Here is a 72,089-nt window from a genome sequence, read left to right as displayed (position 1 = left end):
ATGCGGAAACGTCGACAGAAGTAGGTCTCTCCCCATACCGGGTTCTCATAGAAGTAATCGCGTACCAACCTTGCGGTGGCTTCCTCCCGGTTACGATGGATGTAAATCCGGGATCGCCTTTGAGGCGCCGCGGCTTCCTCCTCCTCCCTACGTCAATCTTCTTCTAGCGATTTTTCCATTATTCGACGCATTTGCTCAAATGGATCCATGAATGGATTAAATTTGGGAGAAGAATAATGTTTTGAGATGATGAATGTAAAGTGTTAAAGTGAGAATAGAGAATTTTTTATGGTGGATTAATTTGTGGGAATGATTTGATATTTATATAAGTGACTGGGGGTTTAAAAAAATACAAAAAAAATTAAAAATTTGTAAAAAATGGCTATAAGCGGCTAGTATATTTTTGGGATTTTTTTTATTTTTCAAATTTTTCCTGAATTTTTTAAAAAAACAAAAAAAACATTTTCAACTGAAAATAAAGACGCTCACTCACGGGCCGGCGAGTGGGCGTCACGGACCAACGGGAGCTCGCCACGTGGAAAAGGCGCGTGGCGAGTTGGCTGGAAAGATCCGGAGATTGGCACGAACCAATCCGGCGATCATTATTGGTGGGGCATCTGTCGCCTGTACAATGAAAACCGGCCGGCTGGAACAATCGAGCGCAACGAGAGTATGGTGCGCAACGCCATATACAGAGCCAACGAAGAAATCCAAAAGTTCCAGGGGTATTACCTCTAGGAAGAGCGGTCGGCGGGGAGCGGCCGGAGCGAGGTCGACATCATCAATTCTGCCTTGTCGACCTACCAATCCATGAACTACAAGCCGTTCAAGTACATCAACATTTGGTAGGAGACGTGGTCGCATCCGAAGTATAGGGGAGGCGTAACATTCTCCTAGCGCTCCTCCAAACGGTGAAGGTCGGTATCCCTATCCAACGCCGGCTCCAAAGACGTGGCTAGCCAACTTGCCAGAGCTAACTTGGGTAGCTATGCATGATCATTCATGCGTAGCTATATATGCATGCAACGTAGAGGTCGTTGGAGGTCGTTGAGTCAACTAAATAAACCGAGCAAGATTAATAAAGCACGTGATATATCCATGCTAAACATGCTGAGGTGGAAGTGACGTGGCAAGGAAGCGCGGGACTCGTGAGGAGCTAAGTATAAAAGGGAGAGCGCGCGCCTATTTTTTTGTTGTTGTTAATTGATTGCTCTTATGCTTAGATCGTGGATCTAGGGCATTGATCGTTTGCTTTCTACTTGTAATCGTTGAGATCTTGTTCGTTTCATTCAATATAATTCCTATCATTTCATCTTAGCATGTGTGCGTATTTTAGCTCGATTGATCGGTATTTGCGGTGAATCGTGCGGTTGTTGCGAAGTTGCGATCACGATTGGGAAGTCACGAGGAAGGATCGTAACAAGTGGTATCTAGAGCAATCGATCTCCGGAAGTTGGAATTGTGACTCGAGGTGCAGAAATGGAGAAGAAAATGATGGAGATGATGGAGCAGAGGATGAATGAGCTGCGGGAATAAGTTATACAGGAGCAAGGAATCAAAATTATGGAGTTAACGCAGTCAATTGCTGCGATTAACTTGCAAAATCAAAAAAATAAAGCCACGATGGAGAACGGTGAAGGAAGTAGCGAAGGAAAAACAGATTGGGGAAGATCTACTCGATATGAATTTCCTAATTCCGATGGCGACGGATTTGAAGGCTGGATGATGAGAGCTGAATATTTTTTTCAAGTGGCGAGGGTATTGGATGAAGAGAGAGTGAAAGTAGCAGCAATTCATTTAGAAGGAAAAGCTCTCCAGTGGCACATGGGATTTTTGAGTCTACACGGAGAGGAGGCGTATGTAGATTGGGGATATTACATCTCATGTCTAGCAGCTCGTTTTAGAGCTCATGCCTATGAAGATCCCCTAGCAGATCTTAGGAATCTCAAACAAAAAGGTACGCTGCAATCATATATGGATACTTTTGATGAATTATATCCGAGAGCTGGCATTAGAGAGGATCAAGCGCTTAGTTTCTTTCTATCTGGACTTATTGATGAATTACAAATGCCAGTAAGAATGTTTAGACCTAAAGGATTAGCTGAAGCATATTCATTAGCTACGTTACAAGAGCTAACTGTGAAGGCTTTGGGAATTAAGTCAAAAGGAATGTTGAATAATGTGTATACAAGTAGTAACTACTACTCTAGTAGCAAGTCAATGACAGTAACAGCTACTAATAACCCAGTGGGAAATGGAAATAACTGGAGTGGGGAAATAAGAGAATAGTCATTTTGGAGGTATTAGAGCTAGCACCAATTTGTCACCAAAGGAATTAGATGAGAAGAGAGTTAAGAAAGAGTGTTTTTGGTGCACTGAAAAATTTACTCCAAATCATCAATGTTCCAAGAGGAAGTCCTATGTCATACAAATGATAGAGCTGGGGGAAGTGCCAGAATGTGAAGAGCAAGAGGATAATGAATAAGAGACAGAAGAGGAGGAGAAGCCAGATCTTCAGTTATCTCTCCATGCTGTTTGGGGAAAGGATGGACCTCAAGTGATGAGGATTAGAGGAACTTGTCAGAAAAAAACCTTGAAAATTCTGATTGATACATGCAGTACTCACAATTTCTTGAGTACCAAAATGGCTAAAAAGATTAAATTTCAGCTTACTACAGTGAATTCTAAGGCCGTGGAAGTTGCTAATGGGCAGCTGTTGCAGTGTAGTCAGAAATGTAGTAGCCTAAAATGGGAAATGCAAGGAGTTGAGTTCCAAGCAGAGGTTTATCTTATTAACCTAGAAACTTATGATCTGATATTGGGAGGTGCATGGCTATCTACCTTGGGAGAAATTACATGGAACTTCAACAAACTGAGCATGCATTTTGAACTCTCTGGTGTGGAGGTGAAGTTACAGGGGGAGTTGTGGTCACCAAAAGCTGACCAACTTCACTGTCTGCACGTTTGTAATCAGCAAGAGGTGGATGAAGATGAAAGGAAAGTCAGTCAGTTGATGCCTTCAGGGGAAGGTGATATTACCTGCTGTTATGAAACAAGTACAGAGGAAGTTTGGCCAAACCTTAGCTCCATATTAAAAGAAAATGAGGCAGTATTTGAAGAACCAATGACCTTACCACCACAAAGGGAACATGATCACAAGATTATCTTGAAAGAAGGATCTGGTGCAGTGAACATGAGACCTTATAAATATGCAACAAAACAAAAACATGTGATTGAAGCAATGATTGCAGAGATGCTTAAATCTGGAGTTATAATGCACAGTGAGAGCTCTTTTGCTAGTCCTATCATTTTGGTTAAAAAAAGGACTCTTCATGGCGAATGTGTGTAGATTACAGAGCCTTAAATGCCATTACGGTTAAGGATAAATATCCAATACCTGTTATTGAGAAGCTTTTGGATGAGCTAGGTGGAGCTACTTGGGTCTCAAAAATAGACTTAAGGTCTGGATATTGGCAGGTGCGTATGAGGCCAGAAGATATACATAAAATTGTTTTTAAGACACACTCAGGCCACTATGAATTTTTGGTGATACCATTTGGATTAACAAATGCCCCAGCTACCTTTCAAAATTTGATGAACATTGTATTCAGAGACCATTTAAGGAAATTCATTCTGGTCTTCTTTGATGACATACTAATCTATAGCAGAAGCAAGGAGGAACATGAGTTGCATCTGAGAATTGTGATGTCTCTAATGAAGAAGCACAGTCTCTTGGCTAAAAGATCTAAATGCAACTTTGGTTGTAGGAAGGTGGAGTATTTGGGACATGTAATCTCAGAATGAGGGGTAGCTACAGATGAAGGAAAAATTGAAGCTGTCAAGAATTGGCCGAAGCCAAAAACAATTAAGCATGTCAGAAGCTTTCTGGGTTTAACCGGGTATTATAGGCGATTTGTACACAACTATGGAGTAATAGCCAGGCCTCTGATCAAAGTAACTAAAGGTGCTACCTTCAAATGGACTGAGGAAGCCCATGAGTCATTTGAAAGGTTGAAGACTGCTATGATAACTGCACCTGTATTAGCTTTACCTGATTTTTCTAAAGACTTTATTGTTGAGACAGATGCTTCTGGGGGTGGGAATTGGAGCTGTGCTTATGCAAGAGAAACATCCTATAGCTTTCATCAGTAAAGCCTTATCTCCAAGGCATCAGACTTTATCTGTGTATGAGAAGGAGCTGCTAGCAATTCTGATGGCAGTCAAAAAGTGGTATCATTATTTGCAGTGCAGGAAGTTTATTATCTTGACTGACCACCAAAGCTTGAGATATTTGATAGAGCAGAAGTTAACAACACCAACTCAACAAGCTTGGATGACTAAGCTTATGCACTTTGACTATGAGATAAGATACAAGAAGCAATGGCGGATCCAGGAATAAAAAATCGTGGGGTCGAATGAGAAAATAAATAATAGTATTTAAATATGTGTGTTTAATAAAAATACATTATAAATGAAATGTATCCATCTTATGTTAAACGTGATAACTGATATATAATATTCATATCAAAACTATCAATAGAAACTATCTCACAAAATTTTGTGGACGTTGTGATTCTTATTCAACATTAGCTAAAACAACTAACAGAAACTCGAGATCTTTTTGAAAAAATTTAGTCCATTAATATAGAAAGGAAGGTAATTAAATTTAATAATGAAAAATAATATATTGATCATATTAATTAAAATTAGGGAAAATATATAATTGTTATCACCAAATAAAAATGATAAAATGATAAAACATGATTAAAGAGGTAAAACCAAATTTCAAAATAATAATAATATATAAAAATTAAATTGGTTTATCGTTATGTTTGGTTTTTTAAAATTAATCACCCCAAATAAAAAGTGGAGCCAAATTTCAAAAACTAATATTTTACTTAAAAATCTAAAAACATGTTATCATGATATGACCAAATTATTACTCCATATTTTATAGATGATCACATACTAAAATATAGTCTTATAGGAGTATAACTTTTTCTAATTTGTTAACATTAAATAATATACATATAAAATCGGTAGCCCTTTTAGTGTTTCCCGTAGCATTACATTACATAATATATTCCACAAAAAATAATTTTACTGATCTGTTTTTTTATAAATAAAGATAGTTAGAACATAGTTTACCATTTTTTACTTATCTGTCTTTATTAATAGTCTAATTATTCAATAGTCAAGGGAGTAATTAATAGTACAAGGCCCAAGCCCAACTGAAGTCTTTCTTCCCCAATTATCCATCTCTGATTTTCACAGCTTCACCCCAGACACGAAATCAACCATAAGCCATGGCGCAGTGACTGGGTCAAGCACCGAATCAAGGGCAGAATTCCAGAGACCGTGGGGTCGGGGACCGTTGTGAGTATTTTTCTGGCTGTTCTCCGGGGACGGCGGTGGGGTCGGCCGACCCCACCTCCCTCCCCACTGAAAAGAAGGGAAGTGAAAATACAGTCGCAGATGCTTTATCTAGAGTGCCTGAGGCTATGGTGTTTGCTCTAACTTCTTTTGTAATTCCTCTGTAGCTCATTGCAAAAATCAAGGAGTCTTGGAAGAATGATCAACAAATTCAGCTTATATTAAATGCAAAACAACAGAATGCTGGCTCTCATCCTAAATTTAGCAGGAATAATGGGGAGTTGAGGAGAAATGGTAAACTGGTAGTTGGAAATGACTTGCTTTTAAAGGCCCAAATCTTATCCTTCTTTCATGAATCTGCCATGGCTGGGCATTCTGTTGTGTTAGGTACTTATAAGAGGATGTCTGCTCTGTGTTACTGGTCTAAAATGAGAAAAGATGTCAAGGAGTTTGTGAGGGTTTGTGTCACTTGTCAAAGATACAAACCAGGTAACACTTCCCCTGCTGGGTTATTGCAGCCTTTACACATGCCGGCTGCAATATTCACTAATATAACTATGGATTTTATTGAGGCTCTACCTACTTCACAAGGGAAGGATACTATATTTGTGGTGGTGGATAGGCTGAGCAAGTATGCTCACTTTATGGCTTTATCTCATCCTTTTACAGCTAAAAAGGTAGACGAGGTCTTTTTGGATTCTGTTTTTAAATTGCATGATATGCCTGCTAAGATTGTAAGTGACAGAGGTGCTATTTTTGTGGGCACGTTCTGGAAGGAGTTTCTGACATTATTGGGTGTTGATTTACTGTATTCCTCGGCTTATCACCCAGAAACAGATGGGCAATCTGAAGTTGTTAACCGTTGCCTGCAATGCTACTTACGGTGTGCTATAGGAGAAAAACCACATTCATGGACTCACTAGCTTGGTTTAGCTGAGTACTGGTATAACACTACATACCACTCCAGCATCCACATGACCCCATTTGAAGCTCTATATGGGTTTCCACCCCTACTACATGTGCCATACTTACCTGGAGATTCAGAGGTTGAGGCTGTGGATTTAGCTTTGAGAGATAGGGAGGAGATGATATATGTGCTTAAACGAAATGTTCATAAGCCAGTTGAGAGAATGAAGAGACAAGCTGATCAGCATAAGAGTGATAAGGAGTTTCAAATTGGTGACTAGGCATGACTTAGGCTGCAGGATTACAAATAGAAATCTATAAGGGGGAAACACCACAAGTTTGATGTAAAAATCATGGATTAAATATACCCGATCAATGGATTTTGATCAAATAATAAATGTGACGAGACATTTAATTTTGTGAAATTAAATAATTTAGCATCGATCTACATTTTACGTAGATAAATGTAGTATATTCACTTTCTCAAATCTGATTTCCGGTGAGTGAGAAATAGTGGATTAAAGTTGGGCATAATTAGCTTTTAATTAAAGCTTGGAGTTTGAGCTTAGGGAATAATTAACTAGTGTTAATTATCCCACATAGGAGAAGTAACATATATTTTAATGTGCTTAAATTAAGTGACTTTATGTTACTTAATAATTATAGTGGACCAAGATGGGTGAAAGAGCCCACACGCGCGCGCCGCCGCCGCCCGCCCACCCTAGCCCGAGCCCGAGTCCGTGCCCGTGCTCGCGGTCGCGGGACTCGGTCTCGGTCTCGGTCTCGATCTTGGTCTTTGGGCTTGGTGCTTGGCCCAAACTTAATCTTTTTAGACCACCTCTAAGTCAGCAATCCAAGTGGCTTGACACATCGTCAAGCGTGGCACAGTCAAAGCCTACACGGCTGACACGTGAGAAATCCACACGCGAATGACACACTCCTGCCACAAGCTCTCGTAACGGTTTGTAACGTTCAGCAATTACACTCTCGCAATGATAACAGCCATCATGGCTGTTGACCCCCCAGCAGTGGAATGAGCCTATAAATAGGCTAGCCATTCCATGCATCTCTAGAACATAATACACAAGCATTCTGCATCATAAGCTCTCCCTCTCCTGCATTATTTTTCTGTCGAAAGCTCTGCCCTCTCCTCCATCCAGTTCGCCGGAGCTCTGCTGATAGCGGTGCTGCTTCACCAGAGACGTAGTCGTTTCATCTTTGGGGACGACACGCCAAACTGAGAGCACTACCGGGGCGTATCTCGTCTTGCGGAAAGAGGCCTCCTCGACTCGGCTAACTACTATTTCACGGTTTATCTGTTTCGAATTTTACATTGTAATTCAGTTTTCCATTCTGTATTCCTTCTTTTGGGTTGTATTACGCCCGGCTTTTATCTCTTGTAATCCAGAAACCAACAATCGCAAGATGAGATAACTTGCCTTTGAAGGAATTTGGACCATAAAACTGAACTAAAACTTTCGAAACTAAAAAACACCTTTTGCTGGAGATGTCGACTGAATCCAACACCGCTGCTGCCACCTCCGCCGCCGCCATTTCCTCCAACATGGCGACCACTGGACCTGTCAACATTTCGTCGATTCCGACGATGATGCCCACTCCCGGGCGCTATCCATCTTCATCAACAACCCCTTGGGAGTTTATTAACCCCCTTGGGCACACTGGTGGATCCACCTCGAGTGGATCGGTTGGTTCAACTTTTAGTTGTTCCTTCGGATCCTTTAATGGATCGAGTGCTGGGGCCTTCGGGTCTCACACAAATGTTGGGGCCTTCAAATCTCATGTGGGTGCTAGTCCCTTCGGGGATAGTACGATCATGGCGGGCTCTATGCCCAACATGAATGGTGGGGGCTCTATGCCCAACCATGTTGTTGGCTCCTTCGGGGGCAACGGAATTGGTTCCTTCTATGGACCAAGCTCGGCACCTTTAGCACCAAGAATGATGCCACCTGCCGAAAAGCCACCAAAGTTTGGAGGATCTGACTTCAAAAGGTGGTACCAAAAGATGTTGTTCTACTTGACAACATTTGGCGTCGCCAACTTCCTCACGGAAAATGAGCCACCCGCGCCAAGTGATCAAGAGACTAGGCTCGAAGTCATGGCGGACTATGAAGCTTGGAGGAAATGAGATTATCTTTGTAAAAATTTCATTCTAAGTGCTTTAGATGATAGTTTGTACAATGTATACTCCAATGTAACCACATCTAAACAAATGTGGGAAAGCCTAGAAAAGAAGTATAGCATAGATAATGCTGCAGGTACTGAACAAGTTGTAGCATCCAAGTTTATGGACTACAAGATGGTCGACTCTCGACCCATTATGGAGCAAGTCCAAGAGCTCAAAATGATCATCCACGCATTAGTGGCTGAAGGGATGACCTTGCCCGACAAATTCCTAAGGTGCACGATCATTGACAAGCTTCCTCCTAGTTGGAAGGACTTCAAGAGCTATCTCAAGCACAAGCGAAAGCAGATGACTCTTGAAGACTTGATCGTGAAATTGCACATTGAGGCTGATGTGCGCAAAAGCTACCAAAAGGCTAAGGGCTTCACCCCACTTGAAGCAAAAGCCAATTTGTTGGAGCGGGGCAGTCCCTCCAACAAACGCCCTCGCCCAAATCGTACAAGCGACAAAGGGAAGGGAAAGCAGCCTACAAAGAAGTTTGAAGGCGATTGCTACAAATGTGGCAAACCGGGCCACTTTGCAAAGGACTGCCGCAACAAGAAGAAGAAGTCGACTGCCCACGTCGTTGAGAAGGAGTTCAAGGACTGAGATGAAAACGACCTCATTGTTGTGGTCACTGAAGAGGTTAGCCTTGTTGATAACAAGGATGGCTGGTACATCGACACCGGCGCTACTGCTCATGTCTGCTCAGATAGGAGCAAGTTTGCCTCATACACTACTGTTGAAGGGAGGAAGATCAACATGGGGAATCAAGCATCATCCGAAATCATCGGCATTGGCAACGTGATTCTCATGATGACGTCTGGCGTCACAATCACTTTGAAGGATGTGCTGCATGTCCCGGACATCCGCAAGAACCTAGTGTCAGGATCAATACTAGTTAATAAGGGGTTTAAACTTGTATTTGAGTCTGATAGGTTTGCATTGTACAAGTTTGGAAAGTCACTCGGAAAAGGTTATGTAACCGATGGACTTTTCAAGCTTAGTGTAGCAACTCGCAGTATTGCAAAGCCGTTGGCTAATAATAATAAAGCATCTACTTCCTCTTATTTGACTGAGTGTTCAAATTTATGGCATTGTAGATTGGGACATGTAAATTCAAAAGCCATCAAAAGATTAGTAAATTTAGATTTACAAAAGGCTAATGAAGTGGATACTCAAGATAAATGTGAAATTTGTCTTGAAGCAAAAATGACTAAGTATCCGTTTCACTCGGTGGAACGAAGCACAAAACCCCTTGAATTAATTCACACGGACGTATGTGATTTAAAGATGGTGCAAACTAGAGGTGGTAAAAAGTATTTTATCACTTTCATAGATGATTGCACAAGGTATTGCTACATTTATCTTTTAAGAAGTAAAGATGAAGCAATAGAAGCGTTCAAAAAATTATAAGAACGAAGTTGAGAATCAACTTGGTTGTAAAATCAAAACGATTCGAAGCGATAGAGGAGGCGAATTTGTAGCCCCGTTTGAGGAGTTATGCAATGCAAGTGGTATAATCCATCAAACGACTGCACCATATTCACCACAATCTAATGGTGTTGCAGAATGCAAAAATCAAACTCTAAAAGGGATGATGAATGCACTGCTTCTAACTTCAGGATTACCACATAACATGTGGGGGAAAGCTGTATTGACAGCCAACTATATCTTGAATAAAATCCCTCTCAAACGAAAAGATGTTACTCCTTATGAGTTGTGGAAGGGAAGGAAGTCATCCTACAAATACCTCAAAGTATGGGGTGTTTGGCTAAGGTGATGGTTCCCCCGCCCAAAGAAGTTACAATCGGACCTAAAACGGTTGATTGCATCTTCATTGGATATGCACTTAATTGTAGTACATATCGATTTGTTGTTCACAAGTCTGAAATATCGACTATTACTGTGGGAACAACAACTGAGTCAAGGAATGTTGTATTTCTCGAAAATACATTTCCTTGCAAAGACAAGGAAAAAGTCTTAACCAATTCTGAGACAAGAATTGAAGAAGAAGCCACTAGTTCTAAACCAGTGGAGATTGAAGTCACTAGTTCTAAATCAGTGGATGATTGAACCTAAAACATTTGGTCCTGACTACATTGCTTTTATGTTAGATGAAGAACCGACATCTATAAAAGTAGCCTTCGATGGCCCGAACGGGTTACATTGGAGAGAAGCTGTTCAAAGCGAAATTGATTCAATATTGCTAAACCACACTTGGGTGTTGGTAGATCTACCTGAAGGTGCGAAACCTCTAGGTTGCAAATGGGTACTTAAAAGGAAATTTAAGGCCGATGGAACAGTGGATAAGTATAAATCCCGACTAGTAGTAAAGGGTTTTAAACAAAAGGAAGAACATGACTTCTTCGATACCTATTCACCTGTAACAAGGATTACATCTATCCGAGTGCTTCTCGCTATTGCTGCATTGCACAATCTTGAGATTCATCAAATGGATGTAAAGACCGCGTTTCTAAATGATGAACTAGAAGATGAAATTTATATGGAACAACCAGAAGGGTTTGTAGTACCTGGACAAGAGAAAAAGGTATGCAAACTGGTTAAATCCCTCTATGGATTGAAACAAGCGCCATTGCAATGACACTTGAAGTTTTATAATGTGATGTTATCAAATAGGTTTAAAATCAACGAGTGCGACAAATGTGTCTAAATCAAGAGCACTAATAACGGCCACGTTATAGTGTGTCTATACGTTGATGATATGTTAATCTTGGGTAACAACACTCAAGTAATTAACGATACAAAGGTCATGTTAAAGAGAAACTTTGACATGAAAGACATGGGTCTAGCCGATGTAATTCTAGGAATGAAGATTCTAAGAACGTCTGATGGAATCATCTTAACACAATCTCATTATGTTGAGAAGATATTGAATAAATTCAAAGCCTATGATGGCGCACCGGTTAAGACTCCAATCGAACTCGACGTTCACTTGAGCAAGAACAAAGGCGAGCCCGTTGCACAAGAAGAGTATGCACGGGTCATCGGATGCATCATGTATTTGACTAATTGCACTCGACCTGACATTGCTTGTGCCGTGAACAAGTTGAGTCGTTACACGAGCAATCTAAGCAAGGAGCATTGGAGAGCTCTTGTGAGGGTGTTTTGAGATATTTAAAACATACTCAAAATCATGGGCTACACTTCTCGAGATACCCCCCGATACTTGAAGGGTACTGTGATGCAAATTGGATATCCGACAATAGAGACTCACTTTCAATAAGTGGATACGTCTTTACTATTGGGGGTGGTGCTATATCGTGGAAATCCACAAAACAGACATGTGTAGCCCGATCAACAATGGAATCAGAGTTCATTGCCTTAGATAAGGCTGGTGAGGAAGCCGAGTGGCTTAAGAACTTCCTTGAAGATATTACATGTTGGTCTAAGCCAGTGCCACCAGTGCTGATCCACTGCGATAGCCAAGCGGCTATTGGAAGGGCAAACAATGACTTCTATAACGGTAAGTCTCGACATATACGTCGACGACACAATACCGTGAGGCACTTGATCACAACTGGCGTGATTACAATTGACTATGTGAAGTCAATAGATAATCTAGCGGATCCGCTAACCAAAGGGTTAAACCGTGTTCAAATGAATAAGTTGCTAGAGGGAATGGGTTTGAAATCCGCGAACTAAAGAATTATCATAGTGGTAACCCAACCATGATGACTGGAGATCCCAAGAACTTGGTTCAAAGGGACAACTAAGCTATGAGAGTTCATGAGAAACACTCAACTATATCTATTCCCTAGAGAGCAATATAGTGTTAGAGAACTTGCCTAGTGGTAAAGGCTAAGTCTATGACTTTTAATGGTTCTTAAGGATCTCAAAGAGATGGAGTTCTCAAAGAGACCAAGTATGGCAAGGTACTTGACTAAGAATCACCTTTGTAAGTGCGAAGTGTGGTCGCTTCATAAAACGCACTTATGAATCCAAAGTGGTGTCCAAGACCGCAATGGACACAAAACGTGAGAACGGATGAGGTTGAGGTGTTTTAGCGTTAACACCATTGTCTCGGTGCACGCCGTGGGGGATTAGTTCAAAGCATCGCGCTACTAAGCTGCCTGTGTATCCGATGGTATCGACTATGGAGGGTTCAAAGCCAACAACTACCTATCCTTATGCTTATATACCTCTCGAGGGTTGAGCTTGTGTCTGCATGAATATGCATTCGGCTATTTCCACTCATGTGGGGGATTGTAAAAATCATGGATTAAATATGCCCGGTCAATGGATTTTGACCAAATAATAAATGTGACGAGACATTTAATTTTGTGAAATTAAATGATATAGTGTCGATCTACATTTTACGTAGATAAATGTAGTACATTCACTTTCTCAAATCCGATTTCCGGTGAGTGAGAAATAGTGGATTAAAGTTGGGCATAGTTAGCTTTTAATTAAAGCATGGAGTTTGAGCTTAGGGAATAATTAACTAGTGTTAATTATCCCACATAGGAGAAGTAACACATATTTTAATGTGCTTAAATTAAGTGACATTATGTTACTTAATAATTATAGTGGACCAAGATGGGTGAAAGAGCCCACACGCGCACACACGCGCGCGCCGCCGCCGCCCGCCCGCCCGAGCCCGAGCCCATGCTCGTGCTCGTGCTCGCGGTCGCGGTCGCGGGCCTTGTGCCCGGGCTTGATCCCGATCCTGATCTTGATCTTGGACTTGGACTTGGACTTGGCAATTGGTCTTTAGGTGGTCTTTGGGCTTGGTGCTTGGCCCAAACTTAATCTTTTTAGACCACCGCTGAGTCAGCAATCCAAGTGGCTTGACACATCGTCAAGCGTGACATAGTCAAAGCCTACACGGCTGACACGTGAGGAATCCACACGCGAAAGACACACTCCTGCCACAAGCTCTCATAACGGTTTGTAACGTTCGGCAGTTACACTCTCGCAATGATAACAGCCATCATGGCTGTTGACCCCCCTGCAGTGGAATGAGCCTATAAATAGGCTAGCCATTCCATGCATCTCTAGAACAAAATACACAAGCATTCTGCATCATAATCTCTCCCTCTCCTGCATTGTTTTTCTGTCGAAAGCTCTGCCCTCTCCTCCATCCAGTTCGCCGGAGCTCTACTGATAGCGGTGCTACTTCACCAGAGACGTAGCCGTTTCATCTTTGGGGACGACACGCCAAACTGAGAGCACTACCGGGGCGTATCTCGGCTTACAGAAAGAGGCCTCCTCGACTCGGCTAACTACTGTTTCACGGTTTATCTGTTTCGAATTTTACATTGTAATTCAGTTTTCCATTCTGTATTCCTTCTTTTGGGTTGTATTACGCCCGACTTTTATCTCTTGTAATCGAGAAACCAACATTTGAAGCCAAGTTCTTTGGTCCATATCAGATTGTGGACAGAATTGGGAAAGTTGCTTACAAGCTGAACCTTCCTTCTTCTGCCACCATCCACGATGTCTTTCATGTCTCTCTTTTGAAGCCAGCAGCCCCACCAACTGGGCCAACTACTGATCTGCCCAATATTTCTCACATTAATGGTGCTATACCGCAAGCCAAACTGGACAGGAAGATGGTGAAAAGGCACAATCAAGCATCCACCAAATGGCTGATCCATTGGAAGGGCAGATCTCCAGCCGATGCTTCTTGGGAATTTGCTGAGGTGATTAAGGAGCGTTTCCCTTGGTTCCTTGAGGACAAGGAACCTTAAAGGGGGAGTATTGTTGCATGCATGATCATTCATGCGTAGCTATATATGCATGCAACGTAGAGGTCGTTGGAGTTCGTTGAGTCAACTAAATAAACCGAGCAAGATTAATAAAGCACGTGATATATCCATGCTAAACATGCTGAGGTGGAAGTGACGTGGCAAGGAAGCGAGGGACGCGTGAGGAGCTAAATATAAAAGGGAGAGCGCGCGCCTATTTTTTTGTTGTTGTTGTTAGTTGATTGCTCTTATGCTTAGATCGTGGATCTAGGGCATTTATCGTTTGCTTTCTACTTGTAATCATTGAGATCTTGTTCGTTTCATTCAATATAATTCCTATCATTTCATCTTAGTTTGTGTGCGTATTTTAGCTCGATTGATCGGTATTTGCGGTGAATCGTGCGGTTGTTGCGAAGTTGCGATCACGATTGGGAAGTCACGAGGAAGGATCGTAACACTGCTGATTTCTTTTCTCTTCACTATTATGAAAATAATCTGGAGTTCTTCTTCCCAACTTTTGTAGAAATCTGAAGATCCATAATTGGAGAGAAAAGAAGAGAAGAAACAAGCGGACTTGTCGGCATGGTGGCGATACACGAGTCAATTCCGCCGATTGAGAGAGAAAGAGGAAGATGGAGATGGAGAGTGAGAGTGCAGCGCCGATTTGAGAGAGAGAGGCACCGCTTTTCATGTAGGTTCTGTAGGGAATTCAATTATAGAGTACTACTATTTGGGTTTTTTTTTGTTGGAATTTAATCTATGGAATGTATTATGTGGGCTTTATTTTTGTTGAATTTTATGGTTTGGAAAATTTTATAAAAATATAGAGTTCGAAATTGGGTATTCTAACTATATCATTATATATATGTTTTAAAACTCAGGTTTTAATCCGGACTATTGATTTATTGGACTGTGTATAAATATTTTTTTATTTAAATTCTTCTTTGTAATTAAATTTATATTGTTGTTTTGCCTTTTATATATATTTTTATTTAAATTCTTCTTTGTAATTAAATTTATATTGTTGTTTTGCCTTTTATTTGAGTCAAAATTGGAAATACTTCTTCTCTGAATTAATCTATAAGCTAAATGACAACACAAATATGTGATTTTTAAAGTTTTCATCCTATACTTACTCAACGAAAATATTAATATTACATTTTATTTAGTATCCAATTTAATATATTGTAGTATATTTTAATTAGTCTCCAATTTAATACTATTGGAGGGAGTATATTTTAATTAGTCTTCAATTTAATATATAATATTTTAATTGGTCTCTAATTAATTAAATACTCCATCTATCCCCAATGAATATGCACTTTGGGTTCGACACGAGTTTTAATGCAAAATTTGTAAAGTAAGATAGAGGTAGAGAGAAAAAGTAATTAACGTATTGTTAGTGGAGAATGGCCCCCACCTCATTAGAGTGAAAAGAGTTTCCAAAATTGGAAAGTGCATATTCTTGTGGGCCGGACTAAGAGCATGTCCGCCGTTGTCCGTGCCGACGGCGCGACACACCCATGTCGGTCGTTGTGCTCGTGCCGACGGCACGGCACTGCTCGATATATCGAGCACGTCCGTGCCGCTGAGCAGGGCAACGTGGCAGCATTCTATTGGCCAACGGCAATGCCGTTGGCTTTTTCTATTTTTTTTTAAATTCCAATTTAATTTAAAAGTAGTTTTTAGATTTAAAAAAAATATTTTCCCACTTCCCAATAAATTATATCCGTTTTCTCTCCACTTTTATTTTATTTTTCATTTTTCCCCAAAATTCACATTTTTCATCTATAAATACCCCCATTTCCACACAAAAAATTTCACACCACACTATACAATTCCCATCTAAATTCTCTCATCTAAATTCTTTCACCAATTCTCAATCTTTCACTCTTGCAAAAAAAATGTCCAGCTCCGGCGATCACCCTTCCGACTCCCGCGGATGGAACCACGAATGGTTCAACCCAACACCATTCCCTCATCCTAATATGGAATTCTCGCCCCCTCCTAAAACCCAATGTTCTCAAATTCCGGGTGGCTACCGGCCTTATCCAGTGGACGAGCAAGATGCCACCGATGGGCGATACGGGTGGGCACCCGAACAAGGATCGGGAGGGAGCGACGACTCCCAAACTCCGGAGGACAACCCCAGTGCTCCTCCTCTTCCTCTTCCTCATAGTGTTCCTACTCATAGTCGTGGCGGCGACCCTCGCGTCCGCACCGCGTACACTCCTCCGGAGATGGAGAAGATGTTCAAAGCCTATTTGGAAATATCCGAAGATCCGAAAACCGGCACGAACCAAACCAGGGAGAGGTTTTGGTGGCGCGTCTTTCGCCGGTACAATGCCAACCGACCGGAGGGAACCATCGAGCGCAACGAGAGTATGGTGCGCAATGCCATCTTTAGAGCCAACGAAGAAATCCAAAAGTTCCAGGGGTATTACCTCCAGGAACAGCGATCGGCGGGGAGCAGAACGAGCGAGGCCGACATCATCATGGCCACCATGTCGACCTACCAATCCATGTATTACAAACCATTCAAGCACCTCAGCGATTGGCAGCAGGTACGTAGAAATCCGAAGTATAGGGGAGGCTTATCATCCTCCTCCAACTCCTCCAGCAAACGGTCGAGGTCGTTATCCCTATCCGACGACGGCTCCGATGAGGTGGCTGGCAACTTGTCGGAGCTAACTTGGATAGCCTCGACGCCGACCCGAGCAGTTCCCAACGCCGGCCGCAAGGAAGGAAGAAGGCGACGGCCAACCGCTGTCGCGCCGCGACTCCATCCGCTCCCGCTCCCTTTGTGCCACCTCAACCCCCACCAACTCGTTGTGGATCCTTTTGGCTCAACTCAATTTGGCCGATAGGTCTCGGATGACTCCCGAGCAACTTGATTCACATTTGGCAATGATACGGGGTCTCCGAAAAACATTGGGGATAGGGCCAGAGGACTAGTCTTCCACGGGGTATTTTTAATTATGTAATTTTTAATTTGTAGTATTTAATTATGTATTTTTTATTTTTTAGGATTTTAAGTATGTGATTTTTATTTTTTAGGATTTAATTATGTAATTTTTATATTTTTTAAATTTGTAATAGTAGTTCGAGTATTTTTAATGTATTTTTATATTGTAGAAATGTTTTTAGTAATTGAAGTATTTAAATTAAATAATAGAATGGAGGGACCCTTGAGCATGTCCTTGCGGAAGAGCATGTATGTGGGTGTTGTGCTCTTGGGGAAGAGCAGGGAGTAAAAAATTAATAAATGTGGGTCTGAGCCTACATCCATGCTCTTTGGCAAGAGCATGGATGGGGATGCTCTAAAAATGAAAGATTGCATATTCTTGCGGGACAGAGTGAGTAATACTCTCTCCGTCCTAAGGAAGACGACCCCTTCCTTGGACGGCACGAGATTTTATGCAGTTTTATTTTGTGTGTTGGATGGAGAAAGTAAAGTAAGAGAGAAAATAAAGTATAGATAAATGTGTTTTCATTTTTAGTAATGAGTCATCTTAGTTGTGACAAATAAAAAAGGAAAGTGATCCAAGCCCCTTGGCCTAGCGGTAAATGGCTCTTAGATACCGCGTCTATCCTGGAGGTCACAAGTTCGACCCCTGGGAGGCGCATCTTGGGGATTAATTTCCTCTTGGGGTGACAGTTTACTAGCCATTACCCATGTTTGGGCCTGTCAGTTTACTTGTTAGTACCCATCCAGACAACGAAACGCAGCTCGGTGGTAAGACGCTTCACCTCTAACTTATCGGTCGGGGGTCCGAGTCATCTCGGGGGTAGATGGGGAACCAACGTTGATCCCTCTTTAAAAGTAAAAAATAAAAAAAATAAAAAATAAAAAAGGAAAGTGGTCATCTTCATTGGGACGGAAGGATACCACTCCACTAATTTTATAGAATAGATTATGAAATTGGATGAAATTGTAAATATTTAAAAATAAATCTAAACATAATTTTGTATGGCTTCTTATATTGTCACATTATTCTTAAAAGATGTATCTTTTTTAAGAATAGTTTACTTTTGATATGTATATATAGCGGAAAATAAGATATTTATCTTTTTCAATATTAAATATGCATGTAGTATTTGGGATGAAGGGAGTATCAATTATGACATATACTTTGTATCATTAGTATTAGTGTATTCTACGTGTTGATAAACTTCATTATTCTATCTACCATGAAACTTATTAACTTATTGTTATTTTAAATTAAATTATTTTTAATTAAGTATTTAAATTTATATGTAATTTTAATATTTGTATTACAATGTAGTATACCAAAATTATATAAAGTTTATATTTTTATATAAAATTTTATTTATATTTAATATTCAAGTTATATCATTTATAATTAAATTTATATTTAATTTATTAATGGTTTGTTGTTATTTTTCTAAGTGTTTGTTTTTCTTTTATATATGTTCTGTTGATCAAAAGTGGTGAACAATTCATTTATTCAAATTATATATATTTTTTCCTCTTTGATCCTTAGTCGCATCCTTTATTCGTATATCTTATTCTAATTGACACATAATCTTTAAGCCTTAGTTGTTCATTTTCTCTTTGGCATTTGTTTTATTTTATTTTACTCCACTCATATTAGAAATTAAAATTGTATAAAATCGTCAGTCAAATATGAAATGTTTCATTTCAAAGTGGGTTGAGAGAAGCACATTTCTCTTTTTGTTAGTATTATTTATAATGCGTTTAATTGTTTATAATGTTATGAATACTGATTTTAATTACCACATATTCTTAACTATAAACATCATTATATTCTCCTCATCCTTTTTTTTAATCTACTCACTTTAGAATTTATCTTCATTATTTGAAATATGAAAATCTTATGTCCCGTGCATAGCACATGTGATGATACCAGTTACAAAAAATATACCACAATAGGCATACTAAATAGCAAAATTCAAGACTCAAAATTTGTGTATTGTTCCCACAAATGATCAACTAGCGCGTTTCGGAATTCCAAATGAGCAGTTTTATTTCTTGTAGCTTCATTACGAGTCAAATACTCTTGAAATCGAGCGTTTTTATTTGTTATTAAAATTTATTGTTCGTGTTTTAATTTATATTTATTAAATAATAAGAGTAATGGCAATATCTCAATAATTTTTGCAGTAACACCATATTTGGTATTATTCCTTTGAAAAATCCAAATATAAATTTGAGTTTGATGTATAATTAGAGATGATTTATACACTAAAAAGAGGTTTTAGTGTATGGTTGAAGATGGTTTAACCTACAGTATACATGACATCATTAAAAATAAAAACTAACCACAAGATATTTGAAGAAAAATGTTAAGTTTTCATGTATGTTAAGTAAAATGTGCTATCCACCTTTCCAAGAATCCTTATCTCGGGCCAAAATTCTTCTTAATTTCACTCAAAGCAATCAGGATGGTAAGTTACGATTAAATATAATTTTATTTAATATATTAAGTAGGAGTATATATATTTTTTTGTACTGTTAATGCAGTTTTCAATGTGCATATTATTAATTTAATAATTAATTATTTTATATTTTATTATTTTATGTTTTATTATTAATGGTAATAATCTAAGTGTAAATAATTTTAAAAAGTATGAATCTATTAAAGTGTACAATATTGTAGTTGATCAAATTAAATTAATAATTTATATTTTACTTTTCTATTAATGGTTAATTATTATATTGATAAATTCACTTTTTTATGTATATAATAATAACAACTCATTTTTATTAAAATTTTAAACTTTTTATAATCGATATACATTTAATTTCAAGTTTCTTATCATAAATAATGTTAGTGTATTATATTATTTGTGTATTTACCAAATTGTTACGGTCATTTTGTACAAGACTAAATTATTGGTGCATATATTTTACATTATTTAGATTCTTTTTATGTTATGTAAATATTTATTAATTTTAAAATATAGATTATCATACAAATAAATAAATTTATTATATGTATATTGCACGAGTGTTACACTAGGCACTGCAAACTAATGCTATAGACATGAGACTGTTCACCAGAATCCCCAACACTGACCTCACAATTTCCTTCACAAAAATTAACAAAGATGATTATATAAGACAAGCTCAAATTAATTATTCTGCTTTAAGATGATTATAAAAGACAAGCTAAAACTATTATTCTTCTTTGCCGCCTTCTATTGCATCAAATGTGTTTAGTAAAAAGCGTGTAACGTTTCTTCCTTTCCTACGGTTGATGGAATCGGGTAACTGAGTGAAGTGCTCTATGTACTTAGTAACTAATCCAACAAGCATAATTAATTTACAGCAAAGACTGATTTGTAAAGCATAGGGATGAGAATTGCAATTAATTTACAGCAAAGTATGAATTGTAAAGCAAAGGGATGAGAATTGAGTACCCAAAACCGTAGACCGCGGCGGGCGCACATAGAAATCCTCCCACTACAGTATCAACCCACAAATGGCGGTATTTTTCAACAAATTTGGGGAGTTTTTCCCCCCTTTTATCGCTAATTAATTTGATTTAATCATTATTATTGCCTAATATCGCCTCTCCCGCCTCTTCGACTTCTGTACTTCTATACATACCCCTCTCTCTCTAGATTTCTCCCTAATTCTTCATTTAGGAGGGAAAACATGCGCCTCCTTTGTTTTTGCTTTTTTCCTGTGAAATCTGTTGTCTGATTGTCTCTTGATTTTCCAGATATACACTTTTGTTCATCTTTTAACATGGAGAGTGCAAAGGTGAATGTTGAAGATGAAGAAATTTTGGGTGAAATCGATGCCCTAAAAGGCGAAAAATCGGTTCTTGACGGTTCAATTGCTGAAAATTTGAAGGCTAAAAAGAGGGGTCGGCCTGAGGAGAATCACCACGAGAATAAGTGTGAAGTTTGTGGAGAAAGTAATGGTCTTGGCATGAAAACTGGAGAATCAGAGAAAGGGAAGGCGATAGAAGAAGATAAAGGTAGTTTGGGAGATGTAAAAAAAGAAACTCTTGTCTCTTCTTCCGCTGCAGAAGAAGAAACAGGGAAAGATCTGGAAGAAGAGGATATAGTAATTTTAAAAGACAAGGGGAAGAAAAAGAGCAAGGTAGAGACTGAACGGCGGTATTCTGGGGTTAGAAAGTCGATGAAAATAGTTGAGGAGAGGATTAGAATGAACATTGGGTTGAGTATCAGAGATGATGAAGATGAGGGGGCATCAAATAGGGTGAAGGGCAGAAATAAGAATAGCAATGGAACTTCGCTGAAAGAGGGTGAAGTCGGAGCTGAAATAGCCCGAATGGAGGATAAGAAGCGTGGAAAAATGAGCCTGCGTGATGAAGGCAAGGGGGAGTGTGAAGGAAAAAAGCTAAATGGGACTGCATCAGCAGTTGGGGAAGGGAGGGCGATAGAAGAAGATAAAGATAGCTCGGAAGAAGGGGATATAATAATTTTAAGAGGAAAGGGGAAGAAAAAGCTAAATGAGACTGAACTGCTGCAGTCTGGGTCTAGAAAGGCCAAGTTAAAGGCTGTTGAGAAGATGCGATTGGACTCTGTGTTGCAGCATATCACAGATGATGAAAATAGGGGGAGGCGCAAAAGGAAGGATGGCAATGGAACTTCGCTGGAAGAAGAGAGAGAATTCGGATCTAAAATACCCCAAATGGAGGATAAGAAGACTGAAAAAAGGAGTTTGCGTGATAAAGGCAAGGGGGAGTGTGAAGGAAAAGATCTAAATGGGACTGCACCAAAGACCAGAGTTGGAATGAAAAGAGATGAGAATGTAGGCAGAATTTGGGAAATTTCCCTTCAGTTGTGATTAGTGTTTGTTTAAATGCTAAGAGTTTTTTGGTTATTTTACTTTTGAGCAGTCATTTTATGTTAATTTGTTGCATTTCTTTTACAGGGATTTCTGGAATCAAATATGTGTCACCAATGCCAAAGAAATGACAAAGGAGAGGTTGTTCGGTGCACGAAATGTAAGACGAAGCGATATTGTGGTCCCTGTATAACAAACTGGTATGCTAATGTTATTCTTATGCAAGCATATACTGCTCCTTGCCGGCTAATTGTTTTCCTTAAAGATTACATCATTACAAAGCGATGTGTATGTTTATAATTTGTTTTCACTGTCAATACTTGTTGATAAGCTATATGATAATCAAATTAGAAGTGTTGTGTTACAGTGCTATATCTGCATACAATATTATTCATTTGGAGTACTAGATTTTAGCCATGCCATTGGGGAAGACAGATAGACAACTATTTTTCTTTTATAAGAGGACTCAAGTTCTACAATCTTCATTTGCCTTTGTTTCTGATGATAGGTACCCTAACCTGTCAGCGGAAGCTTTGGCAGAGGCTTGTCCGGTTTGTCAACTGAACTGCAATTGCAAAGCATGTTTACGCATGGAAGTTCCTGTGGAAGTTTGTTTCTAACTTCTTGTCTGATTTTTTCTTCTTTTATTCATTCTTTTGTTATCTTTCTTATGCTTCAAATTCACTTTCTTCTTGTAGGCTGCTGCCAATATTAAGGAGAAGTCGAAGTTCACAATTGGCAACGAGCAGAAGATTCAGTACTCTAAGTACATTATAAAAGAACTCCTGCCATTTCTTGAACAGATTAACAAAGAACAAGTGATAGAAAAGGAGCTCGAGTCTATGATTCAAGGTTTTTCATTTTTTTAATCTTTTTTCTTCTTGGGATGGTTTAGATAATTCTGTAAATTTTGCTGGAATAAAAGTTCCGTTTTCCTGGAGTATGTTTGATGCTCGTTGTATGAGCACTTAGAGATAATATTTACCTGATGGCTGATGCTCATTTTGAAGAATTGATATTTTTAAATTATATTGACAGGATATGTTCAAATTTGATATCGCTTTATTACGTAGTAGTGAAGGTTAATTCAAGCTTGTAGTGGCTTTATACTAGATTTAACAATTTATTGGGTTTGCAGGAGTATCAGTTTCGGACACCAAAATCATTGAAGCGGCAATTGATGCAGATGAGCGCATTTATTGGTATGTTCTGGGAAGAACTTTTAATCATGTTATAGTTTCCGCTAGTTTCTAAGCGTTATAATTTGCCCATTATGGTGCAGTGACAACTGTCGAACTTCTATTGTTGACTACCACAGAAGCTGTCCTCAGTGTTCCTTTGACCTTTGCCTTAGTTGTTGTCGAGAACTTAGGGATGGGTGCTTGCAGGGAGGTGAAAAAGGACCATCTTTTAAATATGTCGACTACGGCTTTCTTTATCTTCATGGTAAAGAGGAGAAAAAAACAAAGAACAGGAATATTTCAAAGACTGATGGTGATCAGAATATTAAGGTGGTGGATAATTCGAATTCTTCATTACAATGGAAAGCAAAGGAAAATGGTGTTATTCGGTGTCCACCAAAAACCAAGGGAGGTTGTGGTGAAGAAATTTTGGTATTGAAGTGTTTGTTACCTGATGAATATGTTTCAAAATTGCATGGGGGAGCAAAAGAAATATTTGATGCATACCAAACTGAATGTGCCCCCGAAAGTCATGAGAATTGTTGTCCATGTTCCAAATTTTCGGATGGAGATGATTTCATTAACCAAAAGACATGTAGAGCAGCCTCTCGAGAAGATTCAAGTGACAACACTTTATACTGTCCTTCAGCTGTAGACATTGGCCATGGGGATCTAAAACATTTCCAGTGGCATTGGTCAAAAGGTGAGCCAGTAATAGTTAGTAATGTACTTGAAACTACCCTTGGCTTGAGTTGGGAACCTATGGTTATGTGGCGTGCCTTCCGACAGATTAAGAACAATGACCATGAGACACGTCTCGATGTGACTGCTATTTCTTGCCTCGATTGGTGCGAGGTATGGTTATGTCTGCTGCAATTTAAAACTTTTGGACAAATGGACATTGTATGTTGTTGTTTGATATTGATGCAGTGTTTAGTTTGCAAACACTTACGTTGATCAGCGTATGCTACTTCTATCATTGGTTGTAAACTATTACAGTGAGATCAGAGTATGCTACTACTATCGGTTCTCTAGTGTGTCTATATTTCATATCCGCTTTGGCATGCTATTTGATATCTATCTGTTTGATTTGGGCTTGTATTCCCCAGCATTGCTTCTAAATAGATATAAACTTAAGATTTTCATGTGCTTTCCTGATATCTGATTGTTCAGCTTGTCTTTTACTTTATTATTGGTGACTTGTAGGTTGATGTGAATCTTCACCAATTTTTCAATTGGTATTCGAATGCGTTTTCTGGTGCACAATTCGACAAAGTGGGGTGGCCTCAAATACTAAAATTAAAAGACTGGCCCCCATCCACCTTATTTGAGCAGCTTTTGCCTCGCCATGGTTTTGAATTTATCAGCTCCTTGCCGTTTAAAGAGTATACACATCCTCAAGATGGACATTTGAATCTTGTGACTAATCTTCCTCCACGGTCCATAAAACCTGATATGGGACCAAAAACCTACATAGCTTATGGATTTAACGAAGAGCTTGGGCGCGGGGATTCTGTAACAAAGCTTCACTGTGATATGTCTGATGCAGTATGTGGTCACTTTTCTAACTTCAGTTGTCTCCATTTCCTGATTATATATTCGATCTTAGGCCTACTCCTTATACTCCTTTCTCTATTTTGTCTACTTGAGCAAAGATATATCTTAGGAAGTTTTCTCTCTGATTGCTTGCAACTCTTTGGATAATCTTTTCCTACTTATTATTGACATCAACGACAAGAATTAATACGTCATAAACTGTTATTAAGGGTAACAATGATATAAAAACAGATTACATACATGGTATTTGGAATTCTGCAAAATAATTTTTATTGCTCTATGAAGTTTTTTTATGTCATATACTGATTTTGAATGGAACACTTGATTCCACATTGTGACTGTTGACTATAGCTGTGCTTATTCTAATTTCATATGTAGGTTAATATCTTGACACATATCAAAGGAGTTACAATTAAACCTGGGGATCTTAAGAAAATGAAAGAAGCCAAAGCTCTTCATGATGCCCAAGATCTAAGAGAGATTTTTGGATTTGTTCCGGAGGAAATTGGGGAAGAAGTGAACGGCACTAAGGAAAATCCTGGCAATCCTGACATGGATGTTGAGGTAGGAGTTTCAGACATTGTTGAAAACGGCACTAAGGACGACAAAGAGAGAAACCCTAAGGAGGTCTTAGAGAAAAAAGTTTTGAATGCAGACGATGGCAAGAAAGACAAAAATAAAGAGAATTGTGAAGATAGAGTTTTGCTGTCAAAGGATCCTCATGTTGAATGTAAAGTTCACATGGATGTAAATGATGAAATGCAACTTTCTGGAGGAAAACTGGATGTTAACCTCGATATGAATAGTGGTAGTCTTGATGATGATGATAGTGGAGCCCTTTGGGACATCTTTAGGAAACAAGATGTGCCTAAATTAGAGGAGTATCTCAAACAGCACTTCAAAGAGTTTAGACATATCTATGGTAATCTGCTTCCAGAGGTAATTTAAAAAATAATCTTTGATCCTAATATTTTGTTATAACAATTTGAGGTGTTAAAAGAAGTATATGCAACTGATTTTATTGTGTTCTGGATCTTGTTGCCTCTGCATTTAGAAAACTGTCATAGTATCACACAGTAGTGATGATTTTTAGTTTGTCTTGTTAGTTGTTATTGCTCTTGTGTATCTAGTTCTGCACCTTTTCCTATATCTTGCCTTTTTATCCAATATTAAGTTTATCAAATAGATGAATTTTTGTGCTTTTTGTTGTTTTCTGGCTTTTGGCCATAAGAACATCAGAATGGAACCTACTTCTGTTGTAAATGCTCATGTTAGACATCAAGCTGATTTTATTGTCTTTGTTTTATGAATTGAGTAATTTAGCGAATTGTTGCTTCATTGCTTGTCGTTTGTCTAGTACACCAGAATTATTTTAAACAACCTCATGAATTCAGCATGTTTATTAATTGTGGTGGTAAGATGAAACAATTGCATGTATATTGTGCGGTAAATGTACACCATATTCCTGATGATAGTTTTATCTTTGACAGCAAAACCCTAACTTTATTAGCTAATTGAAAAATCAGAAGGCCTTTTTCCACTTCATACCCTATAAGATTCTAGTTGATCTCTAATTGAAAAAATCAATTGTGATTGTCTCTTACTTTCAGGTTATCCATCCAATTCATGACCAAACTATTTACTTGACTTCAGAGCACAAAAAACGACTTAAGGAGGAATATGGTTTGCCTCTTTGTTTTTCCAACTTCTTTACCCGTGCATTAAATCAACTTAGATAAAGGTTTTCTTTATGTGTTTTGTTTGTGTGCTTGATAGGAATTGAACCATGGACATTTGTACAGAGGTTAGGCGACGCAGTCATTATTCCAGCAGGCTGCCCTCATCAAGTTAGAAATTTGAAGGTACTCTAATTATCTTCAGCATACCATTTCTTCTGTTGTTTCTGTTTGTATGGTAGTCGAGAAGTTACTAAATCTGCCTTTTGACTCTTAAGAAGATAGTTGTAGGTCACAGTTTTTTGCACTGTTCTTAAAATTAATGCCTACTTTAAAAGTCACGACATCTCTGCAAATTCCAGAAATTGTATGAACATGCTATGTTGATCAATTAGTGAACATGTTTCATGTATATCAGTACCTCACTACCTTGCCTCCTAAACCTGCCAACTTTTCAATTTACCCCTACCTGATAAGCAATCTGCACTAGAATATGACGAGAGTATCCAGTAAACTGGTTTGTTTATTCTCCTATTTACTTGAAGAGCTGTGTTTTTTCCTCAGAGCCCGTTTGGTTTGTGAGGCAAGATATGACATGATAGTAAACCTGTTTCAAGAATCAAGATAGTGAATCAGAGATAAAACTAGATAATTTTTTAAGTCTGATGTTTCTTTAATAGGATAGTAATCCAAATAAAATATAAGTGGGTGTTTGGTATCTAAGTTTATTTGCAGATTAAATTTAAAGTGCCTTTATTGCCCTTAATGAAAGGGTGGAAAAGGGTTCATTATTTTGATGATACTTGAGATCTTAATGTGTGATTAATTTGGCTATCTTAATTAATACTCCCTCCAACCCACAAGAATATGCACTCTTTCCTTTTTAGACCGTCCCACAAAAATATGTACTTTCTAATTTTGGAAAGTTTTTTCTCTCTAATGAGGTGAGACTCATTATCCACTAACAATACTTTAATTACTTTTTCTCTCTACCTTTTATCTTACATTGCCAATTTTACCTTAAAACCCGTATTGAACCCAAAGTGCATATTCTTTAGAGACGGAGGGAGTAAATGATAAGGTGTAAGTAATCAACATATTATGCATAATTTGATATCTTGTTAATTAATTTGGCTAACTGAATGCTGATTACTTAAATAAGATTCATTAACTCATGTTGTTGAATTAGTTAAAGAACAATAGTAACGTTTTCATCCATGACTAATTAATAATACCCAAGATTGGGTAGTCCTCGACGACGGTAGAGATAAAGTGGGGATGATGGAACCAGTGAGATCGAAACTCATCGATCTAAACTCAGCCGAGCAATCAAAGCCGGCCAAAAGTGAAACAAGATCCGAAGCTTCTTGAAATAACACTGGTTGAAATAGAGATGAAGAAGAAGATGAAAATTGAAACGGACAAGAACCGAAGCCTATGTGTGATGTGTCCATGAAGAACAAGAACATTTCTCACCATAAACAAAACCAATAACATGATGAAGAGGAAGAATCGAGAAAATTGGAAAACATTTGGCTCAAATCGTCACCACAACCACCATCAGTGTTGTTCGTGGGGCTCACAGGGTGATTATGTCAAAAGTTGGGACTCGCGCCCTAGGTCTCGGGGTGCATTAACATACTCCCTCCGTCCCATTAAATATGCAACATTTGGGAATTGGCACGAGTTTTTATGTAGTGTTGTTTTGTGAGATAATGATGAGAGAGTAAAGCAAGAGAGATGAAAAAGTAGAGATAGAGATGTTTTCATTTTAGGAAACGTTTCATTTTTAATGAAACAATCCAAAAAGGAAAATATTTCATTTTTAATGGGACAGAGAGAGTATTAGAGTTATTTTCTTGCTATATACAAAAGGAGTTTGAGTAGATAAAAGAGGAATTAATTGAGAAGAGAAGAGTTGATTAAGGAATAATTAATTTCCGGGGAAGAGGAGAAGAGCTGAAATGTGAGGGCGTGTTTGGTTATACATTAATGGCTAGAAATTGCCTCATATCGGGCCATTAATGGCTGTCCGGTGTGCGTGCTTCATTTATGGAGGGTCCTAGAACATGGCGGTGGCCCGCACTATTCCTCAATAAATGCCAAGAATTGAATTTTGCTCAAAGAGGTGATTTAGCATTTCTGCATTGAAAGATGCATCTAGAATTGGAGGCAAATTCTCCTTTATGTCCTCTCATCTCTCTCCACTGACAAGTGACAGCCGATGAACTAGAGCTTGAGAAAAGTAGCTTCAATGGCAGGTGCAGATCACAAATCCCTTATCCAAGCACTAGCAACATCTATGGAATAGTAGAGATAGTGAGAGAGAGAAGGCGTGTGTAGTTTGTGAAATTGTTTATTAAGATCGGACACCATTACTCCATCTCAGCAAGATAATACAAACACACGAATCACCTCACTTCTCATTTCTCATTTCTCTGATACTTATTTTTCGTTATCACACATTTCATACAAAATTTGCACAAGTATAGTCTCTCTCTCTCAGTGTGGCCTTTTTTGAGTGCCGACAATGATAGCAGTGGCGGTCGCAGTTGCTATTGCAGCAATCACTTTTCTGACGACAGTGCGTGGTGGTGCCGAAATTGAAGGAGTGCATCAGATGAAGATGATGAGGGCTTATTTGGCAAACACTAGCAGCATTTATGGAATGCGCACTGGATGAAACAATCATGGAGGCTGAACAACTAGTATTAGCACTAAATCAGTGGACTGCACTGCCATCATTCCTGTCAAGTTTTATTTCTTTTCAATCCCACTCTTGGAAGGCGAACACGCCTTATTATTTTGGAGAAATGAAAAAGTTATTACTCCCTTCGCCCACCATTAAGAGTTTTATTTCTTTTTGGCATGGGTTTTTTTGAAATGATAAAAAAAGTGGGTGGAAGAAAGTTATTGGAATATAGTTTTAAATGAAATGTGGGTGGAATGTTTGGCCTATTACAATTTATAGTAAAAATGAATTAGAGGACTCTTATTTGTATATGGATCGAAATGGAAAATCGGGACTTCTAATCGCAAACGGAGGGAGAATTTTTAGGATATTTTGGTGGGTTAAAGGAATTGAGATCATGTTTAAGGAAAAGATTTTAACATTAAATATAATCAAGTTATTCTAGGAAATGAGAATTGAATTAAGATTTGGAGACTTGAGGGTTTACTAAATTAAAAGATTTAGGTTCCCCAATTTCCCCAAGCTCATCCTATGAATATGGCTTGCCTAAACTCCTCGGGGAGATTAGGTTGGAGCCACGTGCTCCCCAAGAACGCATGGGCACACTTTTAACAACATTGCCACAAATCCGGCATGGAATCTTGCCGGTTATGTAGGAACGGTGCTCAAGGATCTAGAGATACCGCTATGACGACAGACAAAGATTGCTACCACTTAAACCACTTTAAACCCATTCCCAGATATTGGAGGTCGTGATAGGTCGCCACATAACTTCTTTGTCACAAATTACACGACAACATAATAGGAAGGAGAGGTTGTCGTGTAACAGGAGGTATATTTTAGCAAAATCCATTATTGTTAGGCTGAGGGGCACATCGGGGCGATTAGCCAAAAACCAGAGCACGAGCACAAGTTGACGGGTGCAGTCCAAAAAAAATCACCCCAAAAATCCGGGTGCAGTTCAAAAACCTATCGGTTTTTAACATATTAATAAATTAATGAATATAATAAATGTCATTTAATGTTATTTAAGATACCCGCAAGAATTTGAAGTAGATGTCATTAAATGCCATTGAAGTAGATGTCGCAGTTACCCCACCGAAAACCCTAGTCGACCACCGGTGCCCCAGCCAATCCTACCTCCTGGATCGCATCCCTTGATTTTGATTGGCCCAACCACCTTTTAGTATGTCGGTCCTAGATCCCTGCCCCCCTGGGGCGCCACAACTCCGGCAAAAACGATCTTACTGTAGAATAAAGTAACTCTACCGAATAAAAATTATGTGATACAATAAGAGTTGAAACCTATGCCGACCATTTATTTTCTCATTAGCCAAACAATAGTTTATCCATTGTTCTGTGCGTGTGTTGGTCTAGTGGTAGAGTGATTAATGTTCGAGGCCAAATGTCTCTGGATTGAGTCCACTCTTATGTGACCTTAAAAAAAATTCTGTTTATTTATCCATAAAAAAACCTTATCCAGGCATATTCATTGAGACCAAACAAGCCTTATTATTGTAGCTCGCGTATGCTTGCTTCCCTTTGTTTTACTTTCCATTGTTGCGCTGATTAGGTTGGTGATTGTCTACATCGTGACCCAATTTTACTCTGTTGTTATAAACTAATAGTAAAAGTTAGTAGTTTTCTTCTTGGTCGAAAGTTGCAGCATTCGTTGTATGATTGTCCCTTAATCTTACAAATTTAGTTTATGTAATATTTTGTATTATTTTAATATAAATAGAAGTCTGTTCTGTGTAATTCAGTTCTGTGTAATTCTAGTAGTTTGTGTCTCTACATGTAAAATGTTTCATGTTTCGATATGGACCTTCCTAAAATGTAAAATGTTTCTATATGGACCTTCCTAAAATGAATTCCGTTTCATGTTTTCTTCATGTGCAGTCTTGCACTAAAGTCGCTCTTGATTTTGTGTCGCCTGAAAACATTAGCTCGTGCTTCAAACTGACGGAAGAGTTTCGTCTGCTGCCCTTGAATCACAGGGCTAAGGAAGACAAGCTTGAGGTTTGAATTTTCTTTAACTTCTCGAAATATGTGCTAGCTTCCTGTTTCAGAATATTCCATTGTCACTGCATGCAAACTAAAATTGTAAGGCACTTACATCCGCTCGCCATCTTAGTTGTTTTTCATATTATTGATAAAAGCTACTCTTTTATTCGTTCTCCTTAAATTTAAATCTTCATCTCATGACTTCTGGCAATGGCATTTCCTCGGGCAGGTGAAGAAGATGTTGCTTCATGCAATGAGGAGCGCTGTTGATGATGTAAAGGAAAAGAATCCATCACAGCCCACGGAGGAAGTCAAGTCATCACAACCGACCAATGCCAAGTCATCCCATAGAAAGGGACCCAAGCCAGGAAAACGTCGCAAAAGGAACTAGTAATAGTTTCTTCTCTCTTTACTATGATTAGTTTTTTTGTCTCTATTTCAAAGAATTTATGGACCCCAATTCCTAGTAGGTGCTATGCTCCATACTCTGTTTTTGTTACGCGTCTAACTTCACTAGTGAACTCTTGACATTATGCTACTTCTATTGATTTTCATATGTTTATTTTAGGTGATTATGTTTTGGAGGCTCTTAGTTGGACAAAGTTATAATCGAATCGCTGAACCGTTGAACCTGTGACGGAGAAAGACCCTTTTTTGGAATCCATGGCCATCTAATACTATATGCTAATGTTATCCTTCTTTTTTTGTCAACATTAACGTGTTATCTAGTGTATTAGACTCTTATGTACTTGAATGGTGGATGGCATTTTGGGAATATAGTTAGTGGTCGTGTTCGTTTGCTCTACTCATCATACACCATATTTTTCTATCTGTTGTATTAGTATGTGTTTTTTCTTGGAATTACTTGATCAAAGTATAGCTGATTTTGGTCTTTAAAAACCTTAATTGGGCTGGCTTGTCTAAGTATGATAGTTAATCTTTTCCTAGTCTGAGTATAATTAGAAGTCTTTGTTTTTTGTTAGAGATTTATTTTAAGTTGGAGTCTTTATGTTTTTCAGTTTTAAATGTCCAAAAATTTTGTGGAGTTTTGCCGGTGCAAGTTGTGGTATGTCGGCGATTGTTGTGTGTTGCCCTCCTTGGAGGGGTGGCGTTTTCAAAGGCGTTATTGTAATTGTATTTGCTACTAAGTTATTATTTAGTAGGTTGTGGATTTGGTAATAAAATAGAGAATGTCATGAGATGTTTTATTTTGAATTTTTTAAAATCATGATATAATTATTTTCCTTGTTCCTTAAAAATAGATCATAGTAGTATTTGTTATTTTGGAATGTCCCTTACAAAATAGATCAATTTTATTTAGGGTGCGTTTGGTACACGAAATTGGAATTATATGGAATTAAATTGGAAGGAATTGAATTCTAATTCAATACCAAGTCATTTGTTTGATAAAATGAAATAATTGATATAGAATTGAATTTATAAATTTGAATGTGTGTTGTGGGTGTAGTGGATGTGTGCAGTGTGTAAGAACGTGTGCAGTGTGCGTGTAAGAATGTGTTGTGTGTGTGTGTGCAGTGTGTGTGCTCGTTTGTGTGTGCGCGTTTGTGTGTGCAGTGTGTGTGCGCGTTTGTGTGTGCGCGTTTGTGTGTGCAGTGTGTGTGCGCGTTTGTGTGTGCAGTGTGTGTGTGTGCAGTGTGTGTGTGTGTGTGTGAATGTGTGTTGTGTGTGCGTGCTCTATGTGTGTGAGAGAGAGAGAATGTGTGTAGTGTGTGCATTGTGTGTGTAATTTAATAAATATTTGAAATTCCACTACTTTTGATATGAAATTCAAATTATGGAATTGGAGGATTTGGAATTGTAATTCAATTCTAAATCCAAGAATTTTTATGATACCAAACATCGGATTTGGAATTGAAGGCTCCAATCCCATACCTCCAATTCCATGTACCAAATGCAGTCTTAAGGAATTTTTTTTCTCTCTGATATGGTGGGTTCTATTCTCCACTGATAATACTCTAATCACATTTTTTTTCCTTATCTTTCTTACTTTATTAATTATGCATTAAAACTTGTATCGTTTCAAATGTTGTCTATTTTATAGGGACGGGACGGAAGGAGTATATAAATTTAAAATGTGAATAAGACAGATTCTATTTTTTTTAGAGTTTCATAGTTTGTTGTCCATACAATATTTAAATTTTAAGCAAGGATAATTAGTTAGTAGATCTTATGTTTGGATCCATTGACAGAGTAGCAGGAGCCAAGAGTTGTAAGCTTTCGTCAACATGAAAAGATTTTCAATCAAGATATATATTTTAATTTCTTGGAGCATTCTTAGATATCTTGTATTTAAGATATATTGTGTCTATTTGCAATTTTGTTAGATTTTAGTATTTCATAAATTAACATTCAAAAGTTTTACAAATTGTTCTAGGAGAATTTTCTACTATACTTACCAGTTATTACTATTGACGTTCATGTGACGCCAAATTAGATTACCACTGAATCATCACAATTATTATAGATTGCACTGAATCATCACGACAAATTAGTTTTTTTTTTTTCCAACATTAACGTCTAAATTTAATATTTTCCAGTTTTAAATTTGATAATTCAAACAATACTTATTAAAGTAGTAAGTATTTATATAGAATAAAATTGAAAAATGAGAATTAACATTGACTAAATAACAGCGATGCAAGCTATGCGCAAATGATATGAAGTAAACCTCAATTCTAAGTATATATCAAGCCTCTTTAAAATAGTAGTAGTATTAATATCTAGCAAAGCCTCTATCGTTGCTTACCTACTTCGGCTACATCATTATTGCAAACACAAATAATATACGAATATATAAAGTTGGTGAGGCTAAGCATCTCTCTTTCTTGGTTATAAAACTATATTAAAGAATCTTACTAGTTAAACATATACTACTAGACACGCTTTTAAATCTTTAATCAGCAATATAAATATCATAGGCATCATCAAACTCAGTAACCATCCATATCATTTGAAAATTGCAATGATTGATAAGACTACTCAATTAGCAAGGATTGGATGGTATATAGTTGGTTGGGCAATTTATTCGACTGATAGTATGTTGGGGATAATGCTGGAATTACAAGAGATAAATAATACCGGGCGTAATACAATTCAAGAAGGAAGGAAGAACTAAAACTGAAAATTACAATGAAATCGAAACTGTAAAACCGTAAAAGCGTTTAGCCGAGTCGATGAGTCCTCTTTCCGCAAGACGAGATACGTCTCGGTAGTGCTCTCGGTTTGGCGTGTCGTCCCCAAAGATAAAACGGCTACGTCTCTGGTGAAGCAGCATCGCAATCAACAGAGCTCCGACGAACTAGATGGAGGAGAGGGCAGAGCTTCGAAAAGAAAGACTATGCAGAGAGTATGATGCTTGTTCTGACTGTGCTCTATATCTAATGCAAGGAATGACTAGCCTATTTATAGGCTTGGTATACTGCAGGGGTCAACTCAGCCTTGATGGCTGCCATCATGGCTCATTATGGCGGGGCTGTAACCGCCGGCCGTTACGAGTTTGAAAGCTGGAGTGGTCGACTTTGAATCTAGACGTTGTACATGTCCTAGTTCAACCGTCACATGTGGACTTCGACTTGGTCAAGACTCTGATCAAGCCATCGCTCAAGGCGCAACAGGTCGAGTTGATCAGGCTACTGAAGCCATCGCTCAAGGCGCAGCAGGCCGAGTTGATCAAACTGCTGATCAAGGCGCAGCATGTCAAGTTGATCAGGCTGCTACCCAAAACATAGGTGGTCCAAAACATTAAGTATGGATCCAGGGACAAGCCCAAGAACCAAGCCCAAAGACCACCCAAAGACCAATTGCCAAGATCCAAGTCCAAGTCCAAGGGCAAGGGCAAGGGTAAGGGTAATGGCACGGGATCGGGCATGGGCTCGGCTCGGCTCGGCGCGTGTGTGGGCTCTTTCACCCATCTTAGTCCACGATAATTACTAAATGTAATAAGTCACTTAATAAATACACATTTAAAGATGTGTCTCATCTCCTATGTGGGATAATTAACACTAGTTAATGACTCCGTACACTTTCAACTCCTAGCTTTATCAAAAGCTACAATGTGACCAACTTTAATCCACTATTTCTTACTCACCGAGAATCGGATTTAAGAAAGTGAATATACTACGGTCATCTACGCGGAACGTAGATCGACGCTATATCATTTAATTCTCCAAAATTAAATGTCTAGTCACATTTATTATTGATTAAACTTCATTGACCGGACATCTTAAAACAAGATTCCAACAATCCCCCACATGAGTGGAAATAGCCAAATGCATATGCATGCAGACACAAGCTCAACCCTCACGAGGTATATAAGCATAAGGATATGTAGTTGTTGGCTTTGAACCCTCCATAGTCGACACCATCGGATACACAGGTGGCTTAGTAGCGCGATGCTTTGAACTAATCCCCCACGGCGTGCACCGAGACAATGGTGTTAACGCTTAAACACCTCAACCTCATCCGTTCTCACGTTTTGTGTCCATTGCGGTCTTGGACACCACTTTGGATTTATAAGTGCGTTTTATGAAGCGACCACACTTCGCACTTACATAGGTGATTCTTAGTCAAGTACCTTGCCATACTTGGTCTCTTTGAGAACTCCATCTCTTTGAGATCCTTAAGAACCATTAAAAGTCTTAGACTTATCCTGTACCACTAGGCAAGTTCTCCAACACTCTATTGCTCTCTAGGGAATAGATATAGTTGAGTGTTTCTCATGAACTCTCATAGCTTAGTTGTCCCTTTGAACCAAGTTCTTGGGATCTTCAGTTATCATGGTTGGGTTACCACTATGATAATTCTTTAGTTTGTGGATTTCAAACCCATTCCCTCTAGCAACTTATTCATTTGATCACGGTTTAACCCTTTGGTTAGCGAATCCGCTAGAATATCTATTGACTTCACATAGTCAATTGTAATCACGCCAGTTGTGATCAAGTACCTCACGGTATTGTGTCGTCGACGTATATGTCGAGACTTACCGTTATAGAAGTCATTGTTTGCCCTTCCAATAGCCGCTTGGCTATCACAGTGGATCAGCACTGGCGGCACTGGCTTAGACCATCATGGAATATCTTCAAGGAAGTTCTTAAGCCACTCGGCTTCCTCACCAGCCTTATCTAAGGCAATGAACTCTGATTCCATTGTTGATCGGGCTATACATGTCTGTTTTGTGGATTTCCACGATACAACACCACCCCCAATAGTAAAGACGTATCCACTTGTTGAAAGTGAGTCTCTATTGTCGGATATCCAATTTGCATCACAGTACCCTTCAAGTACCGGGGGTATCTCGAGAAGTGTAGCCCATGATCTTGAGTATGTTTTAAATATCTCAAAACCCTCACAAGAGCTCGCCAATGCTCTTTGCTTGGATTGCTCGTGTAACGACTTAACTTGTTCACGGCACAAGCAATGTCAGGTCGAGAGTTTCTCTTTAACATGGTTTTTGTATCGTTAATTACTCGAGTGTTGCTACCTAAGATGAACATATCATGAACATATAGACACACTATAACGTGGCCGTTATTAGTGCTCTTGATGTAGACACATTTGTCGCACTCGTTGATTTTAAACCCATTTGATAACATCACATTATCAAACTTCAAGTGCCATTGCAATGACGCTTGTTTCAATCCATAGAGGGATTTAACCAGTTTGCATACCTTTTTCTCTTGTCCAGGTACTACAAACCCTTCGGGTTGTTCCATATAAATTTCATCTTCTAGTTCACCATTTAGAAACGCGGTCTTTACATCCATTTGATGAATCTCAAGATTGTGCAATGTAGCAATAGCGAGAAGCACTCGGATAGATGTAATCCTTGTTACAGGTGAATAGGTATCAAAGAAGTCATGTCCTTCCTTTTGTTTAAAACCCTTTACTACTAGTCGGGCTTTATACTTATCCACTGTTCCATCGGCCTTAAATTTCCTTTTAAGTACCCATTTGCAACCGAGAGGTTTCGCACCTTCAGGTAGATCTACCAACACCCAAGTGTGGTTTAGCAAAATTGACCAATTTCGCTTTGAACAACTTCTCTCCAATGTAACCCGTCTGGGCCATCGAAGGTGATAAGACTTATTTCATGCATCGGTTTAAGGGTGAAATACATGCTACTTGATCGGTTTATCACGCAAAACAAGTGTTAAATGTGCAGAAATACCACTTAACCAAGGCAGCAAGGCCGAACTGATCAAGCAAGTATAAAAGGCGATAAAAGGCCAAGAATCGGGGGAGTTGATCAAGGGGGAGCGATCAAGCAGTTAGGTGGGGACCGCTGGCTTCTAGAAGAAGAACACATGAGGAAATGAGCTGGATATAGCGCACCATTCTGTTATCAAGGACGACGTTCTAGAAGGGGACACGTGCTGGAATATGAGACGCAAGGACGAAGCTGAGTCACGAATCTGTTACCAAAAAGTGTCGTCATTCTAGAAGAACAACACGTAGCAATCAATGAGTCGCTCACTCTCAGAATGAGTGAATATTCTCTGTCAAGATCGTTATCCTGCTGGCGGCCGAATCGAGCTTATAAATAGAGGGTGTGCCACCACAAGAAGGCATCCGAGACTTTACTTTCCGTCTAGTTTAGCCTAGCTTAGTTATTTAGCGTAGTTCAGCTCTCTAGCTTAGTTTAGTTCAGCTCTCTAGCTTAGTTTAGTTCAGTTCTCTAGCTTAGTTAGATAGCTTAGTTTAAAGGGCGACCGAAAGGCTCATTTCTGTTAGCGTTATCTTAAGTTTCCCGATGAGATTTTTCTCAGTTTTTACCACTTTCTTAGATTCCAAAGTGTTAGCTTAGTTTAAATTTCACGTTGTACTCAACTTTTAGTTTAATCAAAGTTATTTTCGCTTTTAATCCGCGCATTTACTTTTCTGTTATTACCTGCAATTCACTTGATCCAGTAGTAAATTTCCATTGATCAAGCTAGCTAGTTTAATTCTGTCTAGATTAAAACCAGTAGTTAAAAACTCCAAAGTTAAAGCGTGGCAGCAGCCAACCCCCCTGTTCACTACTCACACACTCGAAACACCAACTTCTCTGTGGGATCGACCCCGAACTTGCCGCTTTACTGTTAAAGTTGTGCAAAATTGGGAGTTATAAATTACTTTGGCAAGGCGGAAAGGGTGAGAGCTAGATTGCCTTGATTAAGTGGCAGCGACATTTGCTAACTGATTCAATCGGTTCGGTTATCATTCCATATAACTTGATCCGCATTCTATTCGTGTTTCGACCTCTTTCCAAGTCCTTCCAAAATGGCGCCGTTGCCGGGGAAGCATGATGTTACTTTATGTTTGTGCGTAGTGCGTAGGTGTATATAATTTTGTTTCTCATTTTTTTTTGTTTTTCCTACTGTTGATGAGAAGGTACCACCAAGGCGATTACTGGAATCATCCCTTGATATACAGAAAAACTAACACTCAGTGGAGAGTCCAGGAAGCCGGCGATGTCATCACTCGTCGCAGAGCCGCATTAGAAGCAGCAGCAGCCACCTAGCAGAAAACACAACCACCACCACCAGAACGAACGGAAGCAGAGATGGCCGTTGTCGCTGACGAATCGGGAATCGGCTCTCTACACGCTCATGATGAGAAAGAGCCCACACATGCCATCGCCGCTACTCCTGGAATGCGGACCATCGCAATCAAATTAGGAGTACTGGCCGTTTTGTCCCATTTCTATGGCTTTTCGAAGGAATGTCCGTATCCTTTCCGGGAAGAATTCTGCAGATACTGTGATATTCAGCCTTTGCCAGCTGGATCCACATCCGAAGATTACAGGCTTAAGGCTATTCCTTTCGTGTTGAAGGGCGATGCGGGTGTCTGGCTGTCAAGGCCGCCGGAAGGATCCATCAGGACGTGGGCTGAGTTCCGTATGATATTCCTCGATCGTTTCTTACCAACATAAAAAACAAGTGCCCTAAAAAGGGAAATTATAGAAGCCAGACAGGAGTATGACGAGCCCCTCGGCCAGTACTGGGATAGGTTTCAAGGGCTGCATCAAGCATGCCCTAACCACAAGCTGGGAGAGAAGGAGATCTACTCGATCTTCTATGGCGGACTCACGGTGGACAGCAAGAACGACCTCAACCTCGCAGCACAAGGGGATTTCTCAAAAACCCTTTTTAGCCAAGCTAAGAATATTTTGGAGAGGCTGATTGAGGCTAAGCGGTCGTACGAAACATCTTGAGGGCAGTACAGAAGAGGAGCAGTGCACACAGCTGAGGCGCGCAACGATGAAAAGCTGGAGGCTCGATTTGAGCAGATGGAGAAGAAACTGCTGGAAGCAGTAGAAAAAACGAGACCGCCGCCACCGCCTGCACCGAAGGAGACACAGTATGTGCCACAGCCGCAACCGCCAGAAGAGCATCATTACTATTACTGCGAGTTTCCCCCTGAGGTAGAGCAAGTAAAAGCCGTAGGCCATTGGAACACAAATGACAACTGGATCTAGGGGAAGCAGATAGATGCTCTGTGGAGGGACCACCCCAACTTCAGATGGACTGATCAGAATAAAAGCCAACCACAACAAGTACAACCCTCTGACGGGCAGACAAACTGGCCAGCTCGAATCTTGGATAGACCAAACACTGGAGGGAATAGAATGCAAGGAGGTCAGACAGGTTGGTCAAGTAACTGGTCAAGTGGAGGACAACCTAACTGGTCAAGCCGACAACAGGAAAGAGAATGGGGGTACCAACACCAAGCCCCTCAGTATAGCAACCAGGGTAGGCAACCAAGTAATCAAATGGTGAGTTATGTCCCGCAGTACCACAGGGGAAACCAGCAATCCCAAGGGAACCAACAGTACTTCCAAGGAAACCAACAAAATCATCTGTCCTAGAACCAACCAGAACAGTATGGGTCTTCCGGTTTTTACCAGCAAGGCCATGGAGGAGGCCGATTTAATCAGAGAAATAACAGGCAGGAAAATGAAGGTCCATGGGATATGATTCCACACCAGTCCCATGATGCTGTGCGAGAAATGCAGGAATCCCAGAGAGAACAGAGAGCTGCATTATAAATGCTTGCGAAACAGTTATCTTAGGTCGCCATGTCACTGGGCGAGCTAAGAGGTAATGAACGAAAGATTCCGGCTACAGTGCAACCTCCAGCAGGGCGAGAGAATGTCAACACAGTCTCTCTGAAATTAGAAGGAGTTTATCAGAGCTCAACTGCAAGTTTTCCAGCATCCAGGACAAGTCTTAATAAAAGCCTTGAATCCAGAGCCCTTGATCAAGTCATAGCGAAAGAAGAGTCAAACATCTGTGAACAGGGTGCTGAAAAGAGGAGGAAGGTCGAAGCAGAGGAAGTGACTGGTATGATCCAACCTAGTGATCTTCTCTCCAAGAGAACTGACCCAGGGGTATTTACGCTCCCAATTTCCATCAGAAGGCTGGAGAATGCTAAGCTCGTCAAAACCAATATAGAAATACAGCTAGCAGACGGGTCTTGCATTTACCCCGAGGGAGTTCTGGAAGATGAAATCGTCAAGGTGAACAGATTCATGTATCCCGCCGACTTCTTTGTTATAAAAATGACGGAACCAGGAGCAGAGGAATTTATTGGGATCCTTTTGGGGAGGCCATTCCTATCCACCGCCAACACAGTCATTGATGTCCGCCATGGGACAATTAATCTGGAGTTTAAAGGAGAGCGACTTACGGTCGGCATTAATGAAGCGGCAAAAAAGCCACAGGGCAGAGAGAGCATACAAACAGTAAACGCTATCAGCCCTCGGAAATAGGAGTATTCGAAAAAGGAATCCTTCGAAGAGTCATCCTCTGGTTACACTGAAGATGAACAGCTAAAAAGAGAGGCAGCTGAATGGTTTGATACGACAGTGACTGGAGCAATGGATGATCAAGCCATTAGAAGGGCAATTATGGAATTTTGCTAGCCGTCACAACCAGCCGAGGCAAGAGAGATTACTCAACCAAGAAGGGTCGAGAGACCACCTGACCAAGCCGCTCCATTAAAAGGAATGCTGAAGAAGGAATCCTCGTTTACAAGGCAACTACTTTCCGTATCAGCATCACCGATGGCTTTCAAGGACTTGTACAGCCAGACAGATCACAAAACAGTCAAACCACGATTGCAGAAACAGGAAGAACTACTCTTCCAACACCAACCCCAGCTGATGCCTAAGAAGCGAAGTTCAAACTGGTCGGAACCTCGAACAGTCATGGCAAGGCACACTCATGTGGCAAAACTTCCGTACCCTATTAACCAGGAGGAGATCAGAGCCTTGTTAAAGTATGCTGGGGCCCGTGGAGGACTCATCAAAGATTTCGTCGGAAGAGCCCAGATCCTGACGAAGCTTCCCCAGGATGACGTAAAGTTTAAATTTTCTGATGTCTGCAAGGCAAGGCAGCGTTCCCATTTCTGAAAGATCGATTGATGAGTTATTCTATAATACGCGGCCCTGACTGGAATCACTCCTTTGAGGTGATATGTGAGACTAGTAACTGTGCTTTGGGAGCAATATTAAGTCAAAAAATCCAGGGGAAAAGTTATGTTGTCCTCTATGCATCAAAAACCTTGGGTCAGGCGCAAAGGAACTATGATGTGACCGAAAAAGAAATGATATCAGTAGTCTTCGCATTTGAGGAGTTTAGACAGCACCTACGAGGTTCCAAAGTGATGGTGTATACAAACCATGCGGCCATCAAATACCTATCGTCGAAGAGGAGATCAAACCCGCATTTGATCAGATGGTTACTCCTTCTACATGAGTTTGAGTGGGAAGCAGTTGATAGGAGAAGATGTGAAAACATAGAGGCGAGTCACCTACGCCAAATTATGCAAAAAGAAAATACGGAAGCCATTCCAGACAAGTTCCCTGAAAGGCACATGCATCTGATCAAGTCGAAGTCTGAAGGACAGCGGATCTTCCAGGAAAGGAGGATTGATCAAAGCAAACAGAGAAGCTGGGAGCAACTTGCGCCTAAAAGGGAAAAGTTCGCAGGAAGGACTAACAGTCTGGAGGAAAGCAAGTTACCCGAAAGGAACGGAATGGAGGCGTTTGTAGTGGACGACGTTTCACTACCAATGCCTAGCTCACGCCAGTAAACAGGTAGAAGGAGTGATCGGGTATTCATGGATAGTCTGCTTGATCAAGCGATAAATTCTAAATCTCTTAATCTGATCAAGTGACATTCCAAGGAGACCCGGTCAAATCCTTGTTAGTGTAAATAGTTTTTTTAAGTGTGTCAAGTTTTTCTTAGTTAATAAAAAAAATCAGAAGTGGAGAAAATGAACTGATTAAGTGGAATTATGTGAGCTGCCATCGGGATTTAATGTTCCACGTGATCAGTGCAAATTGAATTTAATTGGTGGTGCAGTGATTGAGTTGATAAGAGTAGGTGATGATAAGACGTGCGCAGTAATTAGAGAGGTGTCAGACGGCGCTGACTGTTGAAATGAAAGGACGACCTAGAGAGAGGAAGGAAGCGTATCGGAGAAGCTTTTCCATCTGGCATTCTGAAAAGGCGCGCCAGTACGGGAAAAGTCGCAGAGATCTCAATAGGCAGGGATCTCAACAGTCGGAGTTTGAGTATAAAAGGGGGTTTTTTCGAATCTCACTTTCTATCAACTACCTTCAGAACCCTTGTTCTATCCACATCTAATTCTCTCCAAATTCAAGTCACCAGCAAACATAATCAGAAAGAAATGCAGGGCAATCAACTCGAGACCTCCAATACCTCCTCGTTTTCTTCAGGAGCCGATCTCAACAGTAATAATCAAAGATCCTTTTCACCATCGAGTCCACCAATCACCAAAACACCATTATCGCCCCCTAGATTCATCGGCCCACTTCAATATATGGACCCAGCTGACATAGGGCGTGTGGACTCTGTGCTCAGAAGTTTTCCCGTCGGCACTGACCCCGTGGAGATTTACACCGCCCTAAAAGCTCGCCTAAGAATTTCTCGGTCTAAAGACCCTGCTCCGCCACCACCAACAGAAGGGCTGCCTCGTCCTAGTGACCTCCTTTTACGATGAAATGAGGCAGAATTTAACCTCTCATCGACTATAGAGGAAGACTCCATCCCGAGAAGGACGCGCCACCAGACAATGAACCAGCTACTTCTTGAAGCTGAGGGTTCAAGGCAGCAAGCAAGACTGTGGAGAGCAACCAGGTGAGAGCAAAGGAAGAGAGTAGAGGAAGGGGGAAGAAAATATCCTTCCTTCCCCTAGTACGGGTCACCATACCAACTAAGGTATGAAGCTGAGGGTTCAAGGCTACCAGCATGCTTCCCCCCCGAAGGAAAAAAAGAATAAAAAAATATACAAAGGAGGAGGAGCTCCGATAAACACGAATCCTATCACGACCGCTCAACTAGGGTTACTACAAACGAGGCGATCGTGACCACGGGATAACATTAGAGACAACATTTAAGGATAACATTTTATATGAAAACTTAACTAGCTTAAAAGAATAATATTTTAGTTCATTAAAAGTTTAGACAACAAATTTTTAGTTTAAAGAAACTTAATGTTATAAATTTATTATTAATTAGCAACGACTTATGGCAAAGGATTTTTCAAAAGAAGCAGCGGAGAAAATAAATATTAAAATCCAATTAACTTCCAAAAGAAAACATTTGGTTTAGTTCACGAAAAACCATTTCAGAGTAACAGGGTAAACATCAGATTAACGCCTAACACAATCAACCATGCTCAAACACAGTACGAAACAGAATAAAGTCTTGAGGCATAGTTCAAAAATATAGCAGCGGAAATAAGGTTTAAAGAGAGTCAAGGATGATCTATGTATGAAGACACAACGCATCCAAAGTTCCTAGGCCAACTCAACATCCACCGCAACATCCCGCTCAACCTGCACATAGGGAAAAACATATGCAGGGCTGAGTACTTGTTGTACTCAATGGGCTCATGCCGAAAACATTTATACAGTTATGTCATCCATACCAATGATCTCGAGTTTTATACGTAGTAAAGAAATATCATCGAGAACACAAAAACGTTTATAGACTGGCCAGTCAAATAATCTCCCCATTTTCTCAACAATCCATCAATCACAATCATCAATCCACAGTGCGATGAAAGTGTGGCCACACTATTCGCCCACGAGACCGGCCGACTAGCAAGGACGGCTCCCGATCTCACTAGTGTACACAGCCTGATAGGGTTTGCGGCCCTACTCAGACCCGAATTCGTTTCACAACACAGCCATATAGCCTAACGGAGTAAACTCAAACGAACTAGGCATCAGGCACACAATCTCAATCAAAACAATCCATGGCATGACATAACAAGTTAAACCACCCTTATAACACCACATCATATTTTCGGAAAATAAAAAGATTTGTAAAGAAAGCCCACCTCGTTAGTTTAATCAATTCAATATCCACTTAAGGCAACCCTCGTTCCTTGTGCTCACGTACACACAATAACCCTTGCCAATCATCACAACACAAATCAACCTTCCATAAATTCACATTACCATGCATGTCCTATCGTTCCTTTTATCATTCCCTTAATTTACCCATCCCAACATTCATCAACCTAAGGAACAACATGCCATAATATTTCTCAACGTGTCACACATAATCACGTCACAGGATACCTTCCCAAATCATACATGCATCATATAATTCATTTAAACTTGGCAACAAGTGATATTTCCACATAACAACAAATCTGGCAGAACTGCGCGGTTTGTTTGTAAAAATCACCAAAAATCCATCCGACCTCATATGAAGCTAAAATTTGGTCACAACACAGTAGACAAATTCAAGTTCATCCAGTTAAAATTTCTCACTCAAATCATGTCGATTGGTCAGTCAAAACATTAATGCAACTCTCTGGTCGGAACATAAAAATTATGGCAGCACAGCGCAGTTGATTTGAAAAATTCACCAAAAGTTCATCCGATGCCCAATGAGGCTGAAATTTTCACAAAACACAGAAGACACTTCGAATTTCATCCAGTTCAAAATTCACATCAAAATAAGGCCATTTGGTCGGTCAAATAGAAAACGAAACTTTCTGGGCGAGAATACAAGTTTCTGGCAGAATTGCGCAGTCGACTTAAAAAATTTATTAAAATTCATCTTTCGTCAAAAGGGGATGAAATTTACACACCACACAGAAAACACCTTGAAGTTTACTCAGTTAAAAATCGAACCAAAATAAAATCCTTTGGTCAGTCCAACACACGTTGGAATCCACTGTCCGAACACCACAGTTTTCAGGTCTCAAAATTTCGAAATTAGGGTTTCTTCCTCATTCAACCAAACACAAATTTTCATGCTTCCCACACACAAACATGCTTCAAAAGGTTCTCACAATCATGTTCTCATATAACCACACATCATTCACCAATGAATCATTCAAACTTTACACATATTCATTCACAATCGCATATTCACAGTTTTTCTCATAAAAACACAAATTCCCACCGATTAATTTTGCGATCTATGATTCCTACACTCACTATATGCATGAATGAATCAAGAACAAGGTTTCAATGGAGAAGATGAGGAAAAGATTTAGTTATACCTTCTTGAATCGAAAACCAAACGGTAGAACTCTTGAAAATAAAACTTCAATGGATGCAAGAACAAGGATGGAAGAAATTTTGGAGAGGTTGAAGAGAGGGAGGAGAGGTGAGGCACGAAAATTATGAGGGAGAATGGGGGCTAGGGTTTAGTTTAGGTGATTATATAGCCCTAGGTTTAATCCCATAAATTAATTAATTAATTATGGAGGAATAAAATAGAGGCCAATAAATATAATCCCACAATTAAAAAGAAGGAAAAATTTCAAAAATTAGGTTAATAAATTCAATAAGGAATTTATTTGGTATTTACTTGGAGAGAAATATATTCACAATTTAGGAAATAAGTCAATGAATATTCCATAAACAAGGGAACAAAATAAATTAAATCTCCAAGTAGGAAATAATGAGGGAAGAGGCGAAAATCTTGATGGTGTGCACAAGGAAATTATTTAAATCCTCAATTAAATAGAATAGGATTTAAATTTAGTAATTTCTTTATAGGAAAAGACTCTCATAAAATAGGCAGCAATAAAATAGATTTCCCCAAGGAAATTAAGCTAAAAAAAGTGTGGGATGGAGACACAATAGAAGGAAAATATTCACATCCCCAATTAATTTGGCTTAGGTATTAATTTGGTATTGAATAAAGGGAATTCCACAAAACAGGAAACAAATATATTCTCCTCTACAAATAGGGGGGCTGAAAATTGGCTTAATTAGCCACAAGAAAATAATGCAACTCTTAATTTAATTGGGGTGAGGGAATAAAATGTGGCAAGATTTAATTGGATTTAAAATAAATGAAGGAATCAACAAGGTACCAATTTTATCAAAGAAACTAATTCATCCTCTTAATTCAAGTAGAGGATATCCGAAACTCACAAAAATAATAGGTTAGAGTTCGAGTTTCATGTAGCACAATTTAGGGATAATTTGATTTGAATTTAATTTGGATGAATATCCCAAAATAATTAGTTAAATCCAAGAAAATTTCCAATAATTGGAGGGGCCGACAATAGCCACTTTATTTGGCTAGAACAAGATGCATGATCTTTATTTAGATTGATTCCCCACATTAAATATAACTGGCACTTCATTCCAATTTCCCCATGACGATTTATTCCACATAATCAAACTCAATCACGTAGCAACAATTTAAATTTCATAAATGAAATTTCCAATCAACATATCTTAAATAAATGTCACAAAATTTGGGATGTTACATCCTTCCCCTCTAAACAGAAATTTCGTCCCGAAATTTGATCGTCTCACATAAACAACTCGGGAAACTTTTCTTTCATTTCATCTTCTAACTCCCACGTGGCTTCCTTGGGACCATGGTGCTTCCACAACACCTTCACGGACGCTATCGACTTATTTCGCAACTCTTGCACCTTCCGATCTAGGATTGCCTCGGGTCTTTCCTCGTAGCTCTTGTCGGGGGTTGAGATCACTTCTTCTTGATGAATCACGTGCTTGGGGCTTGGGGTCGAACACGTACTTGCGCAACTGCGACACATGGAACACGTTGTGCACGTTCCCAAAACTGGGAGGTAATGCCAAGCGGTACGCTACATGGCCTACTTCATCAATAATCTCGTACGGTCCTACAAAACGCGGTTTCAGCTTGTTCTTCACTCCAAACCTCACAACTCCTTTCGTCAGGGATACTTTCAAGAATACTTTGTCACCAACATCGAATTTGATTTCCGTTCGACGCACGTCAACATACGACTTCTGCCTAGCTTGAGCTTCTTTGATCCTTACGCGGATTTGATGTACAATTTCGGTCATTTCCCTTATAGCATCGGGTCCTAACATCTTCCTCTCGCCAACTTCATCCCAATAGAGTGAGGATCGACACTTCCTGCCATACAAAGCTTCATACGGAGCCATATCGATCGTCGCTTGATAGCTATTGTTGTAGGCGAATTCAACCAACGGTAGAACAGTTTCCCAACTTTCCCTTCGATCTAAGACAACGGCTCACAGCATATCCTCAAGTGTTTGAATCGTCCTCTCTGACTGCCCGTCCGATTGCGGGTGATAAGCAGTGTTGGAGTTCAATTGTGTGCCCAATTCCCGTTGCAAACTCATCCAAAATTTCGATGTGAACTTCGTATCGTGGTCGGATACAATGGTCTTTGACACTCCATGCAAACGTACAATCTTACTCACGTAGAGTTTAGCTAACTTGTCCGCTCCATAAGTAATCTTAATCGGTAAGAAGTGCGCTCTTTTAGTAAGTCGATCGATAATTACCCATATCGCAGTGTTGCCCTTTTGTGACTTCGGCAAACCCGTCACGAAATCCATGGCTAGATGCTCCCACTTCCACTCGGGAATTTCAAGTGGTTGCAATTTCCCATATGGCCGTTGGTGTAAGGCCTTCACTTGTTGACATGCTAGACATCGCTCCACATACGACGCTACGTCCCCTTTCATTCCATTCCACCAAAAATGTTGCTTCAAAACTCGATACATCTTCGTGCTTTCGGGGTGAGCTGTGTAAGGCGTGTCGTTTGCTTTACTCAAAATCTCATCTTTTAGCGCCTCATCGCTCGGCACACACAATCGTTCATCGTACTTCAAAGCATTATCTGCCTCCTCACGGTAGTGATCAAGCTTCTCGGCTCTCACCTTCACACGTTCTTCCAACTTCTCATCACGTCGTTGGGCTTCTATGAGCTTGGTTCTCAAATCTGGCTCAATCACTAGTGTCGCGATTCTTCCTCCTACTGTCTCAGGCGCTTTCACTATCTCCAATCTCATTCTGTCGAGTTCGCGAATCAACGCTTCCTCTTGCGTTAGGAAATAAGTCAATTGCGGTTGGTTCTTCCTACTCAAAGCATCGGCTACTACGTTTGCCTTGCCCGGATGATAGTGAATACCACAGTCGTAATCTTTCACGATCTCTAACCAACGTCACTGCCACATGTTTAGCTCATTTTGCTCGAAGAAATACTTGAGAATCTTGTGATCCGTATATATTTCGCATCTCACTCCATAGAGATGATGTCTCCAAATTTTCAGTGCATGCACTACTGCTGCTAGTTCCAAGTAGTGAGTCGGAAAATTCAATTCATTCGGTCTCAACTGTCGGGAAGCGTATGCTATCACTTTCCCATCTTGCATCAACACGCATCCAAGTCCTACTTTCGATGCATCAGTATAGACGGCGAAGTCCTTGTCGGCTGCCGGTACAGCTAGAACAGGTGCTGTAGTCAACCTCTCTTTCAACAGTAGGAAACTCGTCTCGCACTCCGGCGTCCAAACCACTTTGATTCCTTTCTTCAACAGTTGTGTCATTGGTCTCGCGATTTTAGAGAATCCCTCGATGAAACGTCGGTAGTATCCCGCCAATCCCAAGAAACTACGGATTTCTCTCGGCGTTTTCGGCGACTTCCGATTTTGCACAGCCTCGACCTTCTTTGGGTCCTCTTGAATTCCATTAGCAGTCACGATAGGACCAAGAAAGTTCACTCGAGTCAACCAAACTCACTCGTACTGAACTTGGCATAAAGCTTCTCTTTTCGTAACGTTCCCAACACAGTTTGCAGGTGCCATCCATGTTCCCCCTCGTTCTCCGAGTGTACTAAAACGTCTACGATGAAGACTAACACAAACTTGTCAAGGTTTTTGTGGAAAACTCGGTTCATCAAGTCCATGAAGACGGCCGGGGCGTTGGTCAGCCCAAATGGCATCACGACGAATTCATAATGGCCATAACGAGTGCGAAAAGCAGTCTTAGGCACATCCTCTCGTCGGACATTTAGTTGATGATATCCCGATCTCAAGTCCATTTTCGAAAATACGCCCGCTCCTCGAAGTTGGTCAAACAAATCATCAATCCTTGGCAGTGGGTACTTGTTCTTCAAGGTCATCTTGTTAAGCTCACGATAGTCGATGCACATCCTCATTGTTCCATCCTTCTTCTTAACGAACAACACCGGCGCTCCACACGGTAACACACTAGGTCGAATAAAACCCAAGTCTAACAGTTCTTGCAACTGGATCTTCAACTCTGCCAACTCTTTAGGGGCCATTCGGTATGGCGCCTTTAATACTGGCGCAGACCCTGGTTCCAAATCAATAGTGAACTCTACCTGTCTGTCGGGTGGCGGTCCAGGCAAAGCTTCGGGAAACACATCGGGAAAATCTCGTACTACTTCCACGTCTCCCACTTTCAAATCCTTCTTTACCTATCTGTTCAGGTACACAAGATACACCGGACGCCCTTTTCTTATCATCGTGGTTGCTTGCAATGCGGAGATTATGGAGGATCGTCGGTTCATGGAGATCCCATATAAGATAGTCGGCTCTTTACCCGGGGCTTGAAAAGAAATCTGTCTCTCTTCATAGTAAATCGTTGCATGGTTCTCGGTAAGCCAATCCGTTCCCAAAATTATGTCTACGTTCTCCAAAGGTGTAACGCGCATCGGTTGGGCCATTACTCGTAATCCTCCTAACATAAACTCTATGTTCGAGTAAGTTCGCACAAAATCAATCAAACCTCCAACCGGTGAAGACAACTTCAAACCTAATTCAACCTGTCTACAATCACGTCCGCATAAAGTGCATTCGAAAAGCTCAACCTCACCCATTCCTCCAAGTGTAGCATTAAGAACTCGAAAAAATGATCAAGCAGTCTTACTTGGATATGAACTGATTTCAAAATTGTAGCTACACTGCTGAAAGTGTCTTAAGCAGAAAGGCTGCAAAATTAATCAAGAAAAAAAAAACATCTCTAGCTCGACTCTTCCGGGTCTCACTAACTTGCAACAATTGGTTTTGATCATCTCTACGGAGCTTGAAAGAACAAAAGATAGATCATGAATATAGGGTGGAATCGAATTAAATCTCAAATCTCGTAGTAGGCTACGAAGGTCAAATGAACTTTTGAAAGAAAATCTAGTGGATTGAATTCGTTAAGGCAAGGTACAAAATGTAGGCCTTAACTTTGTTTTGTAAAAAGAAAAGTTATAATATGGAAATGATACGTATAGTGGAACAGAACCAAAAGAATTCCACTCTGTAAGAAAGATCTTGAACAGACATGATTACAGAATGAAAGGCTGAAAAAAATAGTTCGAAGAAGAATATCCCATAGAAAACATGTCTGCGAAACGTGAACATGTTGAAGGACATAACTGTAAGCAGCTTAGAAATGAAGTTTAATAGCAAAGGCTCACAAGGTCAAAATATTGTTCGTAATTAATAGGTCAAGGAAGACTACAATCAATCCAAGTGTCCAAAGTTATGAAGGCAACACCACTTTCCAAGAACTGAAAGTGAGTTTTGACTCAATGGATGAAAAGAAATAATAAGCGTTACTTGCAAAGAGTGAGTGAAACAGGATGTTAAATAGACAGGGGCTCACGATTATTTGAAAGGTCCCGAAAGACAACTTCTTAGAATCCAAGTAAGAACTGTTGATTAAAAAGTTCGTTCTAGCTTTTAAAATAGCACCTCCTCATTCATCTTTCGCGAGCCGAAACTGGTAACATCGCTCTAGGAGTTGTGGGTTCCACGCTGAGATTCTTCGTATCGTTGCCACTAATAATTAGTCGGAATCCATATCTTCATAATATTCTTTGCACCTCATAAAAACCATTCTATTAAAACATCGCAATTTTACTCGCGCTCCCAACGTGCTATAACAGTCATCTTCGTCACACCACCACTTATGACGCAAGAATGAGTTTACATATTAGATCACAAGTGTGATCTCTCCCCGTTATAGGATTAAATCATTTAGCATCTCCTCTTGAAGTTCTTTTCGTACGTAATGTCTCTTCGTATTCTCTTTATTCTTATCGTTCAGGAAAAAAACGATAGTGAATTTGTAATCATCTAATGGAGTTCGAATTCGCACTACATATTTCCATTTATCTTATCCCTCAGAAAAGTGATACTGTAGTTGTAACAACTAAGTTCGATATCGTTCTATCAAACAGACATCTTGGGCATTCTAGGCTTGCAACAAAGTTCATAGTATCATAATTTCTTCTACCAACACTTTCATAAAGTACCTCACACTTTTACGTTCATAATTCATCACTTAAAACATGATTCACATACCAAAAGATTCAACATGCATAAACATATATCGCCATGCATAACTACGTCATATTCCTCATTCACTTCCAGATCTAAATTTTTCCAAAAGAAACGAACTAACATGCTTTCGTTCAAGGTTCAAAGATTTTCTGAAATTTTCAACAATTTCCCATAACATGTTATAGTTTTATCAATCAAATTCCTCTATGAACAACTAGTCCTTACCATTGTAAAACATCAACCTCAAAGTTTTTTTATCATCAGACACCATGCACTTCACCTATATGTTTGAAACAAACATTTTTTTAAAAAAAAGTTACAACATTCTCAAAACAACTCATCAATCTTCATCTTTCATATAAAACACTCCATCTTCCTATGTTCACATGCTTACGTCATCACTTTCACACATATAACACATACTTAGGTCATCTTACCAACTTGCTCATGTCCCACATAATCATACCATAACAATATCATATTCACACATACAACACGTGCTTAGATCATGTTGTCAATCATGCTCATATTTACGTCCTTTTCACATAATTTATTCACGAATTTAGAATCACATCACATCATCACGTAATTACGTGCTCATGCATTCTTTTGCCCAAACCATCCTCATCATATCATCAATCTTATACATCGTTCTCATATTTCATCAACAACTTAAAACATACCTCAATTTACTTGGTTGAGCGTGATGCTTGGATGTTGAGCCTTCGTGACACTTCTAGTCAATAAGGGTTCACTAATCTATACTTAAAATGAAAGAAGACTCTCGGACCAGAGCGAAAGAACAAAGCTCTGATACCACTCTGTCACGACCGCCCAACTAGGGGTACTACAAACGAGGCGATCGTGACCACGGGATAACATTAGAGACAACATTTAAGGATAACATTTTATATGAAAACTTAACTAGCTTAAAGGAATAATATTTTAGTTCATTAAAAGTTTAGACAACAAATTTTTAGTTTAAAGAAACTTAATGTTATAAATTTATTATTAATTAGCAACGACTTATGGCAAAGGATTTTTCAAAAGAAGCAGCGGAGAAAATAAATATTAAAATCCAATTAACTTCCAAAAGAAAGCATTTGGTTTAGTTCACGAAAAATCATTTCAGAGTAACAGGGTAAACATCAGATTAACGCCTAACACAATCAAACATGCTCAAACACAGTACAAAATAGAATAAAGTCTTGAGGCGTAGTTCAAAAATATAGCAGCGGAAATAAGGTTTAAAGAGAGTCAAGGATGACGTCTATGTATGAAGACACAACGCATCCAAAGTTCCTAGGCCAACTCAACATCCACCGCAACATCCCGCTCAACCTGCACATAGGAAAAACATATGCAGGGCTGAGTACTTGTTGTACTCAATGGGCTCATGCCGAAAACATTTATACAGTTATGTCATCCATACCAATGATCTCGAGTTTTATACGTAGTAAAGAAATATCATCGAGAACACAAAAACATTTCATAGACTGGCCAGTCAAATAATCTCCCCATTTTCTCAACAATCCATCAATCACAATCATCAATCCACAGTGCGACGAAAGTGTGGCCACACTATTCGCCCACGAGACCGGCCGACTAGCAAGGACGGCTCCCGATCTCACCAGTGTACACAGCCTGATAGGGTTTGCGGCCCTACTCAGACCCGAATTCGTTTCACAACACAGCCATATAGCCTAACGGAGTAAACTCAGACGAACTAGGCATCAGGCACACAATTTCAATCAAAACAATCCATGGCATGACATAACAAGTTAAACCACCCTTATAACACCACATCATATTTTCGGAAAATAAAAAGATTTGTAAAGAAAGCCCACCTCGTTGGTTTAATCAATTCAATATCCACTTAAAGCAACCCTCGTTCCTTGTGCTCACGTACACACAATAACCCTTGCCAATCATCACAACACAAATCAGCCTTCAATAAATTCACATTACCATGCATGTCCTATCGTTCATTTTATCATTCCCTTAATTTACCCATCCCAACATTCATCAACCTAAGGAACAACATGCCATAAAATTTTCTCAACGTGTCACACATAATCACGTCACAGGATACCTTCCCAAATCATACATGCATCATATAATTCATTAAAACTTGGCAACAAGTGATATTTCCATATAACAACAAATCTGGCAGAACTGCGCGGTTTGTTTGTAAAAATCACCAAAAATCCATCCGACCTCATATGAAGCTAAAATTTGGTCACAACACAGTAGACACATTCAAATTCATCCAGTTAAAATTTCTCACTCAAACATGTCGATTGGTCAGTCAAAACATTAATGCAACTCTCTGGTCGGAACATAAAAATTCTGGCAGCACTGCGCAGTTCATTTGAAAAATTCACCAAAACTTCATCCGATGCCCAATGAGGCTGAAATTTTCACAAAACACAGAAGACACTTCGAATTTCATCCAGTTCAAAATTCACATCAAAATGAGGCCATTTGGTCGGTCAAATAGAAAATGAAACTTTCTGGGCGAGAATACAAGTTTCTGGCAGAATTGCACAGTCGACTTCAAAAATTTATTAAAAATTCATCTTTCGTCAAAAGGGGATGAAATTTACACACCACAAAGAAAACACCTTGAAGTTTACTCAGTTAAAAATTGAACCAAAATAAAATCCTTTGGTCAGTCAAACACACGTCGGAATCCACTGTCTGAATACCTCAGTTTTCAGGTCTCAAAATTTTGAAATTAGGGTTTCTTCCTCATTCAACCAAACAAAATTTTTCATGCTTCCCACACACAAACATGCTTCAAAAGGTTCTCACAATCATGTTCTCATATAACCACACATCATTCACCAATGAATCATTCAAACTTTACACATATTCATTCAAACTTTACACATATTCATTCACAATCGCATATTCACAGTTTTTCTCATACAAACACAAATTCCCATCGATTAATTTTGCGATCTGTGATTCCTACACTCACTATATGCATGAATGAATCAAGAACAAGGTTTCAATGGAGAAGATGAGGAAAAGATTTAGTTATACCTCCTTGAATCGAAAATCGAACGGTAGAAACAAAGATTGATGCGATTCGTCGGGAACTCTTGAAAATAAAACTTCAATGGATGCAAGAACAAGGATGGAAGAAATTTTGGAGAGGTTGAAAAGAGGGAGGAGAGGTGAGGCACGAAAATTATGAGGGAGAATGGGGGCTAGGGTTTAGTTTAGGTGATTTTATAGTCCTAGGTTTAATCTCATTAATTAATTAATTAATTAATTGTGGAGGAATAGAATAGAGGCCAATAAATATAATCCCACAATTAAAAAGAAGGCAAAATTTCAAAAATTAGGTTAATAAATTCAATAAGGAATTTATTTGGTATTTACTTGGAGAGAAATAGATTCACAATTTAGGAAATAAGTCAATGAATATTCCATAAACAAGGGAATAAAATAAATTAAATCTCCAAGTAGGAAATAATGAGAGAAGGGGCGAAAATCATGATGGTGTGCACAAGGAAATTATTTAAATCCTCAATTAAATAGAATATGATTTAAATTTAGTAATTTCTTTATAGGAAAATACTCCCATAATATAGGCAGCAATAAAATAGATTTCCCCAAGGAAATTAAGCTAAAAAAAGTGTGGGATGGAGACACAATAGAAGGAAAATATTCACATCCCCAATTAATTTGGTATTGAATAAAGGGAATTCCACAAAATAAGAAACAAATATATTCTCCTCTACAAATAGGAGGACCGAAAATTGGCTTAATTAGCCACAAGGAAATAATGCAACTCTTAATTTAATTGGGATGAGGGAATAAAATGTGGCAAGATTTAATTGGATTTAAAATAAATGAAGGAATCAACAAGGTACCAATTTTATCAAAGAAACTAATTCATCATCTTAATTCAAGTAGAGGATATCCGAAACTCACAAAAATAATAGTTTAGAGTTCGAGTTTCATGTAGCACAATTTAGGGATAATTTGATTTGGATTTAATTTGGATGAATATCCCAAAACAATTAATTAAATCCAAGAAAATTTCCAATAATTGGAGGGGCCGACAATAGCCACTTTATTTGGCTAGAACAAGATGCATGATCTTCATTTAAATTGATTCCCCACATTAAATATAACTAGCACTTCATTCCAATTTCCCCATAACGATTTATTCCACATAATCAAACTCAATCACGTAGCAACAATTTAAATTTCATAAATGAAATTTCCAATCAACATATCTTAAATAAATGTCACAAAATTTGGGATGTTACAAAGCCTTAGAAGCAATAAGGAAGGCCTGTGTAATGGAGGCGATAAGGAAGGCACGCAACATTCCCCTGATTCAACAATCTAGAAGGCAGTAGTATCACCCTTAACCCTGTTTCTTTGTGTAAATTGTGTTTTTGACTCCGTTCTCACACTTTGTCCTGTGTCTGGACTAAGTGTGAGAAGTTTATGGAAGTTGTTCTCTGTTTTGCCTATATCTGTTTTATTTTTGTGTGGTTATTAGCATGTTTTGATTGCTGGCACTGCCTCACACTTAGCCCAGTGTCTGGTCTAAGTGTGAGAAGTTCCCTTGATTGTTGTTATGCCATCGCCTGTGCCTAACCCTTCTTTCCACTGCATCCGGTCCCTCGAGGACGAGTTCATATGCAGTGGGGAGGGAGGACGGGTTAGTTACAATAAAATCATACATGCTAAAATTTTTTCTCAAAAATAACAAATTCCAAGTAGTAATAGATAGACAATATGCATGAAATTGGATAAATGGAAGACTTGATTACTTTTTGGGAGAGTTAGAAAAAGGATGAATCAGTATGCTCACATGTAAAACTTGATTGCAAAAACTTGATCAATTTGAATGACGCAAGTATGATGGAAACGCTCAATTTCTAAACCAACTGTGAAGCCTCTCTATATGTGAGTTATAAGCCAAAAGTAGAACACTTTCTACTATTTTTACAAAAGAAAAAAAAATTACGAGAGACTGACTTTTAATATTGAGATGAAAATTGCACAAGTAGTAATGAATAAAGGCATTAGGACTTAACCATTTGAGCCGTGTTCTTCTTTCGTTCCACAAACCCGTCTCATTAGTCAAGGCACCCCCTAGTAGCCAATTCGAGCCCATACACTCTTTCCCTTTCTTTGAAGCCTTAAAACCAAATTCAAAGTTTCATATCACATGAGGAAAGATGGTCAAAGAAATGAAGTTTTTCAAGGGAAACAAAAGGGGGATAGCAATAAGAATGGTCGGAATAAAGGGTAGCCGAGTTGATCAAGTTAGACAATCAGGTTGATCATATGAAAAGAATAAAAAAAAGGGGCAGGAAATAGTTGTAACCTGACCCAGGAAATCAAAAGTAAAAATAATAATAAGCCGAAGGTTATAAGGCTAAAGGTCGAAATCTGACCAAGAGGGAGCACCAAGAAATAAATATCCCAATTCTAATCCAGCGAGTTTAGTCAAATCTTTGGCCTTTCGACTCATGTGATTTTTCTTTAAAAATTTTATATTTAAACTTAGAACCCCTAGGACCCCAACCTAACACGTTACTACCCTTGATCCCCATTACAACCCAAAACAAAGACCTTAATGAACTATCTTGTGTAGTCCGATTCAGAGTATTAAATTTGTGGCAACACCGAGTGAACAGTCCTAACATCTCTGGTGAGAATGGAGTGACTGAGTGAATCCAACAGTGGTTTTTAAATTGATCAATCTTGACAAGCTGACACCTTGATCAAGCAAAGGCGAAAGAGAAGGAACACAAGCTATTGACAAATGGATTGACCTCGACCTCGGGTATGATTGTTGGAAAATTATTCGGTCTAATGCATACATGTGAATACGTGTTTTTATCTTAAAGTTTTGTTTTTATTTTCGTTTTCCTTTACTAGTGAAATAAGTAAACCATGCCTGAAATATGCCTTATCATTTTTCTTTTATTTTTCTTTATACTTGAGGACAAGTATGTTTTAAGTGTGAGCAGTTTGATAAGGCTCATTTCATGCATCAGTTTAAGGGTGAAATACATGCTACTTGATCGGTTTATCGCACAAAACAAGTGTTAAATGTGCAGAAATACCACTTAACCAAGGCAGCAAGGCCGAACTGATCAAGCAAGTATAAAAGGCGATAAAAGGCCAAGAATCAGGGGAGTTGATCAAGGGTGAGCAATCAGGCAGTTAGGTGGGGACCGCTGGCTTCTAGAAGAAGAACACGTGAGAAAATGAGCTGGATATAGAGCGCCATTCTGTTATCAAGGACGACGTTCTAGAAGGGGACACGTGCTGGAATATGAGACGCAAGGACGAAGCTGAGTCACGAATCTGTTACCAAAAAGCGTCGTCATTCTAGAAGAACAACACGTAGCAATCAATGAGTCGCTCACTCTCAGAATGAGCGAATATTCCCTGTCAAGATCGTTATCCAACTGGTGGCCGAATCGAGCTTATAAATAGAGGGTGTGCCACCACAAGAAGGCATCCGAGACTTTACTTTCCGTCTAGTTTAGCTTAGCTTAGTTATTTAGCGTAGTTCAGCTCTCTAGCTTAGTTTAGTTCAGTTCTCTAGCTTAGTTTAAAGGGCGACCGAAAGGGAGCGTTACAGAATACTCATTTCTGTTAGCGTTATCTTAAGTTTCCCGCTGAGATTTTTCTCAGTTTTTACCGCTTTCTTAGATTCCAAAGTGTTAGCTTAGTTTAAATTTCACGTTGTACTCAGCTTTTAGTTTAATCAAAGTTATTTTCACTTTTAATCCGCGCATTTACTTTTCTGTTATTAACTGCAATTTACTTGATCCAGTAGTTAAATTTCCATTTATCAAGCTAGCTAGTTTAATTTTGTCTAGATTAAAACCAGTAGTTAAAAACTCCCAATTTAAAGCGTGGCAGCAGCCAACCCCCCTGTTCACTACTCACGCACTCGAAACACCAACTTCTCTGTGGGATCGACCCCGAACTTGCCACTTTACTGTTAAAGTTGTGCAAAATTGGGAGTTATAAATTACTTTGGCAAGGCGGAAAGAGCGAGAGCTAGATTGCATTGATTAAGTGGCAACGACATTTGCTAACTGATCCAATCGGTTCGGTTATCATTCCATATAACTTGATCCGCATTCTATTCGTGTTTTCGACCTCTTTCCAAGTCCTTCCAGAAGGCTACTTTTATAGATGTCGATTCTTCATCTAACATAAAAGCAATGTAGTCAGGACCAAATATTTTTGGTGTTCTGACCCTACTACCATGTCTTAGTACTGTATCCTTTGGATCGGGCCTTGCACGCTTGCACGATTCAGGTTCCTCGTCCGCTGATTTAGAACTAGTGGCTTCTACTTCAATTCTTGTCTTAGAATTGGTTAAGACTTTTTCCTTGTCTTTGCAAGGAAATGTATTTTCGAGAAATACAACATTCCTTGGCTCAATTGTTGTTCCTACTGTAATAGTCGATATTTCAGACTTGTGAACAACAAATCGATATGCACTACTATTAAGTGCATATCCAATGAAGATGCAATCAACCGTTTTAGATCCGATTGTAACTTCTTTGGGCGGAGGAACCATCACCTTTGCCAAACACCCCCACACTTTGAGGTATTTGTAGGATGACTTCCTTCCCTTCCACAACTCATAGGAAGTAACATCTTTTCCTTTGAGAGGGATTTTATTCAAGATAAGGTTGGTTGTCAAAACAACTTCCCCCCCACATGTTACGTGGTAATCCAGAAGTCAGAAGCAGTGCATTCATAATCTCTTTTAGAGTTCGATTCTTGCGTTCTGCAACACCATTAGATTGTGGTGAATATGGTGCAGTCGTTTGATAGATTATACCACTTGCGTTGCATAATTCCTCAAACGGGGCTAAATATGCGCCTCCTCTATCGCTTTGAATCGTTTTGATTTTACAACCAAGTTGATTCTCAACTTCGTTCTTATAATTTTTGAACGCTTCTATTGCTTCATCTTTACTTCTTAAAAGATAAATGTAGTAATACCTTGTGCAATCATCTATGAAAGTGATAAAGTACTTTTTACCATCTCTAGTTTACACCATCTTTAAATCACATACGTCCGTGTGAATTAATTCAAGGGGTTTTGTGCTTCGTTCTACCGAGTGAAACGACAACTTAGTCATTTTTGCTTCAAGACAAATTTCACATTTATCTTGGGTATCCACTTCATTAGCCTTTAGTAAATCTAAATTCACTAATCTTTTAATGGCTTTTTGTCACGACCGCCCATACAAGGGTACCACAACGCGGCGATCGTGACCGACATGCATGGATAACAATTTAAAAAGAACATCTTGATTAACTTAAAGGAAGGAAACAACTTAGTTTAAAGAGTTTAAAGTTAAAATTTTTTTTGAAAGGACATAAGGTAAAATACTTTTAAAAAGGACAACGGGAAAAATTAGACTTAAGAAATACATCAACTAACTAAAGTTGAACAAATACTTAACTTAAATCTCGAAGAATAAAATTTTAAAAAGACAACGTAAACACTAGTTTAAAACTCATCACCACCATACATGTTCACACACAAAACATAAAGGAAAGATTAAGTCTTGAGTCATAGTTCAAGTTATAGCAGCGGAAAATACGGTTCAATGAGAGTCAAGGACGACGCCTATGTATGATGACACAACGCGTCCTAAGTACTTAAGCCAGCTCAACATCCACCGCAACATCCCGCTCAACCTGCACATAAGAAAATAATATGCAGGGCTGAGTACTTGTTGTACTCAATGGGCTCATGCCGAAAACATTTTAATAATAGTTATGTCATCCATACCAGTGATCTCGAGTTTTATGTAGTAAGAAAATATCACGAGAAACACAAAAATATTCAAGTCTGGCCAGACAATTTATCTTCCCACTTTTCACATCAATCCATCAATCACATCACAGTGCGACGATAGTGTGGCCACACTATTCGCCCACGAGACCGGCCGACTTGCAAGGACGGCTCGCGATCCCACCAGTGTACACAACCCGATAGGGTTTACGGCCCTACTCGGACCCGAATTCGTTTCACAACACAGCCATATAGCCTAACGGAGTAAACTCAGACGAACTAGGCATCAGGCACACAATCTCAATCAAAACAATCCATGGCATGACATAACAAGTTAAACCACCCTTATAACACCACATCATATTTTCGGAAAATAAAAAGATTTGTAAAGAAAGCCCACCTCGTTCGCTTAGCAATTCACAACCCAACTTAGCAACTCTCGATCCTCGAGTTCACGAATACACAACACCCTTGTCAACGACAACATAAGTCAGCCTCACACTTCAACATATTACTATGCATGTCCTATCGTCTCTCTCTCATCGTCTTTCTCAATCCCCCAACCCAACATACGTCAAAAAGGTGTAAAGACACACATATCGCATTACAACTTATCACAAGTGCTTACACCATTTAGACACGTTCCTTGGACATACATGCATCATACAATACTTTTAAACTTGAAAATAAGAGTTATTTTAACAAGGCAGAAAACTGGCAGAACTGCGCGACCGTTTTGTAAAAATTACTATAAATTCACCTGACCTCAAAAGAAGCTAAATTTTGGTCACAATATAGAAGACACATTCAAGTTCATACATGAAAATTTTCACAACTAAATCACGTCATTTAGTCAGTCATATCACATATTAAACTCTCTGGTCGTAACATACAATTTCCGACAGTATTGCGCAGTTCATTTGAACAATTCACCATAAATTCATATGATGCCCAAAAAGGCTGAAAATTTAACACGACTCAGAAGACACTTCAAATTTTCATATAGTTCAAGAATCAAATCAATCGAAGGTTATTTGGTTAGTCAAACAGAAAACGAAACATTCATGGCGAGAACTCACGTTTCTGGCAGATTTGTGCAGTCAACTTCAAAAATTTATTAGAAATTCATTTTTCTATAAAACAGGCTGAAATTCACACGAGACACAGAAAACACCTTGAAGTTTACTCAGTTAAAATGTCATAGCAAAATTCGTTCGTTTGATGGGTAAAACACAGATCATAAACCACTGGTCGTGCATCACAGATTTCTGGTTCAAGTTCGAAAATAGGGTTTTTAAACTTCAACAACACAACCACCGATTTTTCATGCTCGAAAACACATAATCATGCTTACACGTTCCTCATACACATATTTGCATACAAACTCATATTATTCACCCAATAAATCGATCCAACTCACACGATTTCAAACAACAACGCCAAAAACAACAAGTTCTTACGAAGCACACTTTCCCTCCCGTTAAAACTTGCGATCTATCGAACCTACACCCTCTACATGCATGTAGGACTCAAGAACATGGTCAAAACAGATAGGATGATAAGAGGTGAGCAATATACCTTCTTTGACATAAAACGAATCGGTAGAAACGATGGATGAAGCGATTCGTCGGAGACTCTCGAAAATAACTTCAACGGATTGCAAGAACACGAGTTGGATGGAAGATTTTTGGAGATGGGAGAGTGGGAGAAGAATGAAGCGTGTGAGAGAGGGAGAAGAGAGGGGGCGAAAATTGTAGGGAGAGTGGGGGCTAGGGTTTGTTTAATTGCTATTTATTTGCTAGGTTTAATACATGGGTAAATTAAATAAATAAATTGTGGGGAATTAAAATATAGGCTAACAAATAAAAATCCCACAATTAAAAGAATAAAATAGGCTTGTGGGAGGTGAGGGAATTTCGAAAATTCCATGTGCACAACAAGGAATTTATTTGGTATCTTCTTGGAAAATATATTCATAACTTAGGAAATAAATATAATGAATATAAGGGAACAAATAAATTAAATCTCCAAGTAGGAAATAATAGGGGTGGGGGCCGAAAATTCTTGGGTCATTGCACAAGGATATTATTTAAATCCCCAATTAAATAGAATGAGATTTAAATTTGGTAATTTCTTTATGGAAAAGGCTCCCATAAAATAGGTAACAATTATTTAAATTCCCACAAGGAAAAATATAAGCATAGGGGCGTGTGATATGGAGGAGAATAGAAGGAAAATATTCACACCCCCAATTAATTAGACATAGGAATTTATTTGAATAAAAAAAAGGATTCCACAAAATAGGAAACAAATAAAATACTCTCCAAAATTTATTGGAGGGGGCCGAAAAAATTAGGCTCAAATAGCCAAGGCAAAAATCCCAACTCTCTATTTATTTTGGGGTGAAGAAATAAAATATAACATGATTTAATTGGATTATATTCAAAAGAAGAGAGTCAATAAAGCACCAATTAAATCAAATGAAAAATAATCCAATCTCCTATTGGAGATTTTCGAAACTCCCAAGGATAAAAGGATGGAGTTCGAATTTCATGTAGTGTAATTTAAGGTCCATTGGTTTAGATTTAATTTGGAATAATGTCCCAAAACAATTAATTAAATCCACAAAAAGAAGTACTATTTCAATAATTAGGGAGGGCCGAATTTTTCAATGAATTGACTTGAGAAAGAATAAATGCATGATCCTATTAATTATTTCCCCTCATTGGAAAAAAATAAAAACGCAAGCTCATCATTCACATTAACCACGACAATTTATTTCACGCAACTCACTTAATCACATAGAAACAAAAGTTTCATAAATTCCAATAACGTATTAAAAGAGTCACAAAAGTTTGGGATGTTACACTTTTGAATTTACATGTCCCAATCTACAATGCCACAAATTTGAACACTCAGTCAAGTAAGAGGAAGTAGATGCTTTATTATTAGCCAATGGCTTTGCAACACTGCGAGTTGCAACACTAAGTTTGAAAAGCCCATCGGTTACATAACCTTTTCCGAGGGATTTTCCAAACTTATACAATACAAACCTATCAGACTCAAATACAAGTTTAAACCCCTTATTAACTAGTATTGATCCTGACACTAGGTTCTTGCGGATGTCCGGGACATGCAGCACATCCTTCAGCGTTATTGTGACGCCAGACGTCATCATGAGGATCACATTTCCGATGCCAAGGACTTCGGAGGATGCTTGATTCCCCATGTTGATCTTCCTCCCATCAATAGGACTGTAAGTTGAAAACTTACTCCTATCGGCACAAAAATGAGCAGTTGCTCCAGTGTCGATGTACCAGCCTCCCTTGTTTTCAATCAAGTTTGCTTCTTCAGTGACCACAACAATGAGGTCGCTTTCATCCCAGTCTTTGAACTCCTTCTCAACGACGTGGGCTGCCGGCTTCTTCTTCTTGCTGCGGCAGTCTTTGGCAAAGTGGCCAGTTTTGCCACATTTGAAGCATTCGCCTTCAAATTTCTTTGCAGGCTGCTTCCCTTTCCCTTTATCGTTTTGACTTGGGCGAGGGCGTTTGTTGGAGGGACCGCTCCGCTCCAATAGATTGGCCTTGGCTTCAAGTGGGCTAAAGCCCTTAGCCTTTAGGTTGTTTTTGCGCACATCGGCCTCAATGCGCACATCGGCCTCAATGCGCACATCGGCCTCAAGTGGGCTAAAGCCCTTAGCCTTTCGCTTGTGCTTGAGATAGCTCTTGAAGTCCTTCCAACTAGAAGGAAGCTTGTCAATGATCGTGCACCTTAAGAATTTGTCGGGCAAGGTCATCCCTTCAGCCATTAGTGCGTGGATGATCATTTGGAGCTCTTGAACTTGCTCCATGATGGGTCGAGAGTCGACCATCTTGTAGTCCATAAATTTGGATGCTACAACTTGTTCAGTGCCTGCAACATTATCTATGCTGTACTTTCTTTCTAGGCTTTCACACATCTCTTTTGATGTGGTTACAACGGAGTATACATTGTACAAACTATCATCTAAGGCACTTAGAATGAAATTTTTACAAAGGTAATCTCCTTTTTCTCCAAGCTTCATAGTCTGCCATGACCTCAAGCCTAGTCTCTTGATCGCTTGGCGCGGGCGGCTCATTTTTCATGAGGAAGTTGGCTTCGCCCAATGTTGTCAAGTAGAACAATATCTTTTGGTACCACCTTTTGAAGTCAGATCCTCCAAACTTTGGTGGCTTCTCGGCAGGTGGCATCATTCTTGGTGCCAAAGGTACCGAACTTGGTCCAAGGAAGCAACCAATTCCGTTGCCCCCGAAGGAGCCAACAACATGGTTGGGTATAGAGCCCCCACCATTCATGTTGGGCATAGAGCCTGCCATGGTCGTACCAGCCCCGAAGGAACTAGCACCCGCGTGAGACCCGAAGGCCCCAACACTCGTGTGAGACCCGAAGGCCCCAACACTTGATCCATTAAAGGATCCGAAGGAACCACTAAAAGTGGAACCAACCGATCCACTCGAGGTGGATCCACCAGTGGGCCCAAGGGGGTTAGCAAACTCCCAAGGGGTTGTTGATGAAGATGGATAGCGCCCAGGGGTGGGCATCACTGTCGGAATCGACGATGTGTTGACCGGTGCAGTGGTCGACATGGTGGATGGCGATGGGCGGCGGTGGTGGCAGCGACGGTGTTGGCGTTGGTCGACATCTCCTAGCAAAGGTATTTAAAGTTTAGAAAGTTTTAGTTCAGTTTAGGTCTGAAACCTTCAACGGCAAGTATATCTCGTCTTGCGATTGTTGGGGATAATGCTGGAATCACAAGAGATAAACAATACCGGGCTTACTACAACCCAAGAAGGAAGGAAGAACTAAAATTGAAAATTACAATGAAATCGAAACTGTAAAACCGTAAAAGCGTTTAGCCGAGTCGAGGAGTCCTCTTTCCGCAAAACGAGATACGCCCCAGTAGTGCTCTCGGTTTGGCGTGTCGTGCCCAAAGATAAAACGACTACGTCTCTGGTGAAGCACCACCGCAATCAATAGAGCTCTGGCGAACTGGATGGAGGAGAGGCATAGCTTCTGAAAGAAAGACTATGTAGAGAGTATGATGCTTGTTCTGACAGTGTTCTATATCTAATGCAAGGAATGACTAGCCTGTTTATAGGCTTGGTCCACTGCAGGGGTCAACTCAGCCTTGATGGCTGTCATCATGGCTCATTATGGCGGGGCTGTAACCGCCGGCCGTTACGAATTTGAAAGCTGGAGTGGTCGACTTTGAATCTAGACGCTGTACATGCCCTAGTTCAATCGACACATGTGGACTTCGACTTGATCAAGACGCTGATCAAGCCATCGCTCAAGGCGCAGCAGGTCGAGTTGATCAGGCTACTGAAGCCATCGCTCAAGGCGCAGCAGGCCGAGTTGATCAAACTGCTGATCAACGCGCAGCATGTCAAGTTGATCAGGCTGCTGCCCAAAACTTAGGTGGTCCAAAACATTAAGTCTGGATCCAGGGACAAGCCTAAGAACCAAGCCCAAAGACCACCCAAAGACCAATTGCCAAGATCCAAGTCCAAGTCGAAGTCCAAGTCCAAGGGCAAGTGCAAGGGCACGGGCACGGGCACGGGCTCGGCTCGGCTCGGCGCGCGTGTGGGCTCTTTCACCCATCTTAGTCCACGATAATTACTAAGTGTAATAAGTCACTTAATAAGTACACATTTAAAGATGTGTCTCATCTCCTATGTGAGATAATTAACACTAGTTAATTACTCCCTACACTTTCAACTCCTAGCTTTATTTTTACCATAAATGGTAAGTAGGTCCCACATTCCACTAACTCACTCCACTTACATTTTATTATAAAACCAATATAAAAAAATGAGTCCCACATTCCACTAACTTTTCCAACCAACTTTTCTTTACATTTCTTAAAATTCGTGCCCACAATAAGAGTGACAATTATTATAGGACGGAGAAAGTATAAAAGAATGAATAAAGCAATGAGAAAGTTGTAATATGTTTTATTTTTAGCCATAAAACAGAATGATTCAAGTAATACGTGACAATCTCAAATGGAATACGACATAAAAGAGAGTACATCATTGATTAATGAATGCTAGGGCAATACCCCCATATAGTGATGGTAATTCTTGTTCTACGTCCGTATCACCAAATTGACTATAATGTATTTAGAATCGGAAACCATACACACTAGAACTACCGGTGTGTATGTTGTGTACTTAGTTTCCTATTCCATAAAGAGAGTACACAATGAGTTTTCTAATTTATTTCTAATTTCTGGTTTTCGAGGGTCTTACCTCGAAGGTTTCTCCGGTATTGAAACTTATTGGTAAAAGTGTTTTAAGCATCATCTAATCTTCACGAACTATAATATCCCCAATATCCCCAAGAGGTGTTCAGACAGAAAATTAATTTGGTCTGTTCGAATAAAAAAAAACATTAAGCCGTGAGTTTAATTATGTTTTGATTTCAATAGACACTTTATCAAATACTTCCTCCCTCCCACCATAAGCGAATCACTTCCTTTTTGGGATGATCCACCGTAGGTGAGCCATTTCTCATCTCTCTTACTTTTATTTTTCCACCCATTTTATCTTTTTCATTCCTCTACTTGTCTTTCTCTCGTACTTTTATTTTATAAGCTGAAATGCTCAAGCCAAAAAAGTGGCAAGCCGAGAGTATACAAAAAAAATCCCGCATCAAACCAAGCTAACAAAGATTAGCAAAAACAGAAGCTAAACACTACATATGGATAAAACCTACCAACACAGAGAACCCTGTAAAACACGACCCCACGTAGCATACCCAGACGATAGGAAAAAGCAACACATAAGCATAGAGAAAGCAAATATTTGAACATGATCACCAAATCAAGCCCAAAAAAATAAGCAAGCACACAGGAAAAAACTAATCCCATTGCAGTATAACAAAACCAAGGCCGAGGAGCAAGAATAGAGCAGTACAAAAAAGACCTTATAGAGCATTAGCAATGGGGCGCCCTAAGGCGCGCCTTATGCACCGCCACGTCATCATTTTTATCCTCCTACCCTCCCACCTGCAGTGGGGCGCCCTAAGGGCCGCCCTATATATTTTACTATTATTTAGTTAATTAATTTAAATGTTTTCAAATATATAATGCAAACTAATTAAAAAACACAACGAGTAGCTAAAAACCGGCAAAGACTGCATTGATTAACAAAAGTTATACAATTCAAGTTGGCTAATCTACGCAATTCTCAACTCCCGGCGCAGCTCATCGATCAACCCCTGGAGGTATTCGGCTTTGGCGGGGTCCGTACACTTCTCGAGGGCCTTGTGCGTCTGCAACAATGTCCGTACCATCGAGGCTCTTGCCAACCCCACATACGTGGCGGCCGTCGGGCTCGGGGTCGGGACCGGGAGCGGCGATGGGGTGGCGGCGGTCGAGGATGATGTCGTCGTCGCCTTCCCCTTGTTCTTCGCAGCCTTGACACCTATGGGATGCCGGGAGGACATCGGTGTGCCGGAACTCTCCTCCTCCATGTACGTCCGGTTGAGGTCCACAGGATGAGTTCCGCTTTCGCTCCTCCTGTAACCACCAGCGGCGGTGGTCTTCGTCCCCTTTGTTGCACTGGTGTGCAGAATCCCGCCTTAGAACTTCTGCTTGTCCCTCAAGAGCGCCCAGATGCCCAAATGCTTGAAGTCGCCGTACAGGGTCTGGTACGACAACAGCGCTCTATCGCGCACGTCACTCAAGCTCTCCCCGCTCCCCTGCTCCCTCGCGCACTTCTCGTACTCCGACGCGAACAGGTTGACTTGCTTATTTACCTGATCCCAGTGCTTGCAGAGCTGCTCCCATTGGCGCTTGTACGCGCTCGGCGGCTTCGCCTCATTATAACGCTCGGCGATGCGCTCCCAGTACCCGAGCTGCTTCTGGTTGTTGGCGAATATCGGGTCATCCGATATATCCATCCAACACCTCGCCAAGACGAGGGTTTCATCCGGCTGGTAGTTCGTACGGCCGGGGGCGTACTCTTCATTCATTGCCGGAGGTGGCAACTTGTTCGCGCGGTGCCGGTTCCGCTTCTTTTTGGCGGGGGCAGAAGCGGCGGATGGGGTGGCGGCGGCGGCGCGGCGGGAGGGGGAGGCGGGTCGGTTTGGAGACGGCTCCATGTCAGACAAACCATACGAATCCGTACTGAATTCGGGATCGTATTGCGTGTTGGCGTTGAACGGCCGATATTCATCGGGTTCTGTACCCGACCAACACGCATCACCACTAAACATCGGACTATTGGGACTTGAATCCATTTCATAGTAAATGTGAGTTTCGAGAGTGGAATCGTGAAATGAAATGTTACAAATGAAGCCGAAGTAGGGGGTATTTATACAAATTTTTCGAATTTAGCATTTAAAATAAAAATAAAAAACGCGTGTCATCGTCCGCGGAGCCCACAATGGTGTCCGATGGCGCTGACGATGGCGCGGATGATAGACCATCGTCCGCGCTTCTTCCGCGCCCAAAGCTTAGGGCGTGAGCGTAGGGAGTGCCATCGGGCGAGCACCCACAATGGAGCCATCAGGCGCGCCTTAGGACGATGGCACGCATCGGGCGTGCCATCGAGCGCCCCATTGTGGGGGGTTCTTAGTCGCTGATTCAATACCTTTAACTATTTGTATATCAATTGCTTACATCCCGCACTTAAAAGAAAAGTGGCACGCTTCTGGAGGCGTGCCATCGGGCGCCCCATTGTAGGGGTTTTTAGTCACTGATTCAATACCTTTAACTATTTGTATGTCAATTGCTTACATCCCGCACTCAAAAGAAAAGTGGCACGCTTCTGGAGGAATTAGTAGTTTATATAATGTATAGCTTTGTCATTGCTTGCAGTCCCTTAGAGCATCCACAATGGCGCCTAGCGCACCGCCTAGCCGAGCCCCGGCGCTAGGCGGTCCGCTAGGCGAACCATTGTAACCGCCGAGCCGGTTTTCGGAAAAAAAATCGCCTAGCTCTAGGCGATGTGTGGGCGCTGGGCGATCCGCTCGGCGCCATTGCAGGCTCCGGATCGCCGAGCGCATCACCCAGCGGATTTTTTAATTTTTTTTATTTAATGTTTTTTTTATGAAACTCATTCTTGGTTGTTTCTATTTTATAGAAACATCCGTGAATGTTTTATGTTGCACTTTCGATGTGGGACAAACTCATTCTTGGTTGTTTCTCTTTTATAGAGACATTCTTGAATGTTTTATGTTCCACTTTCGATGTGGGACAAACTCATTCTTGGTTGTTTCTATTTTATAGAGACATTCGTGAATGTTTTATGTTCCACTTTCGATGTGGAACAAACTCATTCTTGGTTGTTTCTCTTTTATAGAGACATCCTTGAATGTTTTATGTTCCACTTTCGATGTGGGACAAACTCATTCTTGGTTGTTTCTATTTTATAGAGAAATTCGTGAATATTTTATGCTCCACTTTCGAAGTAGGACAAACTCATTCTTGGTTGTTTCTATTTTATAGAGACATCCTTGAATGTTTTATATTCCACTTTCGATGTGAGACAAACTCATTCTTGGTTGTTTCTATTTTATAGAGACATCCTTGAATGTTTTATGTTCCACTTTCGATGTGGGACAAACTCATTCTTGGTTGTTTCTATTTTATAGAGACATCCATGAATGTTTATGTTCCACTTTCGATGTGGGACAAACTTATTCTTGGTTATTTCTCTTTTATAGAGACATCCTTGAATGTTTTATGTTCCACTTTCGATGTGGGACAAACTCATTCTTGGTTGTTTCTATTTTATAGAGACATCCGTGAATGTTTATGTTCCACTTTCGATGTGGGAAAAACTTATTCTTTGTTGTTTCTCTTTTATAGAGACATCCTTGAATGTTTTATATTCACTTTCGATGTGGGACAAACTCATTCTTGGTTGTTTCTCTTTTATAGAGACATCATTGAATGTTTTATGTTCCACTTTCATGTGAGACAAACTCATTTTTGGTTGTTTCTGTTTTATAGAGACATCCGTGAATGTTTATGTTCCACTTTCGATGTGGGACAAACTTATTCTTGGTTGTTTCTCTTTTATAGAGACATCCTTGAATGTTTTATGTTCCGCTTTCGATGTGGGACAAACTCATTCTTGGTTGTTTCTATTTTATAGACATCCTGGAATGTATTATATTCCACTTTCGATGTGGGACAAACTCATTAATGAGGATGTTGTAATGTTATTTTAATTTTAATAAAGTGTGTTTTTTTAATTAATGTACTTTTTAAATTTTTAATATTATTATTGAATTTTTCCGTATCTGTGTCGTAAATTTAATTCCGTATTTTTTGTGATTATTAATTATTTATTTTATATAATTTTGAGTGATGTGGCTAGGCTATGACTTGACTATGGCTTGGCTATTTGCTTGTTTTGATGATGTGGCAGGAGGATTTTTAGTGTTGATGATATGGCAGGAGGATTTTTAGTGTTGATGATGTGGCAGAAGGAGTTTGTGGCTAGCCTATGGCTGAGCTATTGTTGGGCTATTTCTATCGTGGATGGCCTTAGAAGAGGTTATTTAACAAAATACTACAAGTATAATAGCTGTTACCCGCAATGCCTAAATGGTTCAAATCATAATGCTGTGAGGCACCAAACTTTACGTGGCTAAAACTAAAACAATTGCTTGCTTGATAGGTGTCAATTGGACTCTTCCCAATCTCTCTATTTTAATTGGTGTGCCAAAATTTCAAATAAAGAAAGCAGGCCACACCATTTTGGCATTTTTCTCTTTCCTTTTTTACTCTTTCTCATCTTTTATTTTTATCACTTAATTGGTTTTATTTTGTCATGTTTGGTGTGTTGTTTTCTACTAGTATTTTGTTTCCGTATATATTTGGAAGCAGGAAAATCGACTCAAACGTCGTTAGGCCATCCATATCACTGTCTCAATACCGTCTCATCTTTTCACTACTCATGGACCTCACTGCACTTTTTACCCCATCTCTTAACTAAGAGACAACACCTGCATCCGTTCATCTCTTAACTATCTCATCCCTTAACTATTCATTCAATTTCATTTTTTTTATTTCCAACAAAATCAATTAATAAAAACACACTTAATTAAATAAAAGAAAATTACAATTTAAAATCTTAAAAAATAAAAAAATACATAATTAAAATCTTAAAAAATAAATAAAAAACACATAATAAAAAAAACACATAATTAAATATTTTTTTTATTTTTCAGATTTTTTAAAAAATAATAATTAAAAATAGCCTAAAATCGACGCCCACTCACAGAGCCGGCGAGTGGGCATCACGCCCCAACCGCTGCTCGCCACGTGGCCGACGCACGTGGCGAGACAGCCCGCCAACCACCCCTCCCCCGGGCTACGAGACGCGATGGAGCACCCGCATCGGTGTCTCGATGCGGTCTCGTCTCGCCAGGACGAGACTGACGAGACTGAGCCTGCATCGAGACACCGATGCGGGTGCTCTTACCATTTAGCTGCACTTGCATTCTTGTATTTTGATTGATGGTGTTCTTTATCGTAATATTATGATTCTCCTCGTGTTATTAAAAAAAGTTTCATTT

General features: G+C 39.6%; 1 protein-coding gene across 2 annotated transcripts; it reads left to right on the top strand.

The window, feature by feature from the left end:
• The first annotated feature begins 20,503 nt into the window (after positions 1–20,503).
• On the top strand, positions 20,504–31,894 carry LOC121741356 (lysine-specific demethylase JMJ25-like). Of its 2 annotated transcripts, XM_042134082.1 has the most exons (14): positions 20,504–20,645; positions 20,883–21,943; positions 22,067–22,179; positions 22,488–22,587; positions 22,678–22,831; positions 23,118–23,181; positions 23,262–24,015; positions 24,367–24,708; positions 25,096–25,656; positions 26,328–26,400; positions 26,494–26,579; positions 30,985–31,104; positions 31,319–31,479; positions 31,658–31,894. In XM_042134082.1, coding segments are annotated over exons 2-14 (3,564 nt in total). In that variant the 5' UTR covers positions 20,504–20,645; positions 20,883–20,908; the 3' UTR covers positions 31,659–31,894. The 2 variants fall into 2 exon arrangements, with proteins under 2 accessions (XP_041990016.1, XP_041990015.1); XM_042134081.1 differs by lacking the exon at positions 20,504–20,645 and having other exon boundaries at positions 20,690–21,943.
• The last annotated feature ends 40,195 nt before the right edge of the window (positions 31,895–72,089 follow it).

The sequence above is a fragment of the Salvia splendens genome, chromosome 7, assembly GCF_004379255.2.
Source record: "Salvia splendens isolate huo1 chromosome 7, SspV2, whole genome shotgun sequence".
NCBI classification, from domain to species: domain Eukaryota; kingdom Viridiplantae; phylum Streptophyta; class Magnoliopsida; order Lamiales; family Lamiaceae; genus Salvia; species Salvia splendens.
Note: the sequence above shows the minus strand (reverse complement) of the source record. Positions and strands in the feature narration are given on the sequence as shown.

Coding starts and splice junctions, on each gene's coding strand:
- LOC121741356 (XM_042134082.1), top strand. CDS start 20,909: ATGGAGAGTGCAAAGGTGAATGTTGAAGATGAAGAAATTTTGGGTGAA. Junction 22,588..22,677: donor GCATGGAAGTTCCTGTGGAA/GTTTGTTTCTAA, acceptor TTCTTCTTGTAG/GCTGCTGCCAATATTAAGGA. Junction 24,016..24,366: donor CTTGCCTCGATTGGTGCGAG/GTATGGTTATGT, acceptor GGTGACTTGTAG/GTTGATGTGAATCTTCACCA.